General features: G+C 49.8%; 2 protein-coding genes and 1 long non-coding RNA gene across 4 annotated transcripts; 1 reads left to right on the plus strand and 2 right to left on the minus strand.

Moving 5' to 3' along the window:
* Nucleotides 1-14196: 14196 nt before the first annotated feature.
* RNF122 (ring finger protein 122) lies at nucleotides 14197-30166 on the minus strand. Of its 2 annotated transcripts, none has more exons than XM_051842609.3 (6): nucleotides 29825-30166; nucleotides 23183-23339; nucleotides 16826-16871; nucleotides 16545-16586; nucleotides 15484-15566; nucleotides 14197-15239 (listed from the first exon to the last, which is right to left on the minus strand). In XM_051842609.3, the coding sequence occupies exons 1-6, from the start codon at nucleotides 29847-29849 to the stop codon at nucleotides 15125-15127; spliced, it is 468 nt and encodes a 155-aa protein (XP_051698569.1). In that variant the 5' UTR covers nucleotides 29850-30166; the 3' UTR covers nucleotides 14197-15124. The 2 variants fall into 2 exon arrangements, with proteins under 2 accessions (XP_051698569.1, XP_089183473.1); XM_089327347.1 differs by lacking the exon at nucleotides 29825-30166 and adding an exon at nucleotides 26643-26688.
* A 37-nt stretch (nucleotides 30167-30203) lies between these two features.
* LOC108175899 (uncharacterized) lies at nucleotides 30204-31296 on the plus strand. Its single transcript, XR_001792563.4, has 2 exons — nucleotides 30204-30519; nucleotides 30798-31296. It is a non-coding gene; the product is annotated as an uncharacterized LOC108175899 (long non-coding RNA).
* Nucleotides 31297-51590: 20294 nt separating this feature from the next.
* Nucleotides 51591-57388, minus strand: DUSP26 (dual specificity phosphatase 26). The gene is made up of 4 exons (XM_002709541.6): nucleotides 57059-57388; nucleotides 54922-55202; nucleotides 53359-53573; nucleotides 51591-52396 (listed from the first exon to the last, which is right to left on the minus strand). The coding sequence occupies exons 2-4, from the start codon at nucleotides 55140-55142 to the stop codon at nucleotides 52197-52199; spliced, it is 636 nt and encodes a 211-aa protein (XP_002709587.1). The 5' UTR covers nucleotides 55143-55202; nucleotides 57059-57388; the 3' UTR covers nucleotides 51591-52196.
* Nucleotides 57389-69859: the final 12471 nt, after the last annotated feature.

Below are 69859 nucleotides of genomic sequence, written 5' to 3' on the forward strand. Positions count from 1 at the left end.
CAGGGTCTCCCATGTGGTTTCAGGGGCCCAAGCAGTTGGGCCATTTTCTGCTACTTTCCCAGGAACATTAGCAGGGAGCTGGTTGGAAGTGCAGCAGCCAGGACTCAAACCACTGCCCATAACGGATGCTGGCATCATAGGCGGCAGCCATATGCCACTATGCCATAACGCTGCCCAGGGATAACTATTAATAGTTATGTGGGTTCTAAGGTTTTGTAAATTGGGTCTGTCCTAGGTAAACGTGATTACCTGGAATTACACAATTTTGTGTCAGTATTGTGTGGATTGGTTATATTACAGGTGATATGATGATATGATTTGGATATTATTTTGGGGGTTCCCTTAAAGGTCCAGTGTTTAAAGTTTGATCCCCAGGGGCCAGTGTTGTGGCATAGCAGGTAAATCTGCCTCCTGGAACACCAGCATCCCATATGGACACTAGTTCCAGTCCTGGTTGCTCCACTTCCGATCCAGCTCCCTGCTGATGCATCTGAAAAAGCAGCAGAGGATGGTGCAAGTGTTTGGGTCCTGGACCCATGTGGGAGACCAAGATGGGGCTCCTGGCTCCTGGATTCCATCTTGCCTAGCCCTGGCTATCTTTCCCTCTCTCTCTCTGTAACTGTGCCTTTCAAATAAATAAAAATAAATCTCAAAAAAAAAAAAAGATAAAGTTGATTTCCAGAATGGTATTTTTGGGAGACATTGGAAGCTTTAGGGGTTGGGGCCTAGTGGGACTGTCTTATATTCTTCAGTGTCTGTGCCCGCAGGAAGTAGGTCTCAAGACCTTGTTGCTATGAAATTCCGAGTTTCTCTCTGCTTCCTGGCTTCCCATGTGACCTTTCCTCCTCTCAACTCCACCATCATGACCTGTGGCCCTTCCAAGGCCAAACCCATGGGACTGCAAGGTCTTGGACTTGAACCTACAAAACTACAAGCTAAAGGAACCTTCTCTCCTTATAGTTAGATACCTTGGGTACTTTGTTATAGAGATAACAAGTTGATTAACATTTTTTAAAGCTATTTGTTAGAAAAGCAATTCTCAAATTTTTGGTCTCAAGACCCCTAATAATGTTAAAAATTATTGAGGCATATTCCCTAGAATGACTAGAATTGAAAACACTGAAAATAACAAACCTGGACAAGAATATGGGGAAGTTTGAAGTGTAAAATGGTATGTGCAATGTGGAAAACAACTTGACAATGTCTCAACAAATTAAACAGAGTTAAGCATATGATCCGGTGTTTCTGTTCCTAGCTCTACAGTCAAGAGAACTAAAAGCATGTATTCATATAAAAACTTTGACATCAGTGTTCCCAACAGCTCTACTCATGGCAGCCGGTAGAGGTAACCCTGAAGCCTGTAACTGATGCACGCAAAATGTGATGTATACCTGCAATGGAATATTACTGAGTCATAAAACGGAATAAGGTTCTGAGACACACAGCAGTATGGATCCACCTGAAGGAGATACACTGCCTATTGTGTGATTCTACTTGCGGGAAATGTCCAGAGTAGACAAATCAGTAGTCAGAATGTAGATTAGTGGTTTTAGGAAATGAGGGGAAGGAGAATTGGGGGAGACTGCTGATGGGTGTGGGGTTTCCTTTTAGGGTAATGTGAATTCTCTGGAATTAGCTAATGGCAGTTGTCCAATGTTGCAAATATAATAAGATCTACTGAATGGTACACTTTAAAATGGTGCTTCTTATGGTTTGTGAATTAAATTTCAATTTAAAACAATTTTAGAAGAGCGTTGAGGACCATGAAGAGATTTCCTTTATTTAAGATAGGTATTTAGATACACCCTTTTCTATATTAGAAAGTGGGGTATTCCTTCCTTAGAGCCCCACTGATGACTGCTGAGGCAGTAGGTTTCCGACAAATAAGTATTGCCTTGTTCAAAAAAATTTAAAACATAAAATTTTAAAGTACTCACTTAGGGACCAGCAATGTGATATAGTCAGTAAAGCCACCGCCTGCAACACCAGCATCCCATGTGAGTGCCAGTTTGAGTCCTGCCTGCTCCACTTCCGATCCAGCACTCTGCTAATGGCCTAGGAAAACCAGTAAAAGATGACCTAAGTGTTTGGGTCACTGCTACCCTCAGGGGAGACCTGGATGAAGCAGAGCAACAGAGAGAGAAGGAAGAGTGTGTGTGTGTGTGTGTGTGTGAGAGAGAGAGAGAGAGAGAGAGAGAGATCCTGCATCTGCTGATCCATTTCCTAAATGGCCACAACAGCTGGGGCTGGGCCCAGGCCAAAGCCAGGAGCCAGGAACTCCGTTCTTGTCTCCCACATCCACTGCAGGGATCCAACTACTTGGACCATCTCCTGCTGCCTTCCCAGGCACATTAGCAGGGAACTGGATCAGAGTGGAGCAGACAAGACTCTAACCAGCACTCTGATAAGGGATGCCCACGTGGCAGGTAGTAACTTAACCCACTGTACCCCAATACAGACCCCATAATGGAGAGACCATATAAAAGAGGACGAGTGTTCTCCCTACCTCCCTGCTTGCTGCCTGGCCATGTGGTGGTTCCTCCATTACCAGCCCCTGCCAGATGCCAGGCTATTGTGGCTGCCTGAACTTGGACTCTGAACCTCCAACAGCAAAGCTGAAGTGAGCTTCATTCCCTCCTAAGCTGCTCCTCTCAGGTATCGTAGTGAAAACAATAAAAGGCTGACAAATACGTTGCTCCTATTTTAATCAACGATTACATCACTGAGTGATCGACTATAGGGTAGTCAATAGTAGGGAAAACCAAGGTGGAGAAGTGATGAATTGGCTAGAGTTCTGGCCTTTGACAGGTTTTCGTTTACTGGGAACACAGTGATACACAGAAGCCATGAGAAAGGGCTATGATGAAGGCATTTGACAAATAATCTCCCACAGTTAGTAAGCCCCCAGACACTGCTCGGGGCCTTGCACAGGTTTCTTTCTGACAGCAGTTGCCTTAGGTCTCTGATTCTAAAATAGCTCCACTCTTTTTTTGTGAACCTCTCGGTTATACAGTCCTGAAACATGGCTCCCCCTGTACACCTTATGAATGGCACCCAGCAGAGGCCCAGGCGGGGACCTCAGAGAACCTCCAGTGCCTAGGAGAGCCAAAAATAGTGGCAATACTCCACCTGTCTCCACTTAGTCTACATGACTTCAATTCATGGAACTGGAGGCATTCTTACCAAAATGTGCTTTCCAGTCTTTATCTCTTCCTTCAGTTTTTGGGAAGTAATCTGGCACCGTCTCTTAAAAGAATAAACCAATTCAATGGCATCTCTAGTCCTGAGACCAGCTGTGTCCTGGATGAGCCTTCACCCTGGGGGACTTCTCCAGCCGTGTTATTTTATGTATTTGAGAGACACACAGAGAGAGAGAGTGGGCTCCCATCCGGTGATTCACTCTCTAAATGTCCACAATGATCAGACCTGAGCTGAAGCCAAGAGCTGAGAACTCAGTCCACGTGGGTGGCAGAAACCCAAGCATTTGAGTCATCAGCACTGCCTCCCTCTGCATTAGCAGGAAGCTGGAGCCAAGAGTGGGTTACGGTGGAGCCCAGGCACTCTAATATGGAGTGTGGACTGCTGAACTGTCAGGCAAATGCCCACCCTGCAACCATGTTTGCTTAAAAGAATGACTTGGAGCTTCAAAAAAAAAAAAAAAAAAAAAAAAAGGAACTTTAACTCCACAACTGGTTATTTGATCATTCTGAAATACAGCTTGTACAGGAAAGGCAGGAAACGTGTTATTTCTTCTCCTTTATTTACTGCTTTTTAGATTAATGAATTTAGTGCCTTAGCAACTTCTGATGAATACCTGGTATTTTGGTGGTGTTCTTGTTCATTTCCTATGATTTAAAGTCATTTTGTAATTGTTATGAGCTTCATTACATTGTTATTTTTCTTTTATGCTCAAAATGTTCCATCTTTGGCTTATGGGAGTCTTTTCTTTTGTCCCCTGGGCTTCAGTAGTCTTGGATTCTTGCTTTCTACAGCAGAAATATCAAGTCAGCGTTTCTCCAAAGAGCCCTTCTGGGTAAAAGCTACCACCTGAACAGAGAGACCACTGGTCCTGATATTTTGTAGATTTTGTAGATCTTAGTCTTCTAGGCTGCTTAGTCTTCTACCTGGTGGGCACATCTGGGAAAAGGGTATTTTTCAGAAAGAGAAAAGAAATCACAACTTCATGTTGATATTTCCAACTCAGATTTAAGATTTTAGGCTTTTATTTCTTTAATATGAGACATATAATCTCTTGGTTTCTAATAATTCTCATAATTATTTGATTTATCCTCAATTATACAAATTAAACTAGCAATAGTGTCACTACTAAGCATAAGATTACTGAAAGTAGTTTAAGATTTCTTTGCCCTTATTTGTTTTTTAAAAAAATTTGAGAGAGCTATTGTCTCCTGATTCAGTCCTCAAATGCCTGCAACGGTTGGTTCAGGGCCAGGGCCAAAGCCAAGAGATGAAAACTCAACCCAGACCTTTCACATAATGGCAGGAACCCAATTAACTGAGCCATCACTAAACTGCCTCCCTGCACTAGCAGGCACCTGGAGTCAGGAGCTGGAGTTGAAACTCTAACTCAGGTACTGACAAGAGATGTGGTAATCTTAACTGCTGGGCTAAATGCCTATTCCCCCTCACTCTTCTTTTTGGTCTTTAGCATGTACCTAATAAGATGACAACTTGACTGGGTTAAGGAAAACCTAGATAGCTGATAAAGCATTATTTCAGGGTATGTCTTGTGTTTCTGAAAGAAATTGGCACTTGAATTGGGGAACCAAGGATGGAAGATGGATCTCACTCAGTGGGAGCAGAGACCATAGAAACCAGTGGAGGGTCTAGAAAGAACCAAAAGGCAAGGAAAAATGAACTCATTGTTCTCTTCTGGCATTAGGGTATTGGTTTTCTCGTGCCCTTGTACCTCAGAACTCCAGATTTTTGGACCTTTGAAGTCTGGAACTTCCAAAAGTGGCCCTCTGGGTTCCCAGGCCTCTGGACACAGGCTGATTTATGCCACCGGCTTCCCTGGTTGTACAGCTTTTGAGTGGCAGATGGCGGGACTTCCCAGCCTCTCTAATCACATGGGTCAATTCCTATTACAATCCCCTCTGATATGATGGTTTTCTGAAAAAGTTCATGGAAAATGCATGCAATGAAAATAACATGCATGGGTTCAAACATTTCTGCATCAGGGTGAACTTATCTTCCAATTCCATTTTCCATGATCTTTATGAAGTACCTTTGTATTTCTGCATCCTATGATTCTGTTTCGTTGACTAATACAATAACTATATTATATATGAGGATATTCAGATTCACTTGTTTTTGCTTCTTTTCAATTTTTAGGAATGGCTGCTTTTGTCGCTCCCCCTCTTCGTGGAGGAACGACACAGGACCCTGCGCTGTTCTTTCGTCTGCTCGGCCCTCCCCGGGTTTGCTGCTGGTTCTTCCCGGGTTGGCTACTATCCCTTCCACCTCCGTGGAAGGGCAGTTCCCCCTGGCCACATTCCCCACTTCTGCAGGGGAGCGGCACACCGCCGGCCGGCTCTTCTCGGGGGCTGCACAGGTGTTCCCTTAGATGTTCCCCTTAGACGTTCCCGGTGCATGCCGTCTCTCTCCTCCTTTATAGTCCTCCTCCGCCAATCCCAACTCGGCTGCCCACACGCCGAGTACGCTGCTCTCCAATCAGGAGCAAGTCCTACAGTTTATTGGTTGAACTGGAGGCAGCTGTGCGGAAGCTGTTTACTTCTCTCCCAGCGCCATATTGTGGGAGAGCAGATGCATAGAATAAGTCTTAATTCCAGTAACTCAGTCCAGTCCGGGCTGCTCCCCACAGCTTTCTTCCTCCTCATTCATTTTCTAACACAATCAATTCTTCCTGCACCCTACTAATCTGGCAAAGCTGCTCTTGCTCAGGCCACCGCTGGCCCCTTCATTGCCAGATTCAGTGGACATTTTCATAACCTCCTTATTTACTCTCCACAAAACATTTGACCTGATTGAGATCTCCTCTTCTCTTGCTTGTGGTGGACCCACTTGTTGCTCATTCCCCTCCCACTCCTCCTTCACGCCTCCTTTCCCAGGTCCTCTGCTTCTTCCTGGTCTTGAAAGGTCATGGCTTCTCGGGCTTTGTCTTGGAAACTCTCCTCATTATCCACCCTTCTCTGCTGAGAAGGTGACCTCATGCCTCCCACGGCCTTCAATATCACCTGTATGTTCAGACCCTACCTTGGGTCTCTTGTCCATACCCCTTGCTAAACTTCATAATCATATGTCCAGATTCTTACATAGGATCTCCTTTCATATGCCTCGTGTGTAAATTTACCATGTCTAAGTTGAAGTTTTAATCTTCTCTAAAGTTTTTTCTTCCATAAGTCTCTCATTCTTGTTGAACAACTCTCATCCCCCTAGTTATCCAAAACCTGAATGTCAGCATCGCTAATTCTCTCCTCTGTAGGCAATCTGTCAACACATTTGATTTTGTCTCCAAAATATATCTTGAATTTTTCCTTTTCTGGTGCTAATATCACCATCTCAGCTTAAGTCCACCTCACCTGAACTGCTCCAATAGCCTTCTGATTGGCCTCTCCTTCTTGTCCACATTTCCATTTCCATTAAAAACTTAACTCAGATAATGACATTTCTCTGCTGAAGTCCAATTATCATAAATTAAAACTTCTTACTATGGCAACTGAACTTTATCTTATAGGCCCTGCCCTGTGTCCCACTGACCTCATCCTTTTTTCTAAAATTTATTTATCTATTTTTAAAAAGATTTATTTCTTTATTCATTTGAAAGTCAGAGTTAAACAGAGAGAGAGGAGAGGCAGAGAGAGAGAGAGAGAGAGAGAGAGAGGTCTTCCATCTGCTGGTTCACTCCCCAAATGGCCCCAATGGCCGAAACTATGCCCATCCAAAGCCAGGAGCCAGGAGCTTCTTCTGAGTCTCCCACGCAGGTGCAGGGGCCCAAGGACTTGGGCCATCTTCTACTGCTTTCCCAGGCCATAGCAGAGAGCTGGATTGGAAGTGGAGCAGCCAGGACTCAAACTGGTGCCCATTTGGGATGCTAGCACTGCAGGCGGTGGCTCTCATACGAAGCCTTAGCACCGGCCCTTATTTTTAATTTGAAAGGCAGAGAGAGACCTTCCACCAGCTGATTCACTCCCCAAATGCCTGCAATAGCCAGGGCTGGGCCAGGCTGAAGCCAAGAACCAAAGAATTCAATCTTGGTCCCCTGTACAGATGGCAGGGACTCAAGTACTTGAGCCATCACTGCTGCCTCCCAGAGTACGCATTAACAGGGAGGTGGAATTGAGAGCAGAGTTGGGATTCGAACCTAGGCATCCCAAGCAGCATTTTAACTGCTACACCAGACGCTGGTCCCTGACCTCATCTTATACTTTCCCTTACCTGCTCTCACTCAGCTCTTCCCACACTAGATGTGTTCTCCAACCATCCAAGCTGCACTCTGCCTCTAAGTTTTTATGCTCTTTTGTCTAGTCTCTTCTCACCTTGGTCATTCTTTCGCTCTCAGTTTAAATACCTCTAGGTCAGAAAGGTGTTTGTGGCCACCCCTCCCCCTTCCTGTTTAATTTATTTTGAAAAGATTTATCTATTTATTTATTTAAAGGCAGAGTGATAGAGAGAGGGAGAAAGGAGAGAAAGGGGAGGGAGAGGGAAAGAGAGAGTGAGAGAGAATCTTTCTTCTGCTGTTTCATTCCCCAAATGCCTACAATATCCAGGTCTTGATCAGACTGAAGCCAGGAGCTCAGAATTTCATGCAAGTCTCCCATGTGAGTGGCAGGAACCCAAGTACTTGCACCATCATCTGCCGCCTCCCAGGGTGTGCATTAGCAGGAAGGCGGATTGGAAGCCGAGTAACCAGGACTCAAACTGGCACTCCAATATGGGATGCAGGCATTTCATGCAGTGGCTTAACATGCGGCACAACATTCATCCCCTCCCTGTTTAATTTATGTAGGCCCTGCCTACCTTATGGTGGTGCCTGCTTGTGTGTGTATGTATTTATCTCTCCCAGCAAACTGTAAACATCTTGGGAGCAGGCACAATTTCGGTCTTGTCCATTGGCACAGTGGCTGGCACAAACTAGCACGTACTGGCACATACCAACTCAGTGTGCTGGCTATTGAATTCATTTGAAAAGTTTGGACTCTAGGTACAGTTATCCATATCAGACTTGGCTGTAAATGGCATAGTCAGTGGATATCAGCTGCGCTCAAAGAAGTGAAGTAAACCATGTGATAAAAAGTACACGCCCTACAAAGGCTAGCTGTGTTAATTAGGATGGTGATGATAAGGGAAGGTGGGAAAACACAAGCTTTCTTGTTTCTCACAGACTTTCTTTCACGTCCTCCTTTGGCTGCACAGCTCCCTGTGACTTTAAGACAAAAATAGCCCATAGTTAATATGACCTTCAGTCTTTCACAGACTTTTTTTGTGTACGCTTCCTTAGCACGCCCAGAGGCAGGTACTATTATCTCCATTTTACAGAGTAGACAAATGAGGCTTAGAGAGAGTGCAGCACAAGGCTGGGGTCTCCCAGCTAATTAGAGGCAGAGCTGGGTTTACCACCCATTCTTTGGATTCCAAAGCTGGCTTTGTTTATTCTCCTGTACAAATTAATCTCATAATGAGCCATAGAAGGGAAAGAATCCGTGTTTTCCTAAAACACGGCCACGTTTCAGCACAGCCTCTCGCCAGAGAACCTTTTGTTTCCCGAATACTGGGCCCTTCTCCTTTTAAAACTGGTAACTATGAACAAAACTCATTCATTCCAAGCTGTTCTTTCTTCGTCTGTGCTAGTTTTGTGCCTTTCTGTTTGTAAGCAAGACTTCCAAGAAATTACTTCTGCTTGTTGCCTTCCACAGGCACAACTCACTTTAAGAAAAAGCTATTTTTATATGCAGATGTTAGTGCCTCAAAGTCTATAAATTAAAAAGTGCAGAAATCCTTACATCCTGTTTGAAAGAACGCTTTAGTCATTAAGAGACACCACATAGAGTTCCTTTGAATAATGAAATCAATGAAATCCCCTGGGCATGTTGAAGGCAATTATGCAATTCAGTGTGCACAACTTGCAGAATGCATAAAGCAGCGATTCCTGTCACTCATTAGCCTGGCAGTAGAGCCTACATTTCTCAAGGTTCTCAAATCGAACGTGTATGTTTCAAATCTTGCAAACCTGCAATGAGTTTGCGGGGTTACGGTCTTTGCTATGTCACCAGCGTATAATAATAACAATCTGCTTTTTGCTGGAACGATTAAGCCAAGGGTATGGCTTCCTACCCGTGAGGAAACACAAGTCTGCTCCCCCCTCCCCTCGCGGTTGGCAGACTTCCTTTCAAAAAGGTTGCTTAAAGTGGTGCTTAAAAGATAATTCTAGCTTGCTAAATTTAGGGTGTGGAAAACACCCAAAATGAGACTATCCCATGGGTAATTATGCAAGATGTTAATATGTGCAGTAAGGGGAGCATGCCCTACCCTCCTGAAGCCTCCCTCCATCTCTTTGTCTTGACACACAATATGTAATTTTGCAGGGTTAAAAGTTAACTGAGACAGCGAAGAACTCTTTACCACTGTCACCGCACTTTAAATGTAAAATGATTTCATGCCCGAGTTACTCGCAGAGCACCCTGAAGTCAGAGCAGCTCTTCAGCATTTATCAGCAAGTCCTCTGCTTACCTGCAGATTTCTGGTAATCCTCAGTTCACCAACCAAAACAAGCTGTGTATGAAAGTGGATAGAAGGGGCCGGAGCTGTGGTGTAGTGGGAAAAGCTGCTGCCTGCAGTGCTGGCATCTCATATGGGCACCGGTTCAAGTCCCAGCTGCTCCACTTCCAATCCCACTCTCTGCTATGGCCTGGGAAAGCAGTAGAAGATGGCCCAAGTCCTTGGGCCCCTGCACCTGCGTGGGAGACCTGGAAGAAGCTCCTGGCTCCTGGCTTCGGATTGGCGCAGCTCTAGCTGTTGTGATCATCTGGGGAGTGAACCAGTGGATGGAGGAAGATCTTTCTCTCCCCGCCCCCCGCCCCTTTGCCTCTGCCTCTCTGCAACTCTACCTTTCAAATAAATAAGTAAATCTTAAAAAATATAAAGTGGATAGAAGGGTACTGGTGTCCGAAGCTTGCTTTGGAATGTGTTTTTAAAAACCCCACACTGGTTGAGGGTAGTATGTGGTACGTAGAGCAAAATGTTCATGGCAGGATTCAGGTGGCTTGTTCTCCAGCACTTCATTTGCAAAGGGTGAAGATGGCGGATCCCAAGATTAGTGGGGACCCGCCCTGTAACTCTTAGGTAGCACCAGTGGGGGCAGCTGTGCAGCACCTGGACAAATGGGGCCCTGGACCTTTCAGGCTCCGCATATCAGACCAGGCACCAGGGATAATAGACAAGGGGTCTTTTGTGTCCAGAGGAGAGAGTTTAATGGTTCAATGGTGTGTGCAGGGTGGGTGTTTAGCCTAGTGGTTAGAACATCTACGCCCTATATCAGAGTGCCTGGGTTTGATTCCCAGCTCTAGCGCCTGACTCTAGTGTTCCTGCAGACCCTAGACGGCAGTAATGAGGCTCAGATAGTGTGATCTCACCTGCCCCTGGAATTTGGGCAAGACTTCAGCAGAAGATTCACCTGTCAGGGAGTGACAGTCACAGGCACTCAAGATGCCCAGAGAGACAGAAACGAGTGAAGGGTCAGAAGGCAGAGGTTTGGTCTTATCTTGGGGGAATGCTACAGCAGAATTAGGGAGAAATAAAGAGCCCTGGGAGAACTGGACAAGCCTTCTCTGATGGAAGAGAAGGGGTACAGGGGCTTAATGCTTCTGCCTCTCTGGCAGTCAGGGAGTTTCAGATTCTGCCCAGTGGGAGCTCATTCTCATTCCAGTGACCCATTTTGCAAAGCATGGTTCCACATAAGAGTTTTATAAAAGTAATACACTGGTAGTGCCAGTTCAAGTCCCAGCTGTTCCACTTCCTACCCAGTTCCCTGCTAATATGCCCGGGAAGGCAGTGGATGATGGCCTGAGTACGAGGGACCCTGCACATATGTGGGAGACCTGGAAGAAACTCTTGGCTTTGGATTGTCCTAGTTCCTGCCATCTCAGCCATTTGGAGAGTTAATAGTGGATGGAGGACCTCTCTGTCTCTGTAACTTGCCTTTCAAATAAATGAATAAATCTAAAAAAAAGAAAGAAAGAAAAAAAGGTAATCCACTGTGGAGTTAAACATCCCTAGATAATGCAAGCACACAAATCATTTGGCAATTACTTGGGCTTTGTCTTCCTGGACACAGCAGCCCAGGGGTTAACAGCACCTGGGGCTTTCTAGTGTCTTCACCAAGATCTGCTTCCAAAGCTGCGGGGGCGGCAAGGCCAAGCTTGAACTTAGATCTGGCCTTGGTTTGTGCCTTGTTCCTGATTGTTATTATCTTTGTCATTGAGGGTGAGCCTTGTGCTTTTTCAACATGTTTTCCCCTAATCTAAAACTCAGAGAGGTATATTCAGAAGAAAAAACAAAATGTCTTTGGTGGGAGAAACTGCAGGTTAAGTGCTCATTCTCTTTGCAGTGACTGAAGGGTGTTTGGCTGCCACAGATAAGATCACTGAGGTTGGAAGCCTGGTGTGTAGGATGCTTACCCAGCTTCCTTCAGTTGTTTACCCTTTGAAACACGCTCAGGATGCAAATTCTTCAATAATGAGAATAGTGCCAGGGTTGAGGTAGCTGCCTATGAACACTCGGAGAAGGTAACTTTCTCTGCTCTCAGATGTCCTCAGGTTAAAGTCCGATCTAGAGTAATTTCTTGTTGAACATTTTATCAAGGCTCAGGTTCCTGGCCCCACACCGAACTTACCTAACCCCCAGCTTTCCTCCACAACGACGTACTAAATTGTTAGCAGCGTCTGACCCCAAACAGACTGGTGCTTCTGTGGCTTTGCCTATGCTCTCTGGAGACTCGGGTATTACATCCTGGCAGGTGCACTTTGCTGTGGCTTCCACGCGGGTTGCACAGAGGTCTCTGCGTCATGCAAATGTGCTTCCTCCGAGCATAGCACTTGTGTTGCTTCCTCCAAAGCGAGGCTCATTCTGTCTCCAAGAGCCTGGCAGAGTGCCCGGCCCTAGTAGCAGCACTCTAGAAACCTTGAACACTTAAGACTATGAATTTGGACTTGTGAGTTTAAGCTTTGTGTATGCTGCTGCCAAATCATCTCTGATCAGCTAAACAATATCTAGTTTTCTACCCTGGAAATTGTACAAGGCACTTTTCCTTTTGTCTATTTTGATTTTGTGGATTTGAAACTTGTGAATAGGTGTTATATTGCTAACATTGTCATCAGCTAACATTGAGGGTTTTCCTTAAGAGGAAGGAGAGAGGGCTGATATGGCACAGCAGGTTGAGCCTCTCTTGGGACACCAGCATCCTATGTCAGAGAGCTGGTTTGAATCCCCACTGCTCCACTTCCAATCCTGCTCCTTGCTAACGTGCCTGGGAAGGCAGCAGAAGATGGTCCAACTACTTGGGTATCTCCCACCTGCCACCCCAGTGGGAGATATGGAGTTCTACACTCCTGGCTTCAGTCTGGTCCAGCCACAGATGTTGAAGCCATCTGGGGAGTGACCCAGTGGACAGAAGATGCCTCTCCCTATGTTACTCAGCCTTTCAAATGAATTTAAAGAAAGAGGGTGGGGAGATAGTGAATCAAGAGTGGAAAGCAACTGATTACTTGTGTTCCCCACTGGATCCCAGCAAAACTTCCACCATGAGGGTGCAGCAGCTTTGGGGATGGTTTCTGTGTTGCTTAGGAAATGCATTTTACTCTCCACACTAAGGCAAGCTGACAGTGCTAGATGTGGTGAACCCAATAAAGACCAGGCTCCATAGGCTTAGCAGCAAGAGGTGGGGTGTTGGGGTTTTAAGGAGCAGGGATTATCCCTTAGAGTGTGAAGTGGGTAGCAAGAACAAGGGCACCCTTGGGCAGAAGACCCTACCAAGGACAAGTGCCAGACTTTGGTTGCCCAGCTACACCTTGAAGCTGTCCAGTATGAGTGTAACCTGTGCAGATAACCTCAATGCTGATGACACAATCATGGGGGTGGGAGGGTCTGGCACCTCTGGATACCTGGGTATCTGTTACACATCTGACTGATTGGCACACTATGCAGGATCTTCAAATAACTCACAGAAAATGCATGAGAAAACTGTGTGGATTTACATTTTTTTAAACCAAAATAAATGTATTGATCCCACTTTTTCCATGGACCTTTTGAAGGATCCTTGCATGCTGTGTTTAGTACCCCAAATGGCACGGACGCTGCTGTGTTCCATCAAGCTGGGGGGGACCATGACTCACCTACTCTATACTTTTGATGACCAAGGAACTCTGGATTAACGCTTTGGATTAACAAAGTTGGAGGGCACGAATGCAAGGTCTACGTGCACATGAGGCCATGAAGTGTTACCATGCAAGTTGGGAGTAACAGCACTTGTCAGCTGGCAGGTAAGAGAGATCAAGCCTCTAAGGTAGCAAACCTGGACTTTTCCAGTTGTGTTTGGTGGTGTTAAGGGGATCAAAAATTACTTGAGTTACAAGCAGAATTCTATTAGTTTTTAGTTGATGGAATGCCATGGTTGGAACTATCAACTTTCCTTATCAATATTCCAGAAATCAACTAAACAACACTGGCTCAGTCAGGTCTTCATGTACATTGGTGTAATTCCTAATCTAGGCCACACAGGTAATGATATAATATCAGTTTGTCTTTAAGGATTAGAAACATGTGTCTATTTTGGCTTTGGATGTGGGGAAGAAAGAAGAGGCAGTCAGAAGGCTTTGTTCCCTCTACTGGCAGAAAAGGCCAAGAGGAGGCAGGTGTTTAGCCTGGCGGTTAAGATGCCTGTGTCCTGCAACCGAGTGCCTGGGTTCAGGTCCCAGTTCCAGCTCCTGACTCCAGCATTCCTGCTAATGCAGCCCTTGGGAGGCAGTTGGGATGGCCCAAGAGATCGGTTTCCTGCTACCCATGTGAGAGTCCTGGGTTTGAGTTCCCAGCTCTTGGCTTCAGCCCTGGGCCAGCCCTAGCAATGACAGTTATTTGGAGAACAAATCAGCGGATGGGAGTTCCCTGCTTCTCAAATACACACAGAAATAAGAAAAGGGCCAACCAGCAAAGACCACAAGGTTAGAGAAACGTCTTATTAAATTTAATAGTCTTTAAATACATAAACTTTCTCCCACCCCTCCCCAACCTTGTTCTGGGGCATCCACGAGTAAAGCCTGAGATGGTGAGGAGGAAGTAGAAAAATACTATTTACAGGGGTAAGGAGGCGTCCATGCCTCCACGGCCCGCAGACACCCCCAGCCCCCAGCCCCTTTTGTTCCTTTAGAAAAAGCCCCTGGGAATCCGTTTGAGTGTAGACTTCCCCTAGAGGGGCACTCGGGCCCCACACAGAACAGAAACTCTGAGAGGAGAAGGGAGAGAACTGATAGCACCTCAGATCCTGGCAGGGGAAGGAGTCTCCCCTGCCAGCCTGTAGTCGGCCAGCCGGCAGGCCAGCCTTTGTTCCAATAGTCCCATGTAAACATCGACTTTTTCCTCCTGTCGCCCCGCTCTTCCCTGTTCAACATAGAGCCTCCTGTGCCCCCAGGGCGGGTCCTTGGTGCCTTGTTTTTCCTTCCTTCCTTCCTTCCTTTCCACCCTTCCTGTGGAAGGAGTCAGGAGAGGATGGGGGACCAGAGGTTGGTCAGGGCAGCTTGTCAGCCTAAGGGGAACCTTGGGCAGAGACGCTCCATGTTCCTGGCTAGACAGGAGCAGACTCCTTCCCCCAGAGCAGGGACCAGGCAGGTAGGTCGTCCAGTACCAGGAAACAGCGGCCTTGGTGGTGACAGCATCAGGGCTGAGAGGAGGGAAGAAGGCTTCAGGAGGTGGAAAGGTGGGGTGTTCTTGGCAGTGGCCTTGCTCTCCCTGAAGGCGGAAGACCAGCCCTGGCCCATCCTCTCCGCAGGTGAGCATGACCACTCCCAACAGTCTTTCTCATTGTAGCTGTGCAGGGGGACCAGGCACTCCCAAGGCAAGAAGTCTTCTCCAGGTCTGGGTGCGGAAGCAGCCCTCACACCAGCTCATCCAGGAGGATCCCAATGCTCTGAGAGGCCTCCGAGGGCCCGGCAATGGGCTTGTTGCACATCGGGCACACACAGCGCACTTCCAGCCATTTCACCAGACACCTGTGAACAAAAGAACCGCTGTTAGCTCTAAGAGGACAGCCCAGGCTGCTGCTGCCTCTCACAGACCCCAGCTGCTGCTCCAGACAAGGACATCCCTATCCCCACCCAGCCTGCCCCCTCTGCCTTGCAGGCGGGATCTAGCGGATGGCTGGCAGGGAGCTGGGTGGCAGCGAGGGGAAGTTCTAGAAGGTGCTCCCTGACTGCTTCTCCTCTCAAGGGAACCCCGGACGCACCCCCCACGTACTTGCGGTGAAAGGCGTGTTGGCACGGGAGCACGCCCAGCTCATCCTTCCCCTTGAAGTCTTCCAGGCACACCGCACAGGTCTGCTGTGGAAGGAAGCACTGAATGTGAGAGGAAATCGGGGAAGCTCCTCACTCCTCCATCCCCGACTTCCACGCTCTCAGCCCCAGCCCAGCAAAGTCCTGGCCCAGTCTCCTCTGTCAGCCTGAGGACCTTCAGCCATATTGCACCATACTGCACTGGCGGGATGGCAGCCATTACAGACAAGATGAAGTTATATTTTTAGGGGCCAGTGCTGTGGCGTAGTAGGCTAAGCCTCTGCCTGTGGTGCCGGCTTCCCATAGGAGCACTGGTTCACGTCCTGGCTACTCTACTTTGGATCTAGCTCTCTGCTATGGCCTAGGAAAGCAGTCCTGTCCCCTGGTTTCAGCCTGCCCATCCCAAGCCATTGTGGCTGTTGGGGTCAACAACCAGAGAATCGAAGATCCCTGTCTCTGCTTTTCTAATAAAATGAAAATAAATTTAAAATATGTTCCCTGAAAATAGAATTACAAGTTTACCTTGATGTAAAAATTCTTGAAATCCATTTATACGAGGGATCTTCCAAAAGTTCATGAAAAATATATTATGAAAAAATTGTGCAAGGACCTCAAAAACAATTTTGCACCTAAATAAACTAATTTTTAAATTGCATCTTGGATTAACTTTTTGAAATACCCTCACCTAGGAGGACTATCCCCTATCTGAAATGCTTCCAATCCAAAGCATATCAGATAACAGAATTTTTAGATTTGGAATATTTCGTAGAGTTTACCTGTTAAGTACACACTTTGTAAACCTGAAATCCAAAAACCCAAAAACACTATGGGCATCGTGTTGGCACGACATTTCCAGTTTTGGATTCTTAGACTGGGATGCTCAACCCCATCTGGACTGCTGGGATGAGACCCTTTTATTTGGCCCAAGGAGATACGAAGGACTGAAAATCTTCCTGCAGGAGCTGGGACTGAGAGCTGGAGGAAAAGTGCTACTGGCCCTCCTGCTGGCTGTCACAGCACACTTACCCCATATAACTGTAACTTCTTGGCATCACCTTTCAGCACCACCTGGGAAGAAAAGGAGAGGTATGATGTCAGCAGGAGCCACAGGGACCAGGAGGGATCAGCCAATGAAAGGCGTCCCAGCCCTTCACAGGAGAGCCTGCCTCTCTCCCTCCAAGGAGGAGGGCAGTGGTCAGCTTGGGGCAGGAGCTAGACTCATGGCTGCCTAGGCTTGTCCTTGCCCTGCCCCTATCAGAGAAAGTAGTAGAGGAAGAAGTCTTGGAGGGAAAGATGTGGCACTTTACCTCCTTGTATCCGTATCGTTCACTCTGTGCCTGGTTCCGGAGTTTGCTGGGGGAGAGAGAGAGAAAGGAGTGAGAGCATGTTACTATGCCTCTGCCCAAACAGAGCACTCAAAGCAGGAGAAGCTGACTGGCTGCTCACCAAAAGACTGCTGTTTGTGCTTACACAGGCACACGGAACTAGGTAACCACCAAAGCTCTTCCTTAGGCTAGGAGTCTCGAAACTTCCTGGCAGGTGCCATGCCCAGACTGCATACTCCTCTGGCAGAACACCTCCCATAGCTCCTTTACTCTCTCTGTCCTCTCCTAGTAGGCAAATTCCTCCAGATACCCAAACTATATGACCCAACGGTGCACTTACTGAGTGTACAGAAAAGCTAGACATTCTTCAGGAGATATTGCCATTAAGCCAGGGTAGCTGGCTATGTAAGTCTCTTGACCCTGGGGAATTTTCCACCAGGAGAATCTAAGTATTCTGGACCCATAGCACACTCTCCTTTCCCAGCCCCAAACACCACAAACGATGCCTTCTTTGTTTCCTTCTTTTCGTTTTAGGCTGGTATCCTGCATACGGCCAAACGCTCAACAGTCAAAACACAGCGTGTTGCTACTGACAGCAGTAGCAAAATAGCTCCTCGGCGTTTGCTGTGTGTTGCCTGGACGCTGACACAGTCACATAGGTTCTCACGGAAGCCAAGCAATTTGAAGAGCGAGATACGTTCCCTTTCACAGATGAAGCAAACGAAGCTCAACAAAGTAACCTGCCCAAACTCCACAGAGCTCACTGGCGGAGTCCAGGTTTGAGCCGGAGTCTTTGTGCTTCCAGAGTTCAAGCCTCTTACCACACAGTATGACCTGCTCCACCAACGAGGCGGAGCACATCATAGGGCAGGTGTGTTGTCTGGTCTTGGGAAGCACCCTACATTTCATCAAGTCTGTGACTTGCAGAGGAGCCAGGAATATAACCACACACTGATTTTGTGCTTCGTTTTCAAGGAGGCAAACTTTTGTTATGAATTCTGCAAGCAGTTTTAGATGGCCACCTATGTGTGGGCTCTAACAGGGTACTGGATGGGGCTTTCTCTCTCAGTGATTTCTTTTTCTTTTTTTAGATTTTATTTATAAATTTGAGAGGTAGAGTTACAGTGAGAGAGAGAGACAGAGAGAGAGAGAGAGGTCTTTCATCTGCTGGTTCACTCCCCAAATGGCCACAACAACCGGAGCCGCGCCGATCCGAAGCCAGGAGCTTCCTCCGGGTCTCCCACGCAGATGCAGGGGCCCAAGCACTTGGGCCATCTTCCACTGCTTTCCCAGGCCATAGCAGAGAGCTGGATCGGAAGAGGAGCAGCCGGGACTAGAACCGGTGCCGATATGGGATGCCGGCACCACAGGGAGAGGCTTAACCTACTGTGCCACAGCACCAGCCCCTCTCTCAGTGATTTTAACACAGGCCTGTGTTATGGCACAGAACCATCAGGAACTCAGCAAGTTAGGGTGCTGGTGGCCAACTATGGTGTGAGGGTCTAATCCAGCTCACTACCCATTTATATATAGTCCACAAGCTAAGAATGGCTTGTCTGGCTGATGTTGTGGTACGGCAGGCTAAGCCACTGCCTGCGATGCCGGCATACCATATGACCACCAGTTCGAGTTCCAGCAGCTCCACGTGTGATCTAGCTCCCTGCTAACGTGCCTAGGACAGCAGTGAGAGATGGCCCAAGTACCTGGGCCCTCGATGTCCACATGGGAGATTCAAATGAAGTTCCAGGCTCCTGGATTTGGACTGGCCCAGTCCTGACTGCTGTGGCCTTTTTGGGAGTGAAAAAGCAGATAGAAGATCTCTCTGTCTCTTCTTTTCTGTAACTCTGCTTTTCTTTTCTTTCTTTCTTTTTTTAAGATTTTATTTATTTATTCGAGGGGAAGAGTTACAGACAGTGAGAGGGAGAGACAGAGAGAAAGGTCTTCCATCAGCTAGTTTATTCCCCAAATGGCCGCAATGGCCAGAGCTGGGCTGATCCGAAGCCAGGAGCCAGGAGCCAGGAACTTCTTCCAGGGCTCCCACATGGATGCAGGGGCCCAAGCACTTGGGCCATCTTCCACTGCTTCCCCAGGCCACAGCAGAGAGCTGGACTGGAAGAGGAGCAGCCAGGACTAGAACCGGCACCCATATGGGATACCAGCACCACAGGCGGAAGATTAACCTACTATACCACAGCACCAGCCCCAAACTCTTTTTTTTTTTTTTTAAAGATTTATTTACTTACTTGAAAAGCAAAAAAGAAGAAGAAAAATAATATCACGTGATGTATGCAAATTACAGAGAATTCAAGTTTCAGTGTCCATGATGTCTCTGGTACCCAGCAGAATTCACAGTTCACATACTAACTGTGACTGCTTTCGCACTCCAAGGAAGAGTTTGCTAGTTGTGATCAGACCTCATGAGCTGCAAAGCCCTCTACAGAAAAAGGACTGAAAACAGAAGCTGAAGTCGCAGAGAGTGTCCAGCCCAGGCACATGGCACCAGGGCTGAGACCGCTCTCTGGGTGGTGGAGAAGGCAGAAGGTAGGGACAGATCCAAGCCCACAGTGTGGGGCAAGGCAGATAAGAGCAAGCTGCCAGCTTCCTCTGTCCTTCCTGACGGGAAGTCAGGTGGCCCGGCCTGGCTGGTGGTTCCTGGCACCTCTAGGGAAACTGCAGTCCAAGTGGATTCCTGCCATGGCTTGGGGCTGGGGTTGCACACCCAGTGTCCCCTTCTCGTCTCTCTCTGCTCGCAGCAGGGCTGGGCTGAAGGCCTAACTGGGGCTCCATCCTTAATTTGCAGAGAACTGCTTTGTCTAAAGAAGAGTTTCCCACATACGCACGCCTCTTTCCTAACCAGCAAGTGAGAGAGATGCAGGGAAGGATGCAGCGAAGCTGACGTGAGCTGCTGCTACCTGACACGGAGCGGAGCTGAGGAGGGAGCATTCCCATCACTAGGGAGCCAGACACTGCAGCTGCGCTACCAGGTCCATGCAGAGCAAGGCGGGAAGTGGCAAAGAGACTGGGTGTGTAACTCTGCCCGGGGCACCACTGTGGATGCTCACAGGCCTTATCTGCCAGGTGGCCACCCTTAGGTGGTGTGTGGCGTCTTCTGCTTGCTTTACCTGGGTGCCTAGTGCGCCCTCCTCTCCCACACTCACCCCTGCTGTCCAGCTGGCTCCCCTGAATGGTGCCACTCAGAGGTGGGGGGCCTCTCTTCTGCCAAGGGCCATCTAGATATTCATGACATCATTTGCGGGCCATGCAAAATTATGAACTTAAAAATTAGCCTGCTATAGATGTTTTGACTTTCAAGTCGCAGCACCAGACCAGGTGATTCTGCAGGCCTGGTACAACCCCTGGGCTGGATGTTCCCTATCTGTGCTCTAACTCAAGGGTCTTCTAGAATTTCTCAGAAGAAAGGGCTCCGGAGCTGCCCCATCAGCCTGCATACGGATTTCAGCTCAGGAAGGAGTCGATCACAATGAAATGGGGCCGAAAGGTTGCAAGGAAAGCAGAGCTTATAAAGCAAAACCCCAGGGCCATCCCAGCTGAAGCTGGAGTGCCAACAACTTTGGACAGGTGGCCTTCTCAGCTGTTGGGTGACCAAAACAACTAAAAATACCTCCACTTCCATGAAGCCAGTGGGCTCTCCCGTCCCTCTTTTCCCTTTTAGGACAAACAATGCAGCCAGATCCCGAAAATAATTGTCCCTTTCCTGTCTATTTGTACTTCCCTGGCCCCTCCATCCTGTGTAGGGCAGAAGTCAGCTCTGCTGGGGCCGGGGAGGGGGGAGGGAGAAGCGAGGGCACGCCGGGGGCGGTGGAGGCTGGTGTTGGCGGATGAGATCACCAGGTCAGGAGCAGAAGTCAGGGGCCTATTTTGGCTGAGGAGGAAACCGAGAAGCAGGGAGAGGAAGTGGTGTCTGCAGTTGTGTGTCCTTCTATATATAGACACACACAGGCTGCCAGTGGGCGTCTGGATCCACAGAACTTCACGTCAACTGGCTGCAGGCAGGCTGCAGGACAGAGGGTGGGTGACAAAGGAGCCGATTCCCACAGAAGGGACAGGTGGCCCCAAGTGGCTCCTAGCTTTCACCATCGTGTGCTGACTGCTATGTTCTCTCATTCCAGCCAGACAGACACACCAGCAACGCACAGCCTGCCCTAGGCAGGAAACCCCTTGCCTAGCTCGACAGAGGTGGCCACGGCAGCTTTTCCAACTTCCACTCAAGGATTGAGACCCACGGCAGGCAACGTCTGGGAGGCGCCTGCAAAACTAGCCCGTCATTACCAGGTTGGCGCGCCAGTGGGTCTCCCTGGATGGTGAACATGGGCAAATCCTAAACCATCAGGGCATTGGTTTCTTCCTTTATAACCTGGAGGGTGGGTCTGAGGAATAACGGAGCTAGATGATTTTAAAAATGCTGACCACAATGCCTGACATACAGGAGAAAAGCTAAGGTCATCCCTATTAGTGGCACAATCAAGGAAGGAATCCTGTTCACCAACTTCCTAGCCCAGAGCGATTTTCTCTTGATTTTCTTTGCTTGACCACTTTTGCCATTTGGGTGTGTGTTTGTGCGCCCGTGTGTGTAAGGGACCAGAGTTAGCTTTGCAAACCCCTCCAGCCTCATCATGAATCTGTCTTTGGAGTCTCTGCCTTCAGCCTCCGCAGAATCAAGCCAAGTGCTTGGTATGGCGATGGAGGAAAAGGGTCACAGGGTAGAAGGGTTTGAAGGAGAAAACTCAGATGTAAGGAGAAGTGAGAGGACGGAGAGGGGAGGGGAGAGGAGACACCAGACAGCTACCCTCACCTCCACTTCACAGTCAGATGCAGACATCACATTCAGTTGTACAACCCCTGTCTTCTCTGCACAGGCTTCAGTGAAAAAAAAATCCGAGTTCCATGGGGGTCCGGGGCCATGGTTCACTTGGTTAATCCTCCGTCTGCACAGCCGGCATCCCATATGGGCACCGGGTTCTAGTCCCGGTTGCTCCTCTTCCAGTCCAGCTCTCTGCTGTGGCCCAGGAGGGCAATGGAGGATGGCCCAAGTGCTTGGGCCCCCGCACCCTCATGGGAGACCAGGAAGAAGCACCTGGCTCCTGGCTTCGGATCAGCGCAGCTCCAGCCATAGCGGCCATTTGGGGGTAAACCAAAGGAAGGAAGACCTGTCTCTCTCTCTCTCACTAACTATCTGTCAAATAAATTTTAAAAAAATTATTAAAAAAATCCAAGTTACAAGGGACCTGTTTTGAGAAATTCTGAGGAAGAAGAGGTCCAAGGCGCGACATCCCCAGGGAGTAGGACTTCAGGCAAAGCCCGAGGGGACAGCCTTTTCTTAGAGGGCCTCTCCCCGGCTGATAGAATACAGAGCACTTCTGCCCTGGCCTTCAGGTTGAAGCACTCAAACCCAGCAGGGCTTCTCAGGAGGGAACCTGCGCTCCTTAGCCTTAATCTCCTTAAAGGATTTGGTCAGACACCAGTCTGGACTCTGGCAGATGTCTCCCTGGGTATTAGCAGTGTGTGGGGGAGGCAGGGGCAGGCGGAGCCAACTGTGACAATGGCTCCAAGTATAACTAGCATGTTGGTCTGGTCAGGGATGTCCAACACTCTGCCGGCTGCAGGACAGTCCCACACAAGGAGGAACTGCCCACAACAACAGCACGCCCCAGGCAGGCACACAATTACTTTGATTTCACTCAAAATGCCAACCACGCCTGACAATTTTTTTTAATGTTATGTAGAAAACAGCCACCAATTCCCACACCCTTCAACAGGAGCATGGCCAACCCTGCCAAGTTCAAGTCCTTCCCTGGATCCTTAAGCAATTAAGAATAAGTGACATATTTAGAATTTCTTTCTGCACTCTCAAAAATAAGAGCTTACAAGGCAGAATAAACACACAGCTCTCCAGACACCAGCTTGCTAACATTAGCATCTGGAGGACTGACAACAGGATTTCCCAGGAGGGCAAAGGAACATGCCACTGGTAACAGATGCCCCCTACTCCTGGTCTCCCAGAGGGCATGGGTGGGCAGTGCAACAGGACAATTAAGGGACCACCAACTTTCCTACTCAAATAGTAATTCTAGGCTACTGGAGACGAGCCAGCCAAGAAGTGGGATGCAGCCCAAGCCCTGATGACCCTGGGCCACCTCGATGGACTGATGCAAATAGAAACACCAGTCTTCAGGGGCCCCTAGGAAGGGGCCATTTCCCCAAAGCAGTGGCTCCAGCGTGCAGCCAACGACCCTGTTGTGGGACTGTCACTCAGCTCACTCTGCCCCTGCCCTCTTCCCCTGTGACTTCCACATCCCAGTCAGCCAGTGAACCACTCACCTGATAAAATAGCAGCAGAATATGAGGCTGAGCATGAAGACAAAGATGCCTGTGCCGAAGATGACCATGTAGATGTTGAGAGGAAGGTCTTGGAAACTGATGGGTGGCATTGAGCAGGACTTGTTGGTGCTAACCAGTCCCAAGCCACAGAAACACCCTGCAAAACAAGAGAAATAAGATTAGAAGTTGGAAATCTACCATCCTGGCTGATGGCACTGTATATGTGTAAGCAAGGATGGTAAAAAGAGAGAGCAGGCCCAGGACACCAAACCCTGCCTCAGTGATGACAGCTTATATCCCAGCTCTAACACTGGCTAGCAAGCAAAGTGATCGGGGTGAAATTTAACCAACCTATCCAGTGGAATACTACAACAGCCTCCCATCTAAGGGACCAGGGGTTCCAGCAACGGGCAGAAAATGAAGAATTCTAGTTCCATCAGGTAGAAGCCCACACAGTACAGTGACAAAATGAAGAGTCCTTTTTTAAATGGGAGAAAATGTATTATTTGAGTTCAGGTTCCACCTCTCCCTAGCTAGCTAGTGACCTTTAAGAGTTACTGCTCTCAGCTTCACTTTGTCGTATGAAAATAAGCAAAATACAGAGGAGGGAACATGATGGTGGAAGAAATATGCTTTGTAAATTACAAAGTATAATTGCAAAGGTCATTTGTCATTATTAAGCCACCTGCTCTAGAAGACAAGCTGTGCCAGGACTAGAATAGAAATTGTTCACTCCAAGACCCGGTCAGCATTCCAAAGAGTGGCAGCAGATGGGGGTGGGGAACTGCAGCCTCCTCCCTCACTGGTCACCTTCCGCCTTTCTACCCAAACCTTGCTACGGTGCCCATGACATCCCAGGGAGCTTATTAGAAATGCAGACTCTCCCTGGCCCTCTCTCCAGATGAATGAATCAGAATCTACATTTTAACAAGATCCTCAGTTGATTCCCATGTACACTCAAGTTGAGAAGCACTGGTGAGCCATTTCTCAAAGTGGCTCCATGGGGGCTGGGCATTGTGGCACAGCGGGTTAAGCCACTGCTTGCAGAGCTGGCATCTGAGATGGGAGCCCCAATTTGAGTCCCTGCTGCTCTGCTTCCAATCCAGCTCCCTGCTGGTGTTCCTGGGAAGCAGTGGAGGATGGTTAAAGTACTTGAGCTTCTGCCATTCACATGGGAGACAGGGATGGAGTTCCTGGCTCCTGCCTCCTGGCTTTGGCCTGGCCCAGCCCTAGCTGTTCCAGCCATTTGGGGAGTGAATTAGCAGATGGAAGATTCTCTTTCTCTTTCTGTAGCTCTGCCCTTCAAATCAATCAATCAACAAACAAATAAATAATAAAAAGTGGCTATGTACTTCCCTTTTCACGTAAGTCGTGATAAATCCAGACTGGTCACCAACTATAGTAGTCACCCCTCACTTGCCAGTATTTGATGTGAAGCCTAAGTTCTGGGCAAAGAGACAAAGACATTCACTGGAAAGATTTGCAGCCATGCCATCCCAGGAAATCTAGAATGTGGTAGCCATGTTGTAGTGAGAAAGAGAACAGCCCGAAAGAGACCGTGGCTGAGATAGCTGGAGAGAGAGAATGAGAAGAATCTTTGGGGCCAGCACTGTGGAGTAACGGGTAAAGCCGCCGCCTGCAGCGCTGGCATCCCATATGGGTGCTGGTTCGAGTCCTGGTTCCTCCACTTCCAATTCAGCTCTCTGCTATGGCCTGGGAAAGCAGCAGAAGATGGCCCAAGTCCTTGAGCCCCCGCGCCCACGTGGGAGACCTGGAGGAAGCTCCTGGCTCCTGGGTTCAGACTGGCGCAGCTCCCGCCGTTGCGGCCATCCTGGGAGTGAACCAGCGGATGGAAGACCTCTCTGTCTGTCTTTCTCTGTGGCTCTTTCAAATAAGTAAATCTTTAAAAAAAAGATTTTTGGCTAATGAGAAAGTGACAGTTTACCATACATACACCTGTAAAACTTGAGCACATGCTACCAATTTAATCTTTTAAAAAAATACATGTTAAGATTTTATTTCATTTTATTTAAGAGCCAGAGTTACAGACAGGGAGAGGGTCAGACTGAGAGAAGTCTTCCATCCACTGGTTCATTCCCCAAATGGCCACAATGGCTGGAGCCAAGCCAATCTGAAGCTAGGAATCAGGAGCTTCTTCTGGGTCTTCCACGTGAGTGCAGGGGCCCAAGGACTTGGGCCATCTTCTACTAATTTCCCAGGCCATAGCAGAGAGCTGGATCAGAAGTGGAGCAGCCAGGACATGAACCAGCTTAGTCTACTACAGTGCCTGTCCCCCAATTTAATCTTTCTGATGTCACAGTGAGAATACTACTTCCCCCCACCAATGGGAAACTCTCAATCACTAAATAATCTTCACCCAGCTAAGAATGCCTCACTCCAAAAGCCTGTGCACTCAAGCCTGGGTCTAGGTACTCCCTGCCATCTCTGTTGGGAGCCATTATCCATCAACAGACTCAGAACTCTGCTGTGTTTACTCCTGCCACCATGGCTCAGCAGAAAGTGGCGCCAAAGCCTGGAAGTCAACTTTTAAAGATTTATTTTATTTATTTGAAAGATAGAGTTATAGAGAGAGGCAGAGAGAGAGAGAGAGAGAGGTCTTCCATCTGCTGGTTCACTCCCCAGATGGCCACAATGGCCGGAGCTGCGCCCATCAGAAGCCAGGAGCCAGGAGCTTCTTCCGGGTCTCCCACGCAGGTGTAGGGGCCCAAGGACTTGGGCCATCTTCCACTGCTTTCCCAGGCCATAGCAGAGAGCTGGATCAGAAGAGGAGCAGCTGGGACAAGAACCGGTGCCCATATGGGATGCCAGCACTTCTAGGCCAGGGCTTTAACCCGCTGGAAGTCAACTTTCACATCATACATCTCATTTCTCTTCACGCCTTGCATCTACCTGGTGACTATTCAATGAGCCTCCATTCAAACCTCTCAGACCACACACACCTCTCTACTTCACGCACTGATTACATATCATTGTATCCCCATTGATGTCCTGTATCTAGTTCCTTCTCCTCCCACTTAACCCGCACACTGGACACATTCTCCATTCAGTTTATCACATATTTTTCAGTCCTCCCAGACATGCACCCTGTCCCCTTGCAGCTTCACACCCCACATTCTCCAACACCACACCATGTGGGTCAGTCTGCATGCCACTGTCCACCCAGCTTTCCCTGCCTGGAACTCCCTCTCCCTTTCTGCCACTGGCCAAGCCTGGCCTTTTGTAAGAGTCCAAAGACCCCCTTGCTTCTTTCCCTTAAGCCTACAGCTCTCAAACCTGCACCGGTTGTTCTGGCTCTTGCTTACTCAGTACCTGTCTTTACATTGCCAGTGCTCCTAGCATCGACTTAACTTGAACTCAAACATGCATTAAGCATTGATTATACAATCGCATGATGACAGACGAGATAAACAAGCAGAGAGGAATGACTGGGTGATCTTACCACGAAGGGAAGCAGACAAAAAGGTTTGCATCACGGGAAGTGAGGTACCCTAGAAGAGACGCGTGTATAATCCTGAAGACAAAGCTAAGAGCCACTAAGTACGCTCCACCCTTTAAACCAGCCTGAATCCTCCAAGGTCTGAGGACAAGGACTCCGACTTTTATATTCTCGGTGTCTCGCCTCGCCTACTGTTTTGGCTTGTTTTCAATAACTAGTTAATAGATAAATAACTCCCCGTTTTCTCAAAACAACCTGGTCCTCTGGACAAAAGCTCCTATTTCACAGTAAGGAGGCTGAGGTTTGGGAAAACTGCCCAGAAGCTGCCCTCAGCGAATGGGTCACCAGTCAAGCAACAAGCTTTGCTGAGAGCCTGCTTTATGCACCGACCTAGACACGGGGGAAAACAGAAAGTAAAAGAAGTGCTTGTTCCGAAAGACTTTCTGATGGATTCGAAATTAAAGAATAATGACCTGCTAAACTGTGCTGTGTCCAACAGGAAGCCCTTGCTTCTAGGCTCCTGCGGCAGTTAGAAAAGTAGTTTTCAGTTGGGGGGAGTAGAGGGCATGTTATGTCACAGAGGGTGAAGCTACCCATGGTGATGCCCATTTCCTAGGAGTACCAGTTCGTTCAAGTTCTGGCTGCTCCATCTCTGATCCATCTCCCTGCTAATGCACCCAGGAAAGAAGCGGAAGATGGCCCAAGTGCTTGAGCCCCTGCATCCACGGGGGAGACCTGAATGGAATTCCAGGCTCTTGGCTTTGACCTGGCCCAGCCCCAGCTGCTGTGGCCATTTAAGGAGTAAACCAGTAGATGGAAGAGCTCTCTCTCTTCTCTCTCTCTCTCTCTACCTCTCTTCTCTTTAACTCTGCCTTTCAAATAAGATTAAAAAAAAAAAATTTAAGTAGTTTTTGCCAGCCTTCCCCACTCAAACAATTACTCTCTTTGCAAACCAAAGAAGATCCATTTTTCCATGAAGACACACTGGTGGACTGGCTAGAAAGGGAAGACCTTCAGTGTACACCAGGAAAGGGTCTCATCACCTCCTTCCCAAAACTAAATTCTCAACACCAAAGAGGCCCTCGGCCCCACTGTCTCTGCATCTCCTGCCTCAGCAACATCTGATGCCACAGGGTGGCAGAACCCCTTATCTGCCTAGGGTCTCCCGTGCACCTTCTATGAGCTGGATCTTGGCATCTTCCTGGTCTCAGAGAAACTTTCTCGATGTCTGGTTCTGCACCTGCAGTGCAGTGGCAGTGGGCCCTGCAGAGGGGATGTGTGTGTACTTTGCAGGCGCACTGGGTCCTGCAGGCATCAGCTCACTCTATCTCTACCATCTTGCCCTGACAGAAGCTTTCCCTGGGACTCCAAGATTAAGCCAGCCTGGGACTTTATGGGATAAAAAGCTTCGCGAGTTAAGTGGAGGTATCCACTTACAGGTTGAGTATCCCTTTTCTAAGATGCTGGAGTGTTTCAGATGTTTGAATTTTTTCCCTCCAGACCTGGGACTATTTGCATATACACGATGAGACCAAACTCTCAGCAGGAAATTCATTCATGCTCCATCTACACAGAGCCTGCAGGCAATTTTACACACAGGGTTTCAGTGTTGTGCACGCACTGAAGTCTTATGGTGTGGAATTTTCCACCTGTGGCATCAGGCTGGATGCTCACAGAGTTGCAGGATTTTAGAGCATTTGGAGTTCTGTGATGTTCAACTTGTGGTATCAAAGAGAAATGGAAACAGGGTGTACTGTTCAAAAGCTGACAGTGGAGTAAGTTTTCCCTGTAAAGCAGTTAACTAAGGGGGGCGGCCTCACATGTTTTCTGAACGGAGAGGGACAAAATCTCCCCAGCTAAAGAGACAAAGCAGCCAGCCTGGAAGGGGTGCGCAGCAGTGTGGCAGACAGCAGCCCCTCAGTCCTGCTCCCCTCGCCCGGGAGTCTGTGTCCCATTGTCTTGCCAACCTATGAAAGCCTTGACATCAGAACTCTCCCTCAGCTGGCGGGCTGGGAGCAGAGATGACGTCAGAGAAGGGCTGGCCAAGGAAGACCAGTGGATCTGGGAACTGCTGCTCCTTCCCAGCCAACGGGAATCTTTCCCAGGCTGGGGTGCACCCTGCCGTCCCCCACCCCCAGCCCACTCCCCCGCCCCCCCTCCCACATCGCCCGCCTATCGCACACAGCTTGGGTCGTTTTCAGGAAATTAGATCCGACCAGCAAAAGGAGGAAGAAGGGGGGATGGGGACACTCACACACATGCTGCCCAAACCTTGCCCTAAAACAAAAGCCTCTTGAAATAATTAATCCAAGATCTGGCAGGAGTCGACTCTCCAGAATGGATTTTTTTTTTTTTTTACCCTGTAACTAGCCAGGCTGCCTCACTCAAACAGAAGGCCAGCTGCTTCCCCGCCTCCCCCCCCCCCCCCCCCCGCAACTACCCAAGTGCTGGAGAAACGCACTCCAGGACCCTTGAGGGAGGGGCGGGCGGGTCCGGAGTGAGCCGCAGGAACCAGACCCAACCCCAACCCGTGTCACCTGGACCACTAAAAGGCCTCAGGTGAGATGCACTAACTCAGCAGCACTGCCCAGGCCTGGGGGCGGGGGGAGGCGGAGCGGAAGCGCGGGCACCCACGGGGCTCAGGAGCACACCCAAGCCCCCGCCAGGCCGGCGTCCCCGGGAGAGCCGCGGCCGGTGCGAGACTCCACGCGTGCAACCCAGCGGCGCGCTCTCGGCCAGCGCCTTCCACGGGGCTGCCCGGACACAGCCAACAAAGAGCGCGCGCGGACGCCCCACCGCGCCGCGCCGGGCCCGCACGCCGCTCCGTGTACGTGTTTAGAGCAGCCTGCAAAGTTTCGGGCCGGGAACTTGAGCTCCCTCTAGGAGGAGATCCCAGCCCCGGCGCGGACCTCATTCGCCGACAACCACAACAAAGAACCGAGTTGGAACGCACAAAGGCAAGGGGCAGCGGGTGTCGGAGCAGAGCCGGCCACACAAAGGCAAGCAGCCCCCCGGCTCCCACGCCCCCCGAGCTCCGCCGCCCAGCCCGGAGACCCCCAGAAGGCGCCGGCGTTCCCCCCTCAACGTTGTCTCTGAGCCCGCGCTGCACACAGCAGCGCCGGGACCCCCTCCGCCGGGCGTCCAGTCGCACCGGGACCCCTGGCTGCCCCCAGCTCGGGACTCACCGTTACACCACTGGAATGGGTGCATCAAGGAGGTGTCCGCGAGTTCCCTCGGGCAAGCGGGCGCGGGCGGCGGGGGACGCGCGAGTCTGCAGCAAGGGGCCGGTGCGGGGCTCGCGGCCGCCTCTCCCAGGAGCGGGGGGCTGCGGCGAGGCTGGGGTCCGGAGTCCCAAAGCGGGAAGAGGAGGCAACGGACCGCAGGGAAGTCCGCGGAGGGGACTCACGGAGGGCTCCGGGCTGCAGTGGCCGGGCTGGGGCGGGGGGTGCGATGCGGAGCGCCGCGGGCAGGAGCTCCTGGGCGGCTCGGCGCGGAGGTGAGCGGGCAGCTGGGATCCCGAAAGTGACACCCGGCCGCGCACGCCCCCGTCCTTTTACAGTCCCCCCACCCCAACCCCGGGAAACTCCGCCCCCTGCCCGTCAGCCGCCCTCCGGCCAATGGGAGCCTTGCTCCTGCCCGCCCCCCACCCCGGGCTGTGTTTCCGCGGGGCCCGCTCCCGCCCCCCTGCTGGGGGAGTCTGTCGGCGCTCTGGGCGCTTCCCGGCTCCCGGACCCGGGAAACTCCCGCTGACGCTGCGGGAAGCGCGCCGCTCTAGGGCTTCCCGGTCTTCCGCCCGCAGACCCGTCCGCACCTGACGTTCTTCTAGCTCCGGCAGCAGCCGAGTCCCGGGGGGCGGCTGGCGCGCTCCCACGCTCTCCAGGTCTGGAACCGGCTCTGTCCGAGGTCCTTGTCCGGGCTAGCCCGGCGTGCGGACGAGGGGAGGCGGGCCCAGGGCTGGAGGTGGCCGGCTTGCCCCAAGCAGAAGCAACCCAGTGCCTCGGGGCAGGCCCTGCAGCACCTGTCACCTGTTTAGGGATTGACCAGATCTGAAGTCCCCGGCCGAGATTCTGTTTTTTTCTTTTCTTCTTTTTTAACGTGATGTTGGATCGTTTGTTTCATTTTTGTCTTAAGGCTTTTTCTTTTCTTTTTTTTCCCCAGAAAGCACTGGCCTTGAGCTTCTCCATGGGGAACACACTCACCCAGAAGCTGTATCGGCGTCCTCGGAGCCAGCAGGTCCTGCTCTGGGGACTCGGAGTGCGGGAGGAGACCCTAATCGAGCACGCAAGCCCATGCAAGCACATGCAAACAAATGCATACAAGCACATGCAAGAATGCCACGGTTCTCCTGCGAAACGCCTATCTCTCTCTTCCATCTGTTAACTGAAGATAAAGGCTTTATCTGACTCCAGGAAATCCGGAACACCCCAATGAGGCTATGCACACGCCTGCCTTGCTATTTAAAGTATCAGATGGTCACGGAGAAGGCTGGAATAAATGCAGCCCTCCCTCCCAGGACGTCCCTCAGATATCAAAATCTCTCCGTGCGCAAGTCCCTTCTGTAAATGACATTTGCCTGAAACCTGTGCAACCCTCCCCAATGCTTTAAATCATCTGGAGTTTTCTAAGCAAACGTAATACAATGGAAATGCTATGTAAATAGTTGTCATTTGTACTGTTTATGGAATGACAAGAAAAAAAAGTCTGCATGTTCAGCACACACGTTTTTTCCCCAGATTATTGCAGTACCCTCCCCTCCCCACACACGCACCCACAAACATGGAGGCCAGCAGACTAAGTTAGCACTTAATTATTCTTCTTTGTGAGCTAGTCTGCAGTGGCATCGGCGTGTACGGACCCAACTCATCTATTAGTTGGACAGTTGTAAAAGCCTCCTAACCGGCCTCTCTGATTCTGTATCTTAGACTTCAAAGCCCACAGGAATGTCTTTGATGGTAGAGATGTAACATAGGCAGATTCCCCAGGCCTTGAGCCCAGAGTTTATGATCCAGTAGTGAGAGGATGGGCCCCAGAAATCTTCACTTTAATATACGTTGTCCCCCCCCCCCCCGCCCAGTTCTCCCACAGTTATTGAGAGAAATAATGCTCTGATTTGATTTACTCTCAGGTCCATTCCGCAGGCCAGCTCCACGGTTATTTCTCTAAAACCTAAGTCTGAATATTAATTCCCTTTGCTTAATAACTTTTACTGGTCTCTGGTGCCGACAGAAGAGAGCTCCAGTCTACAGGGTGGCATTCAAGGCCTATGAGTCTAGCCTATGCTTGTCTTCCTGCATCTCCTCTCCCCACACTATTCATCAGCCCACAAGTGTTTGACCATGGTCACTGTTCCTTGAGCACTGTGTATTCCCTCCTGACTGTCATTTCCTACATGCTGTTCCTTCCGTTTGGAGTGTCCATCTTCCTTCTGTGCCTGACAAATATTTTGCAAGAGGCAGATTAAAGACCCACCTCTTCTGTGGTCCTCTCTTTTAGCCATTTTCTGTCTCCAAATCTCTTTTATCACTTGGCATCTACGGTGCAGTATGTGACAAGATTATAAAGACAATTATGATTTTCTGAGCTCAATTCCTTCCTGAGCCCTCTTTCCTAAGAGATTTGTTTTTAAAGGGTGTGGACCACTTTTTGTGGTTCTAGCCTTTGGTTCAATACATGTTTTTGGAACTTACTGTGTTGTGCATGCATGTGAATTAAGTAACCATGCAACTTAAGCCATGTTGTAGGTACAGTGTAGAGGTGGAGAAACTGTGTAGACTATACACTGTATGATTCCAACTGTATGCTGTAATGGAAAAGGCAAAACTACAGAGTCAATAAAAAAAATCAGTGTTTGCCAGGGGCTGGTGAAAGGGGATAAATTGGTGGAGTACAGAGGATGTTTAGGGCATGAAACTCCTCCATGTGATACTCTAATGGTGGGAACGTGTCAACACACATTTGTCCGAACACTTAGAATGCTCAACATCAAGAGTGAATGCTGATGTAAGCTGTGAACTCGGGGTGAGGCTGCTGTCTGTGTAGGGTCATCAAGGAAAGCAGACGTACCTCTCCGGTGAAGGGTGCTGGTTGTGGGGTTCGCTATGCATGGCAGGAGAGGTATTGGAGATTTCTCTAACTCTAGTTTTGCTGTGAATCTAAAGCTGCTGTGAAACACAGTCTATGAGCAAAGCAGGTGTGTGTATTTGTTACTTACCCAATAGTTCTCTCTAGTCATTGGCCCAGGGGAGAGGTGCGAAGGGCGGGCCTGAAGAAGGGCCTTACGGCTCCTGCTAGGTGCCAGTAGTGCCGACTGTGTGAGAGCCTTTGAAGGGGAAATTGATAGGAGGTGGAGAACAGCTCTCCATCGCACTCCTTCTCAGCCTAAAGACAACCTCAGTGGGGAATGTCTAGAAGATGCTTTCATGTTCTGGAGCCAGAGCTGGACGGGCAGGGCAGTGACCTTTCAGGTGACACCTGTGTGCATCGTGACCGTTGTCATCAGACGAGATGCCGGTAAGCTCTCCTGAGGCTTGGAAACAGGGTTGTATCCCTCCCCAGTCTCTCAGGGGCAGTGCTTCAGATGGTGGCTTAGGCTGCGGTACATAGGCCTGCAGGAAGGGCTTTTCTCTGGGTTTCTTTAGAAGCGCTGGGTCAGGCCTGTGCCTCCCTCGACTGGAGGGTCCTGTTGAAGACACACTGACTTCTCACATCATGTCAGTCCCCTTAGATCTGTCACCCAGCCACACCCCTGCCATGCCAGATGATGTTCATACACTCAGCTTTGTGTGGGACAGGAAGAGGTGTCCGGGCATTTTCCTGAGCAGGGAATTGAGAGCCAATGTAATGGCGCAATGGGTTAAGTCTCTGCATCCTGCAGCAGAGCGCTGGCTTGAGTCCTGGCTACTTTGCATCTGATCCAGCTTCCTGCTAATGTGCTGGGGAAAGCAGCAGAGGATGGTCCAAGTGCTTGGATGCCACCCACATCGGAGACCTGGCATCAGCATGGCCTAGCCTGGCTATTGTGGCTGTTTGGGGAGTGAAAAAGCAGATGAAAGATCCTCTCTCTCTCTCTCTCAAATAAATAAATAATTTTTTAAAAAAAAGCTGAAATGATTAAAGAGGATGATGGGATAAATATTCAAATACACGCAAGAAATTAAAAATCGAATTATGTTTCTGCATCTTCTCTGGAAAGAGGGAAAGGTAAAACTAAGCCCTACAAGAACTTCTAATCACTTTATTCCTGCTGCACAGCCACAGCATCCTTTTTTTTTTTTTAAGATTTATTTGAAAGTCAGTTACACAGAGAGAGAAGGAGAGGCAGAGAGAGAGAGAGAGGTCGAGTGAAAGAGGTCTTCCATCTGCTGGTTCACTCCCCAATTGGCTACAATGGCCAGAGCTGTGCCAATCAGAAGCCAGGAGCCAGGAGCTTCTTCCGGGTCTCCCATGCAGGTGCAGGGGCCCAAGGACTTGGGCCATCTTCCACTGCTTTCCCAGGCCATAGCAGAGAGCTGGATCGGAAGTAGAGCAGCCAGGACTTGAACTGGCACCCATATGGGATGCTGGCACTGCAGGCAGAGGCTTTACCGGCTATGCCACAGCGCTGGCCCCACATACCACCCTCTTATATGTCCCTATGAGCCCGCTCGTTTTAAGGCCTTGCAATCATTGGAAAAAACACTTTGGGGAGAGGCAGCCACATCGATGGTAGAACATGGGGCAGAGACCCTAATCGCCAGTCTCACCCTTACTAAGCTACTTTCTTCCATGGGCCTCTCAATCCAGCCCTGAAATATGGAAAAGAGTGCTAGCCATGGTTGACTGTAAAACATTAATTAACCTCAAGTTAGCATGCCATACTTCAAAATTAGATGAATTATCACAATATTTTCCCAAACCTCTTTATTTTTAAAGAGAAGAGTTTTTGTTGGAAGCACCTGTGATTTGGTAAAGGGGTTGAGAATTATTTGTGGTATTTTGGGCAGATGAGGTCCTTCTATTTTTTTTAAAAAAGATTTATTTACTAGGGCTGGCACTGTGGCACGGTAGGTTAATCTTCCGCCTGCAGCACCAGCATCTCATATGGGTGCTGATTCTAGTCTTGGCTGCTCCTCTTCCAATCCAGCTCTCTGCTATGGCCTGGGAAAGCAGTAGAAAATGGCCCAAGTACTTGGGCCCTTGCACCTGCATGGGAGACCTTGAGGAAGCTCCTGGCTCCTGGCTTTGGATGGATGTAGATCCGGCCGTTGCGGCCATTTGGAGAGTGAACCAGCAGATAGAAGACCCCTCTCTGTCTCTCCCTCTCTGTCTGTAACTCTACCTCTCAAATAAAAAGAAATTTTTTTTAAAAAATTATTTACTTATTTGAAAGAGAGAGGAAGAGAAAGCTCAAGACCTTCTATCCACTTGTTCATTCCCCTGGTGTTGGCAATTTGGAGCTGGGCCAGACCAAAGCCAGGAGACAAGAGCTTTATCCAGGTCTCTCACTTGGGTGCAGGGGCCCAAGCACTTGGTCCATCTTCCCCTGCTCTTCCCAGGCCATTAGCAGGGAACTGGATCAGAAGTGGAGCACCCGGGACTTGGACCAACGCCCATACTGGATGCTGGCGTCCCTGGCAGTGGCTTTCCCAGCTAAGCCGCAACACTGGCTCTCTTTCCATCTTTTAAGTATCCAGCCTTCCACTGTCCAGGTACCCCAGAGATCTCAGAAGCAGGATTATTTTGGGAGATCGATGCAACTCTTGGCTAAAAGTATTCATAATCTTCCCCGCAGTGCCCCCAGATCAGGTTCTCCAGAAAAGTGAAGAAGCCATTTGCCTCCTGGCAGCCCACAGGGGACGTCTGACAGGAGAGGAAGGCGTTATCCCTGACCGAGCAGAAAATCCCTTCTCTCTCCAGGGGCAGGGCCGCTTCTGGAATGGTGCAGAGGCTTTTCCCAAAGCATTGGTTAAATATCCCCGGATGCTTTTCCTAGGCACCAGGGGAGGCTGGGAGGAACAGATGCTCTGAGGCTCAGGTTGACCTGGTTTCCCAGGAATTCTGCACAGCCCTGCTTTGTTCTGGCTTCCTGGAGGAAAGCCAGTCCTCTAGCTGGAGCAGAACCATCTCATGTGTGACACTGCGGACCAGAGTAAAGTCTAGGAGGGGAGAGGACCATCTTTTATTTACTTATTTGAAAGGTAGATTGACAAGGGGCAGCAGGCAGGGTCGGGGAGAGACAGGGAGTAAGAGAGAGATCTTCCAACGCTGGTTCACTTTTGCAAATGTTTGCAACAGCCAGGGTTGGGCCAGGTCAAAGCTGGGAGTCCTGGGCTCCATCTGGGTCTCCCACATGCGTGGCAGGGGCACAAGCATGTGGGTCATCCTCTGCTTTTCCTAGGACTGCCAGCGGAAGCTGGCTGGGAAGCTGAGCAGCCGGGACTTGAACCAGCACTCTGGTTTGGGATGCAAGAGCAGCTTAACCTGCTGCACCACGACACCGACTCCAGCACCACCTCTTATTGACCCCCCCCCCCCACACACACACTGGGCACCAAGCTCCGTACTCAGTATGGCTCCACTTTAGACCTCACTACAGTTTGTGGAGGATTACTGTTGGCCCCAGACTTCCAACCAAACTTGATTCTCTCCCAAAACATTCTTTCCCCAACACTAGTACGGTGGTTAGGTCTGGCAAGGGGTCCACCCTGCTAAACCTCAATTTCCTCAACTGTGAAACGAGGGCTATTGTAGAAGCCACTCCAGAGGGGTGTATGAGGGACAGATATTAATGATTATTGTTCTTAGACTACCCCAGGAAGCATCACAGCTCTGAAGAGGCGTTGGACTAGGAGTTGGTAGACATAATGCATGAATTGGGATACAGACTAGGCTACTGTCTTCACTTTTTTAAAAAACGTGTTTATTTACATTTTATTTGAAAGGCGGAAAGAGAGAGAGAGAGAGAGAGAGAGAGAGAGAGAGAGAGAGAGACCTTCCATCCACTGGTTTAGTTCCCAAATGCCCAAACAGCCAGGGCCAGGTCAGCCAAAAGCCAGGAGGCTAGAACTCAATCAGGGTCTCCCACATAAGTGGCAGGGACCCAAGTTGTTGAGCCATCACCTGCTGCCTCCCAGCATGTGCAGTTCTGGGAAGCTGGATCAGAAGCTTGGACTCGGGGCCGGCGCTGTGAGGTAGCAGGTGAAGCTTCCTCCTGCAGTGCCGGCATCCCGTGTGAACGCCAATTCGAGTCCTGGCTGCTCCACTTCTGATCTGGCCCCCTGGTAATGGCAGTGGAAGATGGCCCAAGTGCTTGGGCCCCTGAACTCATGTGGGAGACCAGAAGGAAGCTCCTGGCTTTGGATCAGCCCAGGTCTTTGGATCGACCCAGCTTTGGCTGTTGTGGTCATTTGGGGAGTGAACCAGTGGATGGAAGACGTCTGTCTCTGTCGCTCTTTCTCTCTCTCTGTAACTCAGCATCTGAAATAAATAAATAAACCTTACAAAAAAGAAGCTTGGACTCAAACCAGGCCCTCTGATCTGGGATGTGAGCGCTGCAAGCAGCGACTTAGCTGCCATGTCACGTGCCCATCTCTAGAGCCTTGTTGTGCTCCTGCCCTGGAGTCGGGCCTGGACTTTGATCGTTTTCCTAGTACAAAGAATGAGGTGGAGGTGAGACCGGGCCATGAAAATACACTGCATGTTCCTTCTTGGTCAGTCTTTCTCCTCTCTCTTTCGTCACTAGCTCCAGGGAAAGGCAGGGGTCATGTCCTAAACACGTGTGTGTGGACAAGTCCAGGGAAAGTAACTGAGGGCTCCGAGAACAGCCCTGGGAGCTTGGGAGAGGATAGTCTCGCACTACTCAGGTACCTGGATGATTGCTTCTGTAGCCCCTGCCAACACCCTGGCTGCAACCTCATGAGAGGCCCTGAGACATAAGCCCTCCCAATTCCTGACCCGTAGAAACTATAACAATAAATGCTTGCTGGGGGCTGGTGTTGTGGTGCAGCAGGTTAAGATGCTGTTTGTGATGCCAGTATCCCATATCTGAGGCAGGTTCCAATCCTGGCTGCTCCATTTCTGATCCAGCTCCCTGCTAATGCACCTGGGAAAGCAGCAGAAGATGGTCCAAGTGCTTGGGCCCCTGCACCCCTGTGGGAGACCCAGATGGAGTTCCTGGCTCCTGGCTTTGGACTGGCTCAACCTGGGCCATTGTGGCCATTTGGGAAGTAGATGGAAGATCTCTGTGTCTCTGACTCTGTGTCTCTCCACGCCTCACTCTGTCACTCTGCCTTTCAAATAAATAAATCTTTAAGAAGAGATAATAAATACTTTCTGTTTGAAACTGCTGAGTTTTGGGGTAATTTGTTACCTAGTAATGGATAAATAATATAGCTACTGTAACAAAAGACATACAATTACTCCAGTGCTCAAACAATGTAGTTTATTCTGACTTATAAATATTCCAAGAAAGAGAAAGGTGCAAGGCATGCAGATGGTTCTGCTTCAAAAAGTCACCCAGAGACCAAGTCCTTTTTCTTCTCGTCAGTGTCTAAGGTATGTCCCCATGCGTATGGTAGAAGCTGACTTATGGCTATATCGGGAAACTTCAAAAAGTTTTTGAAGAAACTGTAGGGGCTGGCATCGTAGTGTAGTGGATAAAGCCACCATCTGCAGCCCTGACATCCCATATGGCCATGGGTTCGAGTCCAATAGCTGCTCTGCCACTAATCCAGCTCCCTACTAATGCATCTGGGAAAGCAGCAGAGGACCACCCAAGTGCTTGGATCCCTGCACCGTGTGGAAGACCCGGATGAGGCTCCTGGCTTTGGTCTGGCCCAGCACCGGACATTGCAGCCATTTAGGGAGTGAACCATTGGGTGGGAGACACCTCTCTCTCTCTCTCTCTTAAATGTATAAATGAACCTTTTTGTTTTAAAAAGCTTTATTTAAAAAAAGAAATTATGCATAGAATTCCATTTTTGGCATCAAAGTAAATTTAACTTCTTTTAAAAAAAAAAAAAGATTTATTTATTTTATTTGAAAGGCAGAGTTACAGAGCGAGAGAGAGGTCTTCCATCTGCTGGTTCACTCCCCAATTGGCCTCAGTGGCCGTAGCTGCACCAATCTGAAGCCAGGAGCCAGGAACTTCTTCCAGGTCTCCTATGTAAGTGCAAGTGCCCAAGGACTTGGGCCATCTTCTACTGCTTTCCCAGGCCATAGCAGAGAGCTGGACTGGAATTGGAACAGCCGGGACTCGAACTGGCATCCATATGGGATGTCGGCTCTGTGGGCAGCGGTTTTACCCAGTACTCCATAGCGCCAGCTCCAATTTATCTTCTAATTCCGTTTTTCACAAATGTTTTGAAGCCTGTTGTACCTCTTATGCCCCTTCTCTCCCACCCCTAAACCATGAATTAGAACCAGAATGGCAACTGACATGACAAGGTGGAAGAGGGAAGGAGACTGCAGGGGAGAGGGCTCTCTCTTGTGTGCCAAAGAAAGGGTAGGGAAGAGTGAAGGAACAGCCTTTTCCTTGTGTGAGCCCGAGCCCCGCTTCCGCTCTGTTGGTGAGAGCGGAGTCACAAGGTGTCTTCTCCAGAAAGCAGCCTCTAAGTGGACGGTGCAATAGCTCAGTGCAGCTCTACCCATGAAGGTGGGCTGGGGGGCCGAGAGAATGCCGTATTGCTCGGCACCACGCGGTGCCGCCTAGCCGGCTCTGCAGACCTGAGTCCTGGTTTGGACGCTCTGTCCGAGGAGTGATTCACCTGTCAGACTCGCTTTTCTCGTTTAACGTGAGGAATTGGCTATGATGGGTGGTTTTCAGACCTTTTCCCCCAGTAACACAATCTTTTAGTGATGTAATATTTAAAAACAAATGGCATGTATGAAAAATAAAAACAAAGCTCTGAGTGGAGGAGGGGTGGTGGGGGGAGGCAGTTTCTCTCCTTGCCCATCCTCCCCATCCCAACCCCCTGCATAATTGAAGGCTATTTTAGTTACTGAGTTCTCTTTTCTGAAATATTTGTTTGAGAACCAGACAGGGAGGCAGAGACATAGGGAGTAAGAGAGAGCTCCCTCTGCCGATTTTCTCCCCCATTCGCACAACAAAGCCAAGAGCAGGGGAAATCAATCCAGGTCTCACGTGGATGGCGAGAACTCTGCTCCTGGGGCTGCCTCCCAGGGTCTGCATCAGTAGGAAGCTGGAGCCAGAAACAGAGGCGGGAATCAAACCCAGTCACTCTCAGGTGGGATGCGGCAGTCCTGGCTGGCTTTGTAACTGCGAGGGCAAATGCTTGCCCCTGAAAGCTATTTTCAGTTCTAGGGCTCTGTGAGTCACGGAACAGGATGTTCTCCTGGATTCCTTCCAGTTCTGGTGCCTCTGAAGATGTGATCATTCACCTGTGTGCCCCGAGCGGGGCAGGGAGGCAGGCTGCTTTGTGTGTAGCTGTGGCGAGTTTCTTCTTCTTTTACTTTTTCTTTCTTCCTTTCCTCCCTTCTTCCTTCCTTCCTTCCTTCCTTCCTTCCTTCCTTCCTCCCTCTTTCTTTCTTTCTTTCTTTCTTTCTTTCTTTCTTTCTTTCTTTCTTTCTTTCTTTCTTTCTTTCTTTCTTTCTTTCTTTCTTTCTTTCTTTCTTTTCTCCCTTAGATTTATTTATTTATTTGCAAGTCAGAGTTAGATAAAGAGAGGAGAAGCAGACAGAGAGAGAGGTCTTCCATCTGCTGGTTCACTCCCCAGATGGCTGCAGCAGCCAGAGCTGGGCTGATCTGAAGCCAGGAGCCAGGAGCTTCTTCCAGGTCTCCCACATGGGTACAGGGGCCCAAGGACTTGGGCCATCTTCCACTGCTTTCCCGGGCCATAGCAGAGAGCTGGATGGGAAATGGAGCGGCCGGGACTAGAACTGGCACCCATATGGGATGCTGGCATGGCAGACAGAGGCTTAACCTTCTATGCCACAGTGCAGGCCCCTGCAGTGAGCTTCTTGGCCCTGGCCTGTGCTGGCAGAGGAAAACAGAATGCGTGTTCAAGCGTCCTCACTTCCTTTCACCCTTCATAGACAAACCTCTCCTTGCTCCGTTGTGGCCTCTGAGGGCTGAGGTACACGGGGCCAAGATGAAGTGTGGCCTCAGACCCACGCTCTGCCCTTCTGGTGTGGACTTGGAGATCCTTGGGGCAGAGTGTCTCCCTCCCCAGATTAATGATTCCACTGACCCCTCTGGCCTTGTTCTCTTCTAGGCTGCCGTGGGTCTCAACTGGCATTAGGAGCTCGGGCTCCATCAAGGTTACAGACAGAGAATGTGGACTTGCACAGCCTTCAGCCAGTCTGGGAGTAAACTCCAGTGGTCAGAGAGGAGGGGTCTGAGTTAACCTCACCCTCTCTCAAAAACATCAACTGCCCCAGGGAAAGCTCCCGGCGGAAGCAGGAGGGGCTCTGGCCTTTGGGTCTGCAGCTCTCAGAAGCTGGCTCAGGGACTGATAAACACACCCCTGCCTGCTACCCAGTGATGGGGCTGGGCCTCTTTCTACTTGTTCCCAGCTTCCTTCCCGAGGCGCGGGCTGTGCCAGCCACCCTCTCCCAGGCTGGCTGCAGATGCCGAGCGGGAATTTGGCTGGGAGCTGACGTGTCTGCCGGATCAGGGGGAGCATCCAGGCCACTCTGAAGGCCTGTAACCACTGCTCATAAATTCAGAACATTCCAGGAATGGCTGGGAAAGGATGGGGAATCAGGAGAAGATGAGAGGAGACTTCTTGGGATGACAAATTTTTTACTTATTTATTTTTAACATTGAAAAAAATTTTACTTTTAAAAAAGTTTTATTTATGTATTTGAAAGTCAGAGCTACAGAGAGAGAGAGAGAGAGAGAGAGAGGACAAGACAGAGATTTTCCATCCGCTGGTTCACTTTCCAGATGGAGCAACGGCCAAGGCTGAGCCAGGCTGAAGCCAGGAACCAGGAACTTCATCCTAGTCTCCCACATGGATGGCAGGGGTCTAAGCACTTGGGCCATCTTCTGCTGCTTTACCGAAGTTCATTATCAGGGAGCTGGATTGGGAATGGAGCAGCCGGGACATCAAACCAGCATCCATATGAGATGCCAGCATCGCAGGCGGTGGCTTTACCAGATACACCACAATGTTGGCCTCTATTTACTTTTATTTGAAAAGCACAGAGGAGGAGAGGGAGAGAAAACATGAGTTCTTATATCTGCCCAATGCCTGCAATGGTAGGGGCTGAGCCAGGCCAAAGCCTGGGGCTCAGAACTCCATCTGGGTCTCCCATATGGGTGGCAGGTTCCCAAGCACTTGAACCATCACCTGCTGCCTGCAAGGGTGCTCATTAGCAGGAAAGCTGGATGGGAAGTGGAAGAGCTGGCAGTCCAACCCAGTACTATCATATAGGATGCGGCGCCCCCAGTGGCAACTTAACCACTGCACCAAATGCTTGTACTAGAGGGGGAAGATTTCACATTTCTTGGTGAGACATTAGCATGCAGTGATGAAACCTCATCACTTATCCTGGATTTACTGGGACTGATTTTAAGGCCTGAAGCAAATCTTGTGTAAGAAAGTAGGTGGAGGGGTCAGGCATTGGCTCAATGGTTGGGACACCCACATTCCATATTGCAGTGCATGGGTTCCAGTTCCCATCCCACTCCTGATTCCAACTTCCTGCTAATGTGCACCCTGGGAAGCAGCAAGTGGCGATGATGCACTTGAGTCCCTGCCACCCATGTGGGAGAGCCGGAATGAGTTCACTGCTCCTGGCTTCAGCCAGGAATTTGGGGAATGAACTAGTGGACGGAAGATCTCTCTCTTTCTCTCTTCCTTTCAAGAAACATGAAATAATAGAAATAAAAAAAAATAGGTAGAGGTGGCAAGGTGTGGACTGGCAAGCTGGTGATTATCCTTTCAACTTTTTAAGAGAAACTGGATTGTGCCCCAGCTTCCTGCCAGTGTTCTAGGAGGTAGCTGTACTTAGGTTCCTACAAGTCACATAGGAGAACTAGATTGAGTTCCTGGCTCCCAGCTTTGTCCTGGCCCAGCCCTGGCTATTGTGGGCACTTGGGAAGTAAGCCAAAAGATTGAAAATCCTGTCTCTCTGCCTCTCAAACAAATTAAAAAAAAACTAATCTTGGGGAAGAGGGGGCTGGCACTGTGGTATTGGCAGTAAAGCCACTGCCTGCAGTGCCAGCATCCCTTATTGGGGCCAGTTTGAGTCTTGGCTGCTCCACTTCCAATCCAGCTCTCTGCTGTGGCCTGGGAAAGCAGTGAAAGATGGCCCAAGTCCTTGGGCCCCTACACCCACGTGGGAGATCTGGAAGAAGCTCCTGGCTTCAGATTGGCACAGCTCCGGCCGTTGCGGCCATCTGGGGAGCAAACCAGCAGATGGAAGACCTCTCTCTCTCTCTCTCTCTGATCTGCCTCTCTGTATCTCTGCCTTTCAAATAAATAAAATAAATCTTTAAAAAAATTATTTTTTTCAAAAATAAGTCAAAGCATTTCAGTTATCAGCTGTGAGTGCTATTGAAAGACTTGATTCAAAGAAACACTATAATTTCTGTACAGGTTAATTTTGTTTGTATGAGGGAAAGAGAAAGAAACTGAAGTTCAAATTCTGTGTAGTTTTCCAGTTGTGTAAACTCAGCACAGGAAGCATAGCACCCTCTGCTGGTGGATTATGTGCACCGACCACTGCTTTGCAAACAAGATTCCAAGCCTCCTCCCTGTACTTTTTGAGTTGCACAGTTCTGAGTTTTTCCATATTTTTAGAGATTATTTCCATCACTTATTTTTTTTTTTTTGGAAAGTACTAACACACACATACATACACAAACACAAATCTTTCATCGGCTGTTTCACTCCTCAGATGCCCATAACAACCAGGACTGGGCCAGGCTGAAACCAGGGGCCTGGAACTATGGCTGAGTCTCCCACATGACTCAAGCACTTGAACCGACACCAGTCTCCCAGGGTGTGCACCAGCAGGGAGCTGGACCGGAAGTAGGGCACAGTCTAACCTTGGCACTCTGATCCAGGATAAAGATGTCTAGAGTGACGTCTTAACTGCTGCACTGGGACACAGGCCCCTGTTAACCAGTGGCTGGATGTCCAGGGGAAAGGATTTTACAGTGAGGCAAGGCACTTGCATTAGTTTCCTGTTGCTGCTGTAACAATAACCCAAGCTCAGTGTCGTGGGTCCTACAAACTCAGTATCTTACAGCCAGGTGGAAGTTGGAGCAGATGTCACTGGGCCACGGCCAAGCCCCATCAGCACTGCTGCAGTCCTTTCTGGAGGTCTTAGGGGAGAGTCTCCTTCCTAGTGTTCTCAGCCTCCTTCCCCCGGAAAGTTAGCCCTTCTCCCACCCAGTGTCTCACCACACAGAAGAATCTCTCCACTTTTAAGAATTCTGGGCTCACTGAGATGCCCCTAGAGGGATCTTCCCATGTCATCATTGTAGTTTTAATCCTTGCAAAATCCCTTTTGCCAGGTGCTAAGTTTGGATATGGTTTGTCCTGAAAGTTCCGTGTGTTGCAGGCTTGGTCCCAGCGTGGCCAAGTTGAGAGGTGGTGGAGCCTTTAAGAGGCGGGGCCTAGTGCAAGGCTGCTTACGTCATTGTGGGCACCGCTCTCAGAAGGGATGAATGTTGTTCTCCTGGGACCCAGTTAGTTCCTGGGAACCCGAACCCTGAATCTCTGCTGTGACCTCTCCCTCTCACACGTCCTCTGGCCACGATGCCATCTGCGTGACGTGGTTCAGTCCAGGGCTTCTCACCAGAGGCCAAAGTCCTGGGGCTGCCTGATCCTGGACTTTTCTTCTGTGTCAGGTGCCCCACTTTGCTATTTTGTTATTGAAAGCAGACTGGGCCCTGCGTTGTGGTGCAACAGGTTAAGTCGCTGCCTGTGATGCTGGAATCTCACATCCAGAGCACTGGTTCAAGTCCTGGCTGCTCCACTTCTGATCCAGCTCCCTGCTAATGTGCCTGGGAAAGCTACAAAAGATGGCGCAAGTGCTTGGGGCCCTCCCAGCCATGTGGAAGACCTGGACGGAGTTCCAGGCTCCTGGCTTCAACCTGGCACAGCCCCAGTCAATGTGGCCATTTGGGGAGTGAATCTGCAGATGGAAGATCTCTAGCTTTCTCTGTCTCTCCCTTACTAATACAAATAATAATTTTTCTCACCGGTGCCACGACTCACTCAGCTAATCAATCCTCCGCCTGTGGCGCCAGCACCCCGGGTTGGGGCGCCGGATTCTGTCCCAGTTGCTCCTCTTCCAGTCCAGCTCTCTGCTGTGGCCCGGGAAGGCAGTGGAGGATGGCCCAGGTGCTTGGTCCCTGCACCCGCATGGGAGACCAGGAGGAAGCACCTGGCTCCTGCCTTCAGATCGGCGCAGTGCGCCGGCCATAGCAGCCATTTAGGGGGTGAACCAATGGAAAAAGGAAGACCTTTCTCTCTCTCTCTCTCACTGTCTAACTCTACCTGTCAAAAAATATATAATTTTTCTAAAAAAAAAAAAGACTAAAATACCAGGCAAGGTGGCATAGTCACTCATTTTTGGATTTCACCGTTCAGCCAAGAAAATCCTTGGAACAGAAATCTGCGATGCCCTGAGGTTTATCTTCCTGATAACCTGGCCCACTCTGCCTCTACTCAGACTTCCTTTCCTCTAAGGGACCCGTTCCTCACGGCGGCTCCAAGCCCTCCATAGCCCGCCCAGTTCTGAGCTGCCCGCCTGGCCTCTTCCTGCTCCCTCTGCTCTCCTGGGCTCAGAAGCAGCAGTTTTCTCTCAGCTGCCTCTCCCTGTGGAGCCGCCCAGCTGGGATCAGTTGTAGGGCAAGCACTGGGCAAACATTCCTTCCCCTCCCCAGAGAGCCAAGGCTCTACTAGGGCCTGCCCTGAGGGGTTGAGTCAACCTCCAGCTGGCTGGAGGTAATGGCTAGATTGACCTGGATCTCAGCCCCGAGGGATGAGGCTCAGTCGCCTGGAAGCACAGCCTGAATCTAACAAGAGCACTTTATTCCTGACAATTTTAAAACCCTTTGCTTGGGTCTCATTGGTTCTTTGCCCAAGAATAGCATGGGAGAGGCTGGACTTTCCATCTCAGTTTGGGGAGGTGGGCATGAGACTCACTTGTGACAGGTGTCACTCTCAGCCCCTTTGCAGGCTAGAGCTGATTCTACCTGTGCAGTGACCGGGCTGTGGCCCCTCTCCCTCCCCTCTAAACCACTTACTCCCAGGTCCCTCTAGAAGAGAGATAATATCTATTTGGAAAGATAAAGAACTCCTCAAGCAACTAGTATCTCCTAATGTAAACAATCAAAGCAGCAAAGAGTGAAACTTCCCAGCCTAAAGGGGGGGACAATTGCTGAAGAGCAATTCCTCTTCCTTACCCCTTCCCACGCACATGTATGTGTGCACATGTGCACACACATATGTACGCTTTCAGATAACGCACTGCACAAAGTGTGTGGAAGAAGGAATTAAAAGACCAGTTTATTTTGCTCCAAAAGTTTTTTGAAATCCACGTATATGCATTTTCCCCAAATGTTAAAAAAGTTTTATTTTGTTAACTTGTTTGATGAGTGTAAGATCCCAGGTTTCGGCATCAATGTAAGGTCGCCACAAAACACACCAAACACTGGAGTAAGGAAAAGAGTTTATTGGGAAAACCCAGCAGGCCAGAGGGAAGGGGTGAGAAAGGAAAAAGAGAGAGTAAGAGAGAGAGAGGAGAGGAGAGGAGAGAGGGGAGTGAGAGAGAGGAGAAGACAGCCACACAGGACCAGGTCCTTTTAAAACTTTGCTGGATGGACAGCGGGTGGGGAAGTAGGAGCAGGGAATCCCATTAGGATGGGGGTGGAGCTTGACACTGGTGGTTGGGCCATGTGGCCACCTGGCTTCCAGCAATGGCAGCGGTGGGGGGGGGGGTAGAGCCTAGGGTGGTGCCAGGGTGTGGATCGCGCCGTAGATAAGACTGCACCATTTTCCTAATAATGAGGAAGAGAGGGAGAGAGGGCGAGAGAGAGAGAGAGAGAAAGAGAGAGAGAGGGAGGGAGAGAGGAAGAGAAGGGAAGGGGAGGGGAGGGGAATGGAAAGAAAGAGGAAAGAGGAGATGTATCTGCTGGTTAACGCTCCAAATACCTCCAGTGGCTGGGGTGCCCTGGCCAAAGCCAGCATCCAGGAGCTCATTCCAGGTCTCCCAAGTGGATGGGTGACGGGGGCCTTGCCCTCCACAAGCTGGAAGCTTGTGTCAGCAGGAAGCTGAAATCAGCAGCCAGGACTTGAACCCAGGCACTGTGATACGGGTCGCAGCACCTTAACCACTGCACCAAACCCCTGCCACTCTGGGAGTCTTTTGAAGACCCCTTGTTCACCCTCCAGTGGTGGAGCTGAGGGCCAAGCATAGGAGTGTGATGGTTACACACACAGGTTCTGGAGCCAGAAGACCAGCTTCTAGCCCTGGCTCTTCCACTTACAATTAGTGCGTTCCTGGGCAAACTGGTCGTGGCCGATCTCCCTATTCCTAAGCAGCGACAATGTGTGACTACTGCACTGGGTTTTTATGAGGATTAAATAAGTCAATGTCTATAAAGAGTGCCTGGACATAGCTATCATGTGTCTTTCTTGAATACTAATAAGAATCTGCTGTATGAAGTCAGTCTGGGAGTCTGTTCTTTGGTCACATAGACTTTAGCAGCTGTACTCCCCTACCAGAAGTCAGAATTCAGTTCCCAAGTTATTCAACGTGAAAAATGTCTAGTCTAGGGAGGGTGGCACTGGGGCACAGAGAGTTAAGCCACCACCTGTGATAACCGGCATCCCATTTGAGCCCCTGTTCAAGTCCCAGCTGCTCCACTTCCTATTCAACCCCCTGCTAATGTGCCTGGAAAAGTGATGGAGGAGGGCCGCGTGCTTGGGTTCGCTTCCACCCACATGGGAGACCAGGTTGGAACTCCTGGCTCCTGGCTTGTGCCTGGCCCAGCCTTGGCTGTTGTGGCCATTTGGGCAGTGAACCAGCAGATGGAAGCTCTCTCTCCTCTCTCCCCCACCCCCTTTCTCTGTAACTCTGCCTTTCAATTCAATAAATAAATCTTGAAAAGAAAGGAACTTAACAAATAGGATGTGGCTGTTAGGACAGATTAGCAGTATTTTACTGCTAATCCACACCAGAACAAAGGAGGTGAACGGACAGTTCTGTTGCAGCTACACTGGACCAACCAGTAGAGTCAGTGCTTTCAAGTATTCTGGGGGTTCTTTTTCATTATACTTAAGTCTTCTGGCCCATGGCTCTGACAGGGAATCAACACATTTTAATTATAAGCAGCATGGCTAATGAAGGTCTCACTCTGTGCTTAGGTAAATTCGTCCCTCAAAAGTGACCAGTGTCTGAGATTCCAGCCAATAGATTTGGCTGGCCTCCCATTGTACAAGTGTAGCCAGAATAGCCAGACCTTTACATCCTGAGTGATCCAGAGTTCCCGTTGCTACAATCAGAAAGGGACGGCAAATTGGCAAGGCTGCTTAGGAAACCATGTTAGAAGCAGTGGGAACTGTTAAGCTGAAAGTACCACAAGAGTGGGCTTCAGCCCATGGGGAGACCTGGAACAAGAGGTGCAGTCGGAGGAAGAATATGAAATACTCACTGTGCACAGGCTTATACCTCAACTAATTCAACCCCATGGAAGTGGCCAGAAACACTGTCAGTAAGCACATGGGCAAGAGGGGAAGTGACTTGCCCAGACCCCCTAGTTGGTGCATGGAGGGCCAGCCCAGGAATCCCAGGTTGTTGGGTCTGCCAGCCTCATTTCTCCATCACTGTAAAAAGGCTGCTTCGTGTGTGTGTCATGCAGAGCTTTCTCATGTCCCGAGAGGGAATTACACAATGGTTCCCCTCATCCAAAGGTCCAAGCCGGGGCCGGCACTGTAGCATAGCGGGTAAAGCTGCTTCCTGCAGTACGAGCATCTGATAAGGATGTCGGTTCAAGTCCCAGTTGCTCCACTTCTGATCCAGCTCTCTGCTGGTGGCCTGGGAAAGGATCCGAGGATGATCCAAGTCCTTGGGCCCCTGCACCCAAGTGGGAGACCTGGAGGAAGCTCCTGACTCCTGGCTTCAGATTGGCCCAGCTCTGACTATTGCGGCCATTTGGACAGTAAACCAGCGGATGGTAACTCTCTCTCTGTCTTAAAAGAAAGGTCCATGTCAATGTTTGCTAATCATCATCGATGACACCATAAAGATGATTTTCCTGGCCTCATCACAGTGTGGAAATGAATAATCTATGATGGCAGTCTTTAAAATTTTGAGTTTCAAAACTTTGGGATAGGATAGACACTTTAGATATTTCAAGTGATTTATTTTTCTTCCTCGTATTTTTTACTTCCTCTTTTGTTCTCATAACATGTTTATTTATTTATTTGAAAGATTATTTATTTGAAAGGCAGAGTTAGAGAGAGAGAGAGGGGGAGAGAGAGATATTTTCCATCTGCTGGTTCACTCTCCAAATGGCTGCAACAGCAGGAGCTGGGCCAATCTGAAGCCAGGAGCTTCTTCCAGGTCTCCCATGTGGGTGCAGGGGCCCAAATACTTGGGTGATCCTCTGCTGCTTTCCCAGACACATTAGCAGGAAGCTGGATCAGAAGAGGAGTAGCCGGGACTTGAACCGGCGCCCATATCAGGTGTCAACACCACAGGTGGTAGCTTTGCCTACTATGCCACAGTGCTGGCCCTTTTTAAAATTTTTAAATATTTATTTATGTATTTGAAATTCCGAAGTATAGAAAGAGAGAGAGAGGGACAGAGAAAATCTTCTATCCAGTGGTTCACTCCCCAGATGGCCAAAATGGCCAAGGCTGGGCCCGCTGAAACCAGAAGCCAGAAGCTTCATCTAGGTCTCCCACGTGGGTGGCAGGGGCCCAAGGACTTAACCAGTCGTCCACTGCTTTCCCAGGTGCATCAACAGGGAGCTGGATCAGAAGTGGAGCAGCCAGGACTTGAACCGGTGTCCACATGGGATGCTGGTGTCACAGGCACTGGCTTTATGCACTGCATCACAATGCAGGCCCCAGGGACACGCTTTTGTAAAAGGAGCGATGTGGTGGCAATTCGGCAGTTGGGCTAACAGAATGAACATGTTATTCTTTCCAGTTGTTGAGTCTATTGTCTGATTAAATTACTAGGGAGATTGTGTAACTTCCCTCAGGAGCAAATTTGTAAAGAGCAGAAAAGATAGCAACCGTACCTTCTTCTTTCTCCTAATACCTTGGCTTCAGGCAACACACAAAACCCTACATGCAGGACATTTAGGCTGGGGCTGATTTAAGATTAATATTCTGGGGCAGGTGTTTGGCATAGCAGTGAAGCTGCTACTTGGGTTCCTGCTTCCCACACAGGAGTGCTTGGGACTGAGTCCTAGCTACTCCACTTTTTAAAAAAATTATATTTTAAAGATTTTATCTATTATTACAGACAGTGAGAGGGAGAGACAGAAAGGTCTTCCATCTGCTGGTTCACTCCCCAAATGGTTGCAATGGTCAGAGCTGGGCTGATATGAAGCCAGGAGCCAGGAGCTTCTTCCGGGTCTCCCACGTGGGTGCAGTGGTCCAACCACTTGAGCCATTTTCTGCTGCTTTGCCAGGCCACAGCAGAGAGCTGGATCAGAAGAGGAGCAGCCAGGACTTGAACTGGTGCCCATGTGGGATGCTGGTACCACAGGCAGAGGATTAACCTACTGTGTCACAGCGCTGGCCCCTACTCCACTTCTGACCAGCTTCCTGCTTATGCATGCCCTGGAAAGCAGCAGATGATGGTTCAAGTACTTGGACCTTTGGCATCCACGTGGGAAACCTGGATGGAGTTCCGTGCTCCTGGCTTCAGCCTGGCTCAGCCCTGGCTGTTGCAGGAATTTGGGGAGTGAACTGGCTGATTGAAGGTCTCTTGTCTCTCTTTTGGCCTTTTATTTTTAAAAGGATTTATTTATTTATTTGAAAATCAGTTACAGAGAGAGAAGAAGAGACAGAGAAAGAGATCTTCTATACGCTGACTTACTCCTCAAATGGCCACAACAGCCAGGAACCAGGAGCTTCTTTTGGGTCCCCCACGTGGATGCAGGGGCCCAAGGACTTGTGTCTTCTTCCCACTGCCATCAGCAGGGAGCCGGGTCAGCAGTGGAGCAGCTGGGGCTGGAACTGGCACCCATAGGGATGCCAGCACTGCAGGCGGTGACTTGACCCACCCTGCCACAATGCTGCCCCTTAGCCTTTTAACTAAGATGAAAATAAATTAAACAATTGGAAAATAATTCCTATCAGACTGAGGAATTCGCATAGATACCAGGATGACGTTTTTAGAATAAAACAACGGAGCTGGCACCATGGCGTAGAGGGTAAAGCTACCACCTGTAGTGCTGGCATCCCACGTGGGCGCCAGTTCAAGACCTGGCTGTTCCACTTCTGACCCAGCTCTTTGCTGTGGCCTGGGAAAGCAGTGAAAGATGACCCAAGTGCTTGGGCCCCTATACCCATATGGGAGACCCGGAGGAATCTCCTGGCTCCTGGTTAGCTCCAGTGGTTGCAGCAATCTGGGCAGTGAACCAGCAGACTGAAGACCTTTCTTTCTCTCTCTCTCTCTGGAGCTCTGATTTTCAAATAAATAAATAAATAAATAAATTTTTTAAAAAGAATAAAATGACAATTCTTAACACAGCTGAGTGCATGAACAAAGCCGGAGGGGTGGAGGGTGTGCCCTGAAGTTTCTGGCCCTCTGCTGCCCCTTGGTGGATCAGCTGGAAATAACAGCTCAAGATTTTGCTAGCAGCAGGGGTGTGAAACCAGAGCCATAAGATTGCGTGGCGGTTTGGAGGCTGGTGCAAGCTTCTCCCTGCGCGGAGGGAAGCAGGAGCTGCAGCTGCCCCTGGCAAGGCTGGGGATCCCAGGAGAGAGGCACAGAGCTTTGCTAAACTGTCAATGACGTCAGGCAGCTCTCTTCTTTTCCACCATCTTTATTTTTCCTCCAGACACCTGGGTCCAGTAAGCAAGTGACCCTCTGAAGACTCCCAGCCCCTTTCTGGCCACAAGCAGCACTCCCAGGCACAACGCCAGCCCTCACACGGCTCCTCTTCCTGTGCTTGCAGCAACAAGTCTGTGGGCGTCTCCCTCTGCGTTCTCAGCGTCTCACACCATCTCTTCCCCGTCTGTCTCTGTGCTCTGTTCTCCACACCCCTTTCCTCCATCCCATTCATGCTCATCACACCCCCGTGCGCCTGCACAGGACAGAGGGGCCCCTGGCCTTTTGGTCAGAGAGAGGGCACAAGACGGGAAAGGATCCCTGGGAGAAACCTGGCTGGAACCCCAGGGCCATCTTCTACCTACAGCCTGGCTGCCTCCTTCCCTGGTTCAGCCCCTTCTGGGTGCCCACCCACCACACTGCCCAGCCTGACTCCCAGCCCTTCCCACAAAAAGCAGCAGTGGTCTAGGCCTCTCATGCTCTTGGGTTACCTGGGTCTCCCACACCTGCCATCTGGGCCTTGTCTCTCCACCTAGGAGCCAGGGACCCACCTATGGGCCTGGCCCCACCTCCCCTCCACGCCCCTCACGCCTCCAGACCCTGCCGCAGCCTGCGGTCCAGGGCCAGGAGCTGCCGCAGGAAGCCCCGGTTGGGGATGATGCCTCTGTGGTCCTTGACCTTCTTGATGGCCTCCACGAGGGTGAGTCGGTGGTACAGCATGAGGTAGGCCAGCACCAGCGTGGCAGATCTGCTCACTCCCACGGCGCAGTGCACCAGGATCTTCCCTGCCAGAGAGACGCAGAGACATCGCTGGGAGCTGTTCTGGGTGGCGTGGACAAGGCTAGGGAGAGGCTGACAAGTTCAGGGGAAAGCAGGTGGAGGAGGGTGGAGATGGGAAGGGTGTTGAGGATGTGGGCCTGTACAGAGTGACATGGAAGGGACACACAGCAGCTCACTACCCACATGTCCAAGAAGGGCTCAAGGCAGAGCGCCATGCCGGCTGTGAAACCAAGCTCAGCACAGGGCAAGGCCTCAGTGGACAGCACCCTCTGCCTAACCCGGCCCTTCTTCAACCTCTCCTCAGCCACTGAATCAATTTTTATTTGCATCATTTTTTTTCCCAATCACTAAAGCATTTTTACCACGTTCAAAGGCAAAGATCAATGAAAAACATGTAAAGACACCAAAAATGTAAAACTCTTTCATTCCAAATCTTGCTGCTGAGATGCAGCTTGCCCCTCTTAACATTTTTGTATGATTTCTTCCTTGCCTTTTCATATACTGCCTTGAAAGCAATGGCTGAGGGACAGGTTTCTTCCCTGAGCATTATGTCTCAAGCATGTTATCATCTCACTAAAATCTCTCCCCACGGGGGCTGCTGTTGTGACATAGCTGGTACAGCTGCCTCCTGTGAAGCCCTCGTCCCATACGGGGTCAACTCCCTGCTAATGTGCCTGGGAAGAGCAGCAGAAGCTGGCCCAAGTGCTTGGGCCCCTGCACCCACGTGGGAGACCCGAAGAAGCTCCTGGCTCCTGGCTTCGGCTTGGCTTGGCCCCGGCCACTGCAGCCATCTGGGGAGTGACCCAGTGGATGGTAGATCTCTCTCTGTTCCTCCTTCTCTGTAACTCTGTGTTTCCAGTAAATAAGCAGATCTTTAAAACAAGGTCTCTCCCCTCACTTGAAGCCCTGGGCTTCTCCCAATCTCCTCGTCCATCACTGTTTCCTCCCTTCTGCTCTGCCCGCCTACCTCCCGGCTGGCTCAGCGCCCGGTGGATGAAGTCAGCGGCCGTCTGGAAGTGGACACTCATATCAAAGGCTGGCGAGTCGTGGGCCTCCACACCCAGGTAGCGGATGCCTAGCCCCTCGTAGGCCTCCGGTGTGCCTCGCCACCGGCTGTGCGAGGCGTTGAGGACGTGGGTGATGCCCAGGCGGCGAAGCTCCCGGCGGTTGTTAGCCATGTCCCTGCGTTGAGCAGAGGTTAGAGGCAGGGTGGGGAAGCCAGGGGACGCGCTCCTTGTCTGCCTCCATTTGTCACTGGCTCCAGGCCTCTACTTAGCAAGGACCCAGAGGGGAGCAGCCGAGATGGGCAAGGAGTTAAGGCCTCTGGGCCTGTGGGCAGGAGCTGTGAGTACTGGGGCTGTTTTGTCTTGGGAGGAAAAGATTAAGGGCAGAGGGTAGCCGCAATCAGACGGATAGAGCAAATGGAATTTTCCCAGGGCTGCAGGGCCCTAAAGGGTAGAGCTGGGATCGAACCATGGGTGGTCCTGGGAAGCAGATCCAGGTTCATGCAAAGAATCACCAGCAGTGGCATTTATTTTAGAAAGGTGGGAGTGCCTGGAGAGAGCGATTTTGCTGCCCCCAGGGTGTTCAAACAGACAGAGGAGGTCATGCAGGCATGGATGGTGCCCTGGGGATCTGAACGGCAGGTGGGTTGTTGGGCCTGCTCACTGTTAACGTCGCTGTTGACCTTGAAGTTTCCATGACTCTAACCCTCGATCCCACATCCGACTCCCCAGAATGCTCATGTTTTGTCAGTTACCCCACTTTACAATATCCTCTGCTGGTGTTCAACCAGCCCGTACCCCTCAGCTGAGTGGTAGATAGATGTCTCTCAGGGCAAACGCTCGGTCCAGTGCAAACTCCTCAAGTAGAAAGAGCACTGAACTTGAACCTCCAAGTCCTGGCTCTGCTACTTACGACCCGTGTGACCTTGGACCGGTCACAACTTCTCTGAGCTTCAGTTTCCTCATCTGTAACCTGGGGACAGTGGTACCTACCTCACAAAGCTGTTGTGAAGATTAAGAGAGAAAATGCATGTGAACAAAGTCCTTGCATACTGCGAAGCCCTCGGGGGACAGGGGAGGGGCCGTTCTTCCTCTGATGGTCCTCTCTCCATAGCCCCCAACGTGCCAAATCCCGCAGGCACTGCAGGGTCTCAACAGGCAACGTTGCCTGCCTCCCTCCAGCTCCTGGCTCCACCGGCTGCCTTGCCCAGAGCCACAGCATAATAGATGGAAGGTCAGAGGAGTCATCTCCTGGGCCTGGGACATCACGCTGGCCCTTAACACTGAACATCTGCTAAATGGATGACTCGACTACTTGAACTTTCTTTCCCCCTACATGGGTATTTCAATAATATTGCCCAAACTCCCCCAAACCCTACAGCCTCTCCATTCTGCCCCCTCCTCTCGATCCCCCACAATGGAACCAACAGCAAGACTCACTGCCTCTCTGCCTCCCTTCTCTTCTAACACACACACACACACACACACACACACTCAGCCGTGGTCCCAGTCTACCCCATACGTACTGGTCTCCGAGGTAGAGGCCCGGCCAGACCTCATCGGCGTGGTTGCAGGCTGTCTTGCCCGTGTAGAGGAGCCGCTCCAGCTCGAAGACGTTGAGGAATGGATGCTGAACGGCTGGCATCTCCTCCAGGCTCCCTCTGGTGCGGACAGGAGTCCTTGAGCCGCTCCGGGAGAAGCGGGCCATGAAAGTCATGGATGCCCAGAGCCAGTTACCAGGGCACATCTTACAGGAGGCAGGAACCTCGGAAGCTGCAGGGGTGGCTGCGTGATGACCGGAAAGAGGCTGGAAGAGGAAGGGGCGCGAGACACACTTGAGCGCGTCTTGCAGCCGCCTCCCTTCCTGCCAACTGGGCTGGGCCCTGGGGAGCAGGGTAAGTGCGGCTCTGGTGGGGGCCTCCAGGACTGGCTTTTCCTTCCAGCAAAGGCAGCTTCTCTCACTCCCGCTCTTTGGCTCTGGCTCGGCCAGGCAAGGAGGTGGGAGCGTCACATGTCCTTGTTTACGGGAAGAGGGAGCTGCCCAGCTGCTGGGTTTCTGCTCCACCTCCCCACGCCCTGCTGCACACACACACACACACACACACACCACACTTGGCATTTGGGTGGCCAGACACACTGCTGGGGCTCCTGCCAGCCCGATCTGGGTATCCTCTGCCTGGGGCTGTCGGCAGAGAGCCTAGGGATCTGGGATGGGGCTGGAACACGCTCTGAACCCATCCAGAGAGAATTAGCAGGAAGATAACAGCAGCTGGGGCCATGACATATGCCAGGCCTGCCTCCTGGGTGCCAGAGAGATGAGCTGCCTTAACCCATTCCTGTCGGCCACAGTCTCAGAGATAATCCTATCATGGGAAGTGTGTGTGTGTGGGGTGAGCAAGAGAGAGGGAGAGTAAGTTTTGGGAAGCTACCTGCTGAATGCAAGAGCTAGTGGACGAAGATGCTAATCCCTGGGTGCAACAGGCAAACCAGGATCTTTGGATCCAGCATAAGGACACTGTTGATCAAACCTCATCCCTCATGTGAGAATTCTGGGTTGAAGCGGGGCTGGAATGTGTGGCTGTGTGTGTGTGTATGTGTGTGTGTGTAGGGAAGTGGGGCTGGGGAGACTGAGGGTAGGGACCTGGAGGGCAGGAAGAAAAGGGAAAATCAGGCACCTGCCAGGAGGCCCAGGGACTCAGAGACGCCTAAGCAGCATCTGTATTGCAATAGAGGTTTAGCAGGTGAGCTTCAGGCTGCCTTAGGCCAGGAGCCCTTGAGCAAGGAGAGCTGTGCCCTGCAGAGCTGGGAAGGGTCAGCCTTTTAGACTTGCCCTGGGAGCTTCAGGCAGAGGGGCAACCGGGCCAAGCTCTCTTTCCCTGGACGCCTTCTCTCTCACCTCTGCTTCTGCCTATTGGGTAGGGCGGGCCAGCCTGCAGAATGCCTCCCCTTCTGCCCAGGGACCTCTGTCTAATGTCCTCCGTGAGAGACCATCTTTGACCACTGTCACCAGGGCCCAGCACCCCCTTCCTCAGGGCAGGGAGAGACCAAGCAGTTGCAGGGGGCCTTAGGATCAACACCGAGTAGGGACCACTGGGTTTCTAGGGTGTTTGAGCAGAGAGCTTTTTTGTTTTCTTCTTCCTATGGCTGGGTCAGAAAGGCACCGAGTATGCACTACACCCACCACCACCATCACCCTTACCGTTCTCATCAACCTTTTCATCACCACCACCACCACCGTCATCATCCACCTGTCTCCGGGGGCCTAGAGACCCCAGCATTTTATTCCCAAGTAATCCCCCCTCTTGAAATATCCTGCTGCCTACGTGACGACGAAGCCAAGAGAAGCGGGAAGGAGCCCAGGTGTAGGTAGCTAGCCGTGGGACCCTGGAGAAGCCCTCTCTGTCCCGCGATATAGCCCCCAGCCCAGGCTTAGCCTTCTGCAATCCCTCGGCCGCTTTCAGGGCTCCGATCTGATCTGCGGCCGCAGTTCTAACAGGTTCATGGCTCCCACTCGCCAACCCAGACAGCCTGGCGCCGAGAGCGGAGGAGGACGCGCCAGGGGAGCGCGCAGCTCCTCGTTTCTGCTCCGGCCTCCTTCTGCCCCCCCAGCCCTGAGCCCCCGCCCGGGGTAGGGGAGGCGACCACCCGCCACAGCCCCTCTACCTCTTCGCCGCGCTGCGCGGGGTCTCAGTCCCGAAGGCAGGTGGCAGGCGCAGGCGGCCCCCCGGCCATGACCGTCTCCCGCGCCGCCGCCGCCGCCGCCGCCGCCGCCCGGGCTGCTGCAGCCAGATGAGCGGCTATTTTTAAGCCATGACACGCCCGTCGAAGCGGGGCTCGTGTCTGGGTGTGCGTGGGCGACACGCAGGGCCGCGGTCCCGCACGGAGCGGCGCGCGTGCCACGCAGCGTGGGCCCCGCTGCACCCGGCGCGCGGGCGGAGCGCACCCAGACCGCGCAGCGCTCCGCACGCGCAGCGCTGTGAGCCTGGCTGCGCCACCGGCAAAGCGCTGGGCCTCGACAGGCCAGGCTGTGCGGCAGACACGGGCGCTCCTCCCAGACGGAGCCTGTGTACGCGGACGCATCCCCCAGGAAAACCTCGTCGTAAAGAACCAGCCTTACTGCTATGGGAGTCGCGGCAAAGCTGGACACCTGTGACCATCTGCAGTCTATGAAATCTAAATTAGCATTAGTATTTGCGTTTTCGGGAGGGGGCCGAAGTGCAGAGAGGCCAAATCATCTGCCCAGGGTTGCACAGCAAGTGATTGGACCAGCTGAGCTTTAAATGATGCCCCCGGCTACGGGGTTTATGTGCTTCACGGGGCCCCTCACACGGTGGACAGTGCACCCTAGATGTCCTCCAAGACGCCACTTCCACCGGCTGAGCTGGCAGAGCCGCTTTGCTAGGACTCCTGAAGAACTGTCCGCCTGCCGTGACCTGCCTGCTGAGATGTGCCTTAGGGGGTGATGAGTTGTGGCTCAGAGATGGAAGTAGGGATGGCAAAGCAAAGTTCATTAACGCACTTTCACAGAGAGACAAGGGCCTTTGAGAGGAGGTGGCGCAACCTTTCTTCCTGGTAGGGGACTTTTCTCCCTAAAGCTTAAGGATGTTGACTGATGGTGGGAGTTTGTGGTTGACGTCCTAGAGTTGTATATCCTTGGAGGCTGGGGGCATGGGGGTGTTTGGCCGAGCTCCCATTTTATCAGGATGCTTTAGCCGCAAGTTAAACCACGAAGTGAGCAGCCGTGGGTGGCCCTGGTTGGAGAGCAAGGTCCCTGGCTTCACTCCTGGAGGAGGGGCTTGGGGTTTCTTCCCAGAAGCTCATGACCTAACTCTTGGTCTGACCTTAAACCCCGGGCCTCTTTGCTTTGGTGAGCACCTTGTAAATGCCAGACGGCTAGCGCACTGAAGTCAAGGGCTGCCTTGTCTTCCCCAGGGCTTCTCTCTTGTGTGGTGGCGGAGGTAGGGAGATCACAAATGCTACCAGATGATGATGTTGAGAACCAAGCCATCTTGAACTCTTGCTGGCTCCAGGAAGAAAGGCAGGAAGTGGGGGCCACCGCTGTGGCACAGTAGGTTAATCCTCCGCCTGCGGCACCGGCATCCCGTATGGGAGCCAGTTCTAGGCCTGGCTGCTCCTCTTCCAATCCAGCTCTCTGCTGTGGCCTGGGAAAGCAGTAGAAGATGGCCCAAGTGCTTGGGCCCCTTCACCCACATGGGAGACCTGGAAGAAGCTCCTGGCTCTTGGCTTTGGATCGGTGCAGCTTCAGCCGTTGCAGCCATTTGGGGAGTGAACCAACGGAAGAAAGACCTTTCTCTCTGTCTCTCCCTCTCACTCTCTGTAACTCTACCTCTCAAATAAATAAATAAAATCTTCAAAAAAAAAAAAAAAAGGCAGGAAGTGGATAAACTCAGGCTGGAGCTGGATTAGGACACATGGATGGTATCCCTATAGCTGAAATCAGGAGTAGGGACGTTCCCAGCAGCTGTGACAGATCAAGCTTTGATTCCTGAGTCATAGGAAGTATGGCTCAAAGTGACACAATGCCTGGGTCACTTCTGTGGGAAAGGGGAGATGACTTCACTGGCTGCCCTGGGAGACTAATGTACTCCCTCAACTTTCCTTCTCTATGGAGCAGTTCTCCCAGTGCTTCCTCCATGGCATTGTGCGTGAAGAAATGAAATTCTTATTGCTGAGGGCCAGTGCCGTGGTGTAGTAGGCTATGCCTCTGCTTGCTGGCACTGGTTCATGTCCGGCTGCATCTCTGCTATGGCCTTGGAAAGCAGTGGAAGATGGCCCAAGTCCTTGGGCCCCTGCACCCATGTAGGGGAGCTGGATCAGCCTAGCTCTGGCTGCTGCAGCTATTTGGGGAATGAACCAGTGGGTAGATCTTTTTCTCTGTCTCTCCTTCTCTTTGTAACTCTGCTTCTCAAATAAATAAATGAAATCTTGGAAGAAAATTCTTATCATTGCTGACAAAGAATTGACCTGGGAAATTTGAGTATTTCATTTGTAGATCCAGAGCAAACTAGTTAAAAAAGGATCACCCAATAAATCGTGAAAGGGCACTCAATAGTAAGATCAATCTCATTTTACATGACAGTCTACAGTGTTGGCAAGATGGAGCTCAATCTTTATCAAGACTTCTATTTCAACCTTGTGTTGAGCTTTTCTCAAAAAGCTGGGAAAATGTGGCTTAAAGCACATGATATACCCATTGTTTATGGGTAACCATAGAAACTGCCCATGCCAGCATTTCCATGGGTCAACCTACAGCCCACACAACTTTATATTTCTCTTTGTCTATAGGAAACTGATAACATATTCAGGTGACATCAGCTACACAAAGGGAAATCACATGTATTGATTTTTTTTTAAGATTTATTTATTTGAGAGGGAGTTGCAGAAAGAGAGGGAGAGACAGAAAGAGAGGTCTTCCATCTGCCGATTGGCTCCCCAAATGGCCGCAATGGCTGGACCTGAGCCCATCAGAAGCCAGGAACCAGGAGCTTCTTCTGGGTCTCCCATATGGGTGCAGGGGCCCAAGCACTTGGTCCATCCTCTGCTGCTTTCCCAGGCTATCAGCAGGGAGCTGGATTGGAAGTGGAGCAGCCAGGACTTGAATTGGTGCCCACATGGGATGCTGGCATCACAGGCAGAGGTTTAACCTACTCTGCCACAGCGCTGAGCCTGTATTTTTAAACTGTTAATTCCATGGGCTTCAAACACATCAGCTCATTTAATCCCATGTGCAATAGAAGTGGTTGTTAACATTGTTGAATACCTGAGGAGACTGACATTGGCCAGATTGGGTAACACATCCACAACTAGTGTGCACTAGACAATAGATAGAAACTCAGAGCTATCTTACAGAGAAACCTTAATATTTCAAGGACCAGCTGAAGATTCACTTCCTCTAGAAAGCCTTGCCGGATTCACTCTTATGCATCTGTTTCCTTCTTGCACTCATATGGACTTCTATCAAAGGGCCTGTGAGCTATATTACTTCACTTGTTTATGTATATACTTAAAACTCTATTCCTGGGACCAATATTGTAGCACATCAGGTCAAGCTTCTGCTTGTGATGCCAACATTCCATAGAGAATGCTGGTTCAAGTCTCAGCTACCCCACATCTGATCCAGCTCCCTGCTGATGTGCCAGGGAAGGCAGCAGTCGATGGCCCTGCCACCCACAGGGGAGACCTGGATGGAGTTCCTGGATTCAGCCTGACCCAGCCCCAGCCATTGCAGTCATTTGTGGAGTGAACCAGCAGATGGAAGATACCTCTGTTTCTGTCTCTCTGTCTCCCTCTCTTTTTTTGTCAGTCTACCTTTCAAATAAATAAAAAAAAACCCTCTATTTTCCATACTGGAAGTCATGGATAGATATAATAACTGTGACGGACACATCAGAGACGGAAATATGAAGCTATTATAAGATAGGCATAGATTTCATTTTTTTTTTAAAGATTTGCTTATCTATTTGAAAGTCAGAGTTACACAGAGAGAGGAGAGGCAGAGAGAAAGAGGACTTCCATCCGATGGTTCACTCCCAAATTGTCTGCAATGGCCAGGAGCTGCGCAGATCTGAAGCCAGGAGCCAGGAGCCAGGAGTCAGGAGCCAGGAGCTTCTCTGGGTCTCCCACGTGGGTGCAGGGGCCCAAGGACTTGGACCATCTTCTACTGCTTTCCCAGGCCATAGCAGAGAGCTGGATCTGAAAAGAAGCAACTGAGACATAAACCGGCGCCCATATGGGATGCTGGCACTGCAGGCGGCAGCCTTACCCGCTAATCTACAGTGCTGGCTCCAGGCATAGATTTCAAAATGGATTTTGAAATGACATTCCTCCCATAAACAAATAAATATGGGGGGGGGGGAAGTTCAGTGAAAATAGAATGTGGAATAAACAACCCAAGAAAGACTGGGCAGCCAATATATTGGACGACCATTCTAACCATTTAACTGGGGGCTGGGTTTTACATCATTGGCTAATTTAATCCCATAAATATATTATTAATTCCATTTTACGGTTGAGGAAACAGGTTAAGAGTAGTGGTAAATCCACTCTGCAGAGGTTGAAGACATGAGTGGAATTTGAACATGGACTTAAAGCCTAGGACTGTTTTAAACCAAGGTTTCAGGTGTTCAAATGTTACAGCACCGACAACTCCTTTTTCTGTGATGAGAGGAGTGTGGTGAAGGGAGGAGAAAGACTCGATGTTCTTTGAGGGTGCCCCGGGATGAGACTGTTTTAATTTTCTGTACCTCCTTGTCGGCTTCTTCCTCAGCCCGTGTTGAACACCTTCCTCCTGCTTTCCCCACTGGTGATTGGGTGTTGGTCCTCTGAGGTGCCAGCCAGGTATTATTGGGATTTACTCAGCTGGGCTCCTGCTCTCTCTGGACTGGGAAGCCAGGCACATCGGTTCTTCCAGTAGAATCAGAATTAGCTGGGGCTGGCATGGTGGTGTGCAGGGTCTTAGCCCACCTGAATGTGGATGGATTGGTTCCGAAGAAAGGTAAGTGCGCCGCTCGCCCGTTCCCCAGCCTCCCAATCCCTGAGACGGTCAGACGCAGCGGGGAGTCAAGTCAAGCTGGCAAGAACTCGGTTTATTGCACGTGGAGCAAAGCCTTTTAAAGCACAAGACCGCAGGATTACTGGGGCAGGGCATAAGGACCAACCAATTACTTAAAAGGTCATTTTACGGGGCGACTTTTTACAGGACCAGCCATATGTCTTTACACTCATCATCAGTTGTTGTCACCTCCCCTGAGGCTGTGTGGCCAATCAGCTTTGGTGGTAAATGACTTTGGGTACCACCCACATTACTTCCTTTGGGCACCATCTTTGAATTGCCATGTGTGCCTAATTTCCCTGCAGGAGCCATCTTTGAATTGCCTCCTGTACCTAATTTCCCCACAGTGGTGTAGAGAACAAAACCATAGCCTGTGATGCCAGCATCCCACATGGGTACCAGTTCATTTCTTGACTACTCCGCTTTAGATCCAGCTCCATGCTAATGGCCTGGGAAAGCAGCGTAAGATGGCTCAAGTGTTTGGGCTCCTGCCACCCCCATGGGAGACTCGGAGGAAGCTCCTGGGTCCTGGCATTGGCCTTGTCCAATGCTGGCCATTGTGGCCATCTGGGGAGTGAATCAATGGATGGAAGCCCTCTTTCTCTCTCTCTCTCTCTGATTCTGTGTGTGTGTGTCTCTCCTTCTCTCTCTGTAACTCTCATTTTTAAAGAAAGTAAATATTTAAAAAAATACAGAAAATTGGTTTTGGCTTAGATTCCCATTTCTTTTTTTTTTTTTGACAGTTTTTTTTCTTTATTATTTGACAGATAGAATTAGAGAGAGAGAGAGAGAGAGAGAGAGAGAGAGACAGAGAGCAAGGTCTTCCTTCCGTTGGTTCACCCCCCAAATGACCACTATGGTCAGCGCGCTGCGCCGATCTGAAGCCAGGAGCCAGGTGCTTCCTCCTGGTCTCCCATGTGGGTGCAGGGGCTCAAAGAGTTGGGCCATCCTCCACTGCACTCTTGGGCCACAGCAGAGAGCTGGACTGGAAGAGGAGCAACCGGGACTAGAACCTGGTGCCCATATGGGATGCTGGCGCCGCAGGCGGAGGATTAACCAAGTGAGCCACAGTGCTGGCTCCAGATTCCCATTTCTTCTTTCTCCACTAATGAACTCTGTGGCCATTTTCCCACTAGGGATGGAAACATTTTGCCACCATGAATTTTTAACTTTATTTATTTGAAAGGCAGAGTTACAGAGAGGCAGAGGTAGAGAGTCTTCCATCCACTGGTTCACTCCCCAAATAGCCACAATGGCCACAGCTGAGCTGATCCAAAGGCAGGAGCCAGGAGCTTCTTCTGCATTTCCCATGTAGGTACAGGGGGCCAAGGCTTTGAGCCATCTTCCACTGCTTTTCCATGCCATAGCAGAGAGCTGGATCAGAAGTGGAGTAGCCAGAACTCGAACTGGTGCTCATATGGGATGCCAGCATTGCAGGTGATGGCTTTACCCACTATGCCACAGCACCGGCCCCCCACCATGAATACTAAATTCTTAGGACTGCACATATTGCAAGGAGAAGAAAAGAAAAAATAAAGAAAAGAAAGAGAAAAAAGAAAAACATGCATGCAAACACATTTTGGAAGAGATTGTCAGGAAATATGCTAAATATTAAAAGAGGAGGGGCTGGCACTGCAGGTGGCGGCTTTACCCACTATGCCAAAGTGCTGGCCCCTAAAAGGAATTTGAAGATATGGCTAAGGTAAGGCCCTTGAGAGACAGAGATATTACCCTGGATTTCCACAAGGACTCAGTGTATTCACAAGCATCCTTATGAGAGGGAGACAGGAGGGCCATAGACAACGAGAATGCAATGTGATGACAGAAGCATAGAGCAGATATTTGAAATGCTGTAGTGTTGGCTTTAGAATGAAGGAACAGAGGGCAGCACTGTGGCTTGCCACCACTTATAATGCTCCTATTCTGTATTGGAGAGCCGGTTCAAGTCCCAGCTGCTCTGCTTCTGATCCAGTTTCCTATTAAGGCATCATTGGAGGCAGTGGGTGATGGTTCAGGTGCTTGGACACCTGTTACCCACGTGGGAGACCTGGATGGAGTTCCAGGCTCCTTCCTTTGGCTTGGCCTAGTCCTGGACATTGTGGGAATTTAGTAGTGAATCAGTGAATGAAAAGCTCACTCGGTTACTCATTCTCAGATGAAAAATAAATAAATAAACAATTCTTTAAAAACAAAGTGAAAGAATGGATCACAAGCCAAGGATGGTAGGTGGTCCCTGGAAGCCAGAAAAGGCAAGCAAATAGATTCCCTCTTAGAACCTCTGGTGTAAATGCAACCTGTGGACAGATCTTAAGCTTTTAACATCCAGAAATATAAGTAAATAAATCTGTGTTGTTTCAAGATATATATTTGTAGCAGCAGTGGTAAACTAACACAATGTCTCTTAATTAAAGAGATATAAACTATCTTTAAGTCACTGGAAGACTGTCCCTATGGGAGACCATAGCCTGAGCATTTCTGGAACCTGCATAAACAGACTCTGGGGAGAGATAGCATTTGCCTGAGAACCTTAGACCAAGAAGATATCCATGGGAGGTGCAGACAGTACCCATCCAAGATCCACACTTTATGACCATAGCCAGCCACTCATTGGTGTATTCCTTTGTTCTCTGCTTCCCCAGCCACTTTCTTTGCTCTGTTGCTCATTTAAGACTTTTTCTTACTACTTTATTCATTAAACTCCTAATGTTTTTAAAATTTATTTGTTCATTTATTTATTTGAAAGGCAAAATTACACACAGAGAGAAGCAGAGACAGAAAGAGAAATCTTCCATCTGCTAGTTCACTCCCCAAATGGTCGCAACAGCCAGAGCTTGGCCTGGCCATAGCCAGGAGCCAGGAGCTTCTTCTAGGTCTTCCACATGGAGGCAGGGGCCCAAGCACTTTGGCCATCCCCCTCTGCTTTCCCAGGTTCATCAGAAGGGAGCTGGATGGGAAGTGGAGCAGCCCATATGTAAAGGCAGCTTTTCCTGCTACCCTACAGTGCCAGTCCCTTGACCCCTATTCTTTTTTTTTTTTTAAAGATTTCTTTTATTTACTTGAAAGACAGAGTTACAGAGAGGTAGAGACAGAGCAAGAGGTAGAGACAGAGAGAGAGGTAGAGACAGAAAGACAGGTAGAGACAGAGAGAGAGGTAGAGATAGAGATATCTTTCATCCGTTGGTTCACTCCCCAGATGGCTGCAACAGCCGAAGCTGCACCCATCTGAAGCCAGGAGCCAGGAGCTTCTTCCGGGTCTCCCACGTGGGTGCAGGGGCCCAAGGACTTGGGCCATCTTTTACTGCTATCCCAGGCCATAGCACAGAGCTGGATTGGAAGCAGAGCAGCCGGGACAAGAACCGGCACCCATATGGGATGCTGGCGCTTCAGGCCAGGGCTTTAACCCGCTGCGCTACAGTGCCTGCCCTGATCCCTATTCTTAACATTGTTGTTTGCATCCTTTATCATTCCTTGATGAGTCCACTATCTAGGTACAATTTACATAAGAACTTGCTAAAGCAGACCACTTAATTGTCCATCGAGCTTATATACCTTTTCCCTGGGAACCTACCAAACTTCCTTTCATCCCAAGTCCTTATAATAATCAGTAGGGTTCCTGGGTAATTGAACCATTAGGTGATGTGTTAGAGGATAATCTCCACAAAAGGCCATGCATCCAAAATCTAAACTCCCCATCATGCCTAAACTTTTCCCATCTCCACTAAAATCATACTCAGAGATGTGGTGTTGGAGTTATCTTTAAGACCAAACTTCTATTGAACTAGAATTTGGAAGAGGATTTGAATATGTCTTAGTTTCACATAGATTGCAAGTCAGACACATTTTTGCTTCAAATCAATGGTACCGCTATAGCTCGAATATTACTTTGTGTGACCTTCAAGATCCATGTTTAGGGGCTTGGTCCCCAAAGTCTTATGTTAATGGTTAATGAATTAATGGCGAAGACTTAATCTAAATGTGCTGTATGAAGGTGGGACCTTTGGTAAGTGATTAGCTTGAATTGAGTTATTGGGTGGAGCTCTCGTGATCAAACTATAGTGGCTTTATTTATTTAGTTAGTTGAAAGTCAGTGTTACACAAAAGGAGGGAGAATGGAGAGAGGGGAGAGAGAAGAGAGATCTTCTCTCCACTGGTTCACTCCCCAGATGGCTGCAACAGATAGGCTTGTGCCAAGCTGAAGCCAGCATCTAGGAGCTTCTTTCAGGTTTCCCATGTGGGTAGCAGAGTCCCAAGCACTTGGGCCATCTTCTGCTGCTTTTCCCAGGGTGCATTAGCAGGGAGCAGGGAAGTGGGACAGCCAGTACTAGAACTGGCACCCATAGGGGATGCTGTGTCTCAGGGGGTGGCTTTACATTGCTACGCCAAAATGCCAGTCCCCTCATGATAGCTTTAGAAGGAGAGACACATGGATGTCGAGGACAAACATGCTTTCTCTCTTTCTCTCTCTCTCTCTCTCTCTCTCTATATATATATATATATATATTTTTTTTTTTTTCCTGGCTTACCACACGATCCCTCCTCTGCTCACATTTCACCATGCATCACCCTCATCAACCAATCCAATGGCTCTTAAACTGTGAAACTCCAAAACCATGAGAAAATAAATGTTTTTGCTTCCAAAATAGCTTCTTTTGGGTGTTCGTGATCATGACCAAAACAGGTGCCCATTTAGGAATTTGGCCCCCTCTACCATGAGATATTTGGCACTATCTAGAGATATTTTTTGGTTGTCACACTGGGGAGGTGGAATACAGGGGTGGAGGTGCTACTAACATTTCATGTATGGAGGCCAGGGATAATGATAAATATGCTATAATTCATAGGAGTGCCCCCATTCAGTACCAACCCCAACTGAGGTACTGCAATATGGTTTTGACAGTCACTACCTGGAGCTAACAGAGACATCACAGGTTAGATTTAAATTCCTCTCAGGACTGCTATCACTTTAGACACATACTATAAATCTTATGGGTCCCCAGCCAGTCCAACTGACTGGCTATAAATCTGGGGCTCCCCTAAACCCCTCAGGTTCAATAATTCTCTGAATGACTCATAGAACTCAGGAAAGTAAGCTTTACTGTAAAGGATACACCTAGAGTGACATCTGGGAGTGAAGCTCTCCCATGCCCTCTCCTCCTGGAATCAAGGCCATCACCCACCTGCTGCATCAATATGTTTACCAACCACAAAGCTTCTCTGAGCTTCAATGTCCAGAATCTTTATTGAGGTTCCATGAAGTAGGTGCAATTGATGAGATCATAGGCCATATCACTGAACTCAGTCTCCACCCACCCGATCCACTTCTCAAGGCTGTTCGGCTAAAAGTCTCAAGGCTCTAATCACATGTTTGGTCTTCTGGTCACCATCACCCAGGACAAGTTTTCGAAGGTCCCACCATAAGTCACTTCATTAGCATAATAGAGACACTCCTATCACCAGAAATTATAAATCCTACTCAGAACTAGCAATAAAGGTCAAATTCTTCTTCATTCTACAACATACACAGGAAATGATCTGGTCTAAAATGTCAGTAGTGCTGAGTTTGAGAAATCCTGCTTTAGACCTATCTAATGATCTTTTTAAAAATTTTTTTTTATTTATTAGGGCCAGCGGGTTAAGCCACTGTCTGCAGTTCAGCATCCTACATGGGCACCAGTCAAGTCCCAGCTGCTCCACGTTAATCTAGCTCCCTGCTAATGCACCTGGGAAAGCAACAGAGGATGACCCAAGTCCTTGAGCCCTTGCACAAGCATGGGAGACCCTAAAGAAGCTCCTAGCTCCTGGCTTTGGCCTGGCCCAGCTCCAGTCGTTGTGGCCATCTGGGGAGTGGAATGGAAGATCTCTCTGTCTCTCTCTCTCTCTCTCTCCCTTCCTCCCTCTTCCTCTCTCTGTAATTCTTTCAAATCAGCAAATATTTGAAAGGCAGAGTTATAGAGACAGAAAGGTCTTCCACCTGCTGGTTCACTCCCCACATGACTGCAACAGCCAGGGCCAGGGCTGGGGCAGGCCAAAGCCAGGATCCAGTAGCTTCATCTGGGTCTCCCACACCGGAGGGAGGGGTCCAAGCACTTGGCTCATATTTTGCTGCTTTCCCAGATATGTTAGCAGGGAGTTGGATCAGAATTGGAACAGCTGAGACACCAGCATTGCAGGTGGTATCTTAGTCTGCTGCACCATGCCAGCCCTAATGACCTGGATATTACAATTTCATTGTTAAATACCAAACTCTTCTTGGTATCACATACAAAATGTTAAAACTGTTGCATAATCTATATGATTATTTTCAAGAAAAAATACATCACTGGACAGCCTCTGGCTACTATATGGAATAATAGCACCAAGACTTAGTGGCTACTCTCTTTAAGCCAGACAGGGATATATTATTTTTATAAACCAATGCCCACTTTCAGGAGGGTCACTAGTGTCACCCAGGGTCCATTTTGGCCCCTTTTTCTTCTCTAGGAAAAAGAAATGATTAGGTGAATGAATTCAAGTTAAAGAAAAACTATGTAAAATAGCCACTTGAGAATTTTGTATTGCTTTCCTTCCTCCTCAAACCTCTTCACATCATACTTTGTAAGAGGTATGAAAAGCAAGGTGAGGGGAAGCCTGCATCCTCTATTGGAGTGCTGGTTCAAGTCCCAGCTCCTCTGCTTTGATCCAGCTTCCTGCCAATGCACCTGGGAAGACAGCAGATAACGGTCAAATACTTGGGTTCCCTCCACCCAAGTATGTGACACCCAGATGGAGTTGCAGGCTCCCTGGCTTCAGCCTTGGACCAGACCTGGCTGTTAGTAGCATATGGGGAATGAAGAATGAACAATGAACTAGAAGGTGAAAGCTATCTCTCTCTCTGTCCCCCCACGCACCCCCACCCTTCCATTGCTCTGCCTTTTCAGAAAGAAAAGTACAATGAATCCGAGAGTGCAGCAGGCAAATTTGGAGGGTGACATCAGGCTATGGGACTCCTTGCCTGAGGGGTTATGAAATTGAACAAGCAATGGTATGGAATGGAGACAGTAGAGTAGATTTGACATTTGTCTCTGCTGGGGAGCAAGTACTCTTTTTAGGAGAAGAACGTTGTACTGAAAACCTCCTACATCTTTTCTGGAATATTTAATACCATTAAAAAATAGAGGAGCAAACAAAGAAATGAGAAAATTCGGTAAGTTGGCTAATAACACCAAATTTGACTTTGTGGGACCTTCAAATCAGGTATGTGACCTAGGCCTTGATTTAAGTTGGGCACACTTGGTTCCTGGCTGAGAAGTGAACCAAACTCTGAACATGATCCTTCTCTTAACATATTGTCAGAGTTCCAGGATTCAAAGGGCCTCTAGAGAATTAAATGCTAAGGTATAAACTGGTCCATCAAATCGTTCAACAAATAATTATCCAATGAAAGAAAAGTCTGATGCTTATGGAGTTTGAAACACACACCTTTAGTGCCTTGGAAGTTGAAATGATCACTCCCAGGAAATTTTTCTTTTTACTCTTTTAAAATATTTGTTTGAAAGGCAAAGTTACAGAGACCGGAGAGACAGAGACCTTCCGTTCACTGATTTACTCCCCCAAAATGGCCACAACAGCCAGGACTAGGCCAGGCTGAAGCCAGAAGCCTGGAACTCAATCTGGGCCTCCCAAGTGGGTCCAAGGGCCCAAAAACTTGGTCCATCTTCTGATGATTTTCCTGGTACATTAGCAGAGAGCTGGATCAGAAGGAGCAGCTGGTATGTGAACCCGTGCCTATATGGTATGCCAATATTGCGGCAGCAGCTTAATCCTCCCTACCACAATGCCAACCCCACACTCCCAGGAACCTACATGATACCAGTAAAGATCTGGGTTAACCACAGCCCAGAAACTAATGGTCT

Source organism: Oryctolagus cuniculus, chromosome 2 (assembly GCF_051225735.1).
Source record: "Oryctolagus cuniculus isolate XC-2025 breed Fujian yellow rabbit chromosome 2, ASM5122573v1, whole genome shotgun sequence".
Classification (NCBI taxonomy): Eukaryota; Metazoa; Chordata; class Mammalia; order Lagomorpha; family Leporidae; genus Oryctolagus; species Oryctolagus cuniculus.

What these genes read in the sequence shown, in the direction of transcription:
- RNF122 (XM_089327347.1), bottom strand. Translation starts at nt 26,673, where the DNA reads ATGCAAACCTTTTTGTCTGCTTCCCTTCGTG. An exon ending in AACGATACGGATACAAGGAG is followed by an intron (nt 16,587 to 16,825) that starts GTAAAGTGCCAC and finishes TTTTCTTCCCAG; the next exon opens with GTGGTGCTGAAAGGTGATGC. An exon ending in AGAAGTTACAGTTATATGGG is followed by an intron (nt 15,567 to 16,544) that starts GTAAGTGTGCTG and finishes TTCCTTCCACAG; the next exon opens with CAGACCTGTGCGGTGTGCCT.
- DUSP26 (XM_002709541.6), bottom strand. Translation starts at nt 55,142, where the DNA reads ATGTGCCCTGGTAACTGGCTCTGGGCATCCATGACTTTCATGGCCCGC. An exon ending in GGCCTCTACCTCGGAGACCA is followed by an intron (nt 53,574 to 54,921) that starts GTACGTATGGGG and finishes TGCTCAACGCAG; the next exon opens with GGACATGGCTAACAACCGCC. An exon ending in GGCGCTGAGCCAGCCGGGAG is followed by an intron (nt 52,397 to 53,358) that starts GTAGGCGGGCAG and finishes TCTCTCTGGCAG; the next exon opens with GGAAGATCCTGGTGCACTGC.